General features: G+C 34.8%; 1 protein-coding gene and 1 pseudogene across 8 annotated transcripts; one reads left to right on the top strand and one right to left on the bottom strand.

Annotated features, from left to right (window-relative positions):
- Nucleotides 1–25,554: 25,554 nt before the first annotated feature.
- LOC147409920 (uncharacterized) lies at nucleotides 25,555–39,615 on the top strand (annotated as a pseudogene).
- Nucleotides 39,616–39,943: 328 nt separating this feature from the next.
- On the bottom strand, nucleotides 39,944–52,582 carry LOC147409921 (ribosomal RNA-processing 7 protein). Of its 8 annotated transcripts, none has more exons than XM_086432091.1 (9): nucleotides 52,449–52,582; nucleotides 50,291–50,348; nucleotides 50,044–50,184; nucleotides 47,695–47,835; nucleotides 46,419–46,496; nucleotides 46,106–46,255; nucleotides 41,639–41,736; nucleotides 41,308–41,518; nucleotides 39,944–40,267 (listed from the first exon to the last, which is right to left on the bottom strand). In XM_086432091.1, exons 2-9 carry the CDS (start codon nucleotides 50,292–50,294, stop codon nucleotides 40,182–40,184), a joined length of 909 nt encoding a protein of 302 aa, XP_086288217.1. In that variant the 5' UTR covers nucleotides 50,295–50,348; nucleotides 52,449–52,582; the 3' UTR covers nucleotides 39,944–40,181. The 8 variants fall into 8 exon arrangements, with proteins under 8 accessions (XP_086288217.1, XP_086288215.1, XP_086288218.1 ...); XM_086432089.1 differs by having other exon boundaries at nucleotides 46,380–46,496; XM_086432092.1 differs by having other exon boundaries at nucleotides 47,722–47,835; nucleotides 52,449–52,581.
- Nucleotides 52,583–66,970: the final 14,388 nt, after the last annotated feature.

Consider the following 66,970-nt stretch of genomic DNA (forward strand, 5'->3'; position numbering starts at 1 on the left):
AGGAGACCCACGTAGGCTTGATTCTCAGCTGGATTCCACTGAAATCTGTTTATAACTCATGACAGAGTAGGACCGCGACCAACCATCTTAATCTGCCAACGAGGTCAGAGAAGACCCACTTAAATCCAGATCCCGACTGGATCCACACGGCTATTGTTACTCGTGTCAGAGTTGGGTCCCAACCAGACATCTCACTCCTCCAATGAAGGTAGAGGAGACCCATGTAGGCCCGAGTCCCGACTAGACACCTTTCTTCAGCTTAGTCCTGCAAACACAACTAAAAGGCAAAAATATAGTTGAACATTTATTGATAATATCTCTTTAACTTACATGCAGTCCAAGGTCTGGGTAATTCCTGACCATTGATAGTGAGTAAGTAATATACTCCCTTTTGGCTCACTTTTGCCACCCTGTAAGGCCCTTCCCAATTTGCTCCTAACTTACCACTATTCGACTCTTCCATATTCTGGAATACTCGCCTCACCACTAGATCGCCTTCCTGAAATTGACGAGGGTGAACCCTTTTACTAAAGTAATTCTGCAGTTTCCTATGGTAATGTTCTAGTTTGACTAATGCTGCATCTCAATTTTCTTCCAACAGATCCAATTCTGCAACTAACTGTGGGTTATTTGTCCCATACTGCACTATCTTGGTTCTCATCGTAGGAAAGTTATTATCTGTGGGGATTACTGCTTTTACCCTGTAAGCCATTGAAATTGGGGACGTTCCCGTGAACGTTTTGACAGCCTTTCTGTAAGTCCACAGGACCCCGTGCAATATTGAAATCCATCTGCCCTTGGCTTCCCCTAATCTTTTTTTCAAAATGTCTAGCAGCACCTTGTTTGGGCTTCAGCTTGCCCATTATCCTGGGGGTACTAGGGTGTAGAGAATACTTGTTTTGTCTCATACTCACTATAAAATTCTCTTATCTGTTCTCTTGTAAACTGCCTTCTATTGTCTGAAACTATGGTGCGAGACAAATCGAATATGCAAATAATGTTCTCCTAGAGGAACTTTTGGACTTCCTATTGTCGGATCTTGACCAAAGGGAGTGCTTCTGCCCACTTAGTGAAGTAATCGATTGCCACTAGCAAGAAAGTAAGATTCCCTGGAGCGTTGGGCAGCAGGTGTACTAAGTCAATCCCCCATTGAGCAAGTGGCCAAGGGCTGATTAGGGAGTGAAGTTGCACCGCTGGTTGCCTGATTATCTTCCCGTGTCTCTAGTAGCTATCATAATGCTTGACGTACAAAATTGCATCGTTCTGGAAGTAGGGCATGAAAGCGCCCTCGATCCGCGGGGTGCGCGGATCCGCTTTTGACCCTTGAGATTTGGGAGTCGCCACCTAGTTATTACGGTCTAGGAATCGATCAATGACTCTAAATAGATAAGAACTAATCTAGAACAGAAAAGCTGAATTCGGGGATCATGTTACGGGGTTGGAAGGTGTTAGGCACCAACCCCGTCTGGCCAAAGCCGGTCTCTACTAACTTCCCAAATAGATTACATTGCTAAAAACCTAGATAAGAATGATAAAAAAAAAATTTAAAAAAAAGTTATACCTTTCCAATAGCAAAGACTTTGTTCCCTCAGATCCGACAAAAATAGCTCCTTGTACCGTACTCCCTTGCTTCGTTCTGTCTCCGGATTTGATTTCGGATCTCCGAGGCAAGGTATCTCCTTTTTTTTATCTGGATTCTTCAACTTTGTTATGGGTTTTGGGGTGTTTTTGGAGGGTTTTTTGGTGTTCTTTAGGCTAAAATCGAAGAAGGGATGTTAGGTAAGGAGTTGGGACTCCAAAACTAGGGTTTATGGGAGGCTAGGGGCTTTTAGACCTACTTCTCTTAGGGTTTATGATTTGATACGAAAATAGGGTGTGAGCACCTCTATTTATAATATTTTTTTAGGGGTTGATTTTGATAGAGTTAGTGTTTAATTAGAGTTGTGTTTTAGTTAGACTTGTTTTAGGTAGAATTGTGTTTTAATTAGAATTATTTTAGGTGGAATTATTTTTTAGTTAGAACTCTATTAAATAGAGTTATTATTTAATTAGAACTCTATTAGGATTTTGACTTTTGGTCTTATTTGATTGACTTTTAATGTTTTGACTTTAGTCTTAATTGATTGACTTTTAATATCTTGACTTCAGTATTGCTTAATTGACTTTAATTTTGACTTTAGTCTACTTGATTGACTTTAATACCTTGACTTTAGTCTTTCTTGATTGACTTTAATTTTTTGGAGAACCCTCCTCTATTATATCTTTAATTCTTTGGACCCCCAAATGGAGGGGTCCTTAAAGAAATATCTCACGAACCCTCAACAATTTTTCATAAGAGTCCGATTGATCGATTTTTTTAATTCAAAATTTTAAATTAATTTCATTAATGTTTCACTTTAATTATTTAATATTTTATTTATTATTTTTGAAATTTTTAATTATGAAAATTGTGAAATTACCGTTTTGCCCCGGAGAGGACTTTTCACGTTTTAAGTCGGTTTTTAATGTTTTAGGATGCTTTAGAATCGATTTTTCGTAAGGAACTCAATGGAAATATTAGTTTGTGTCATTTATGAAAAAAATTTGTGTGAAATGATCATGAACTTTATGAGGGGCATTTTCGTAATTTTGTCGAATTCTATTAAAATTGGTGAAATGATTTATTTGGTTTCGATTTGTTATTTTATGTGTTTGAGAGAGTTTTCCTAAGCGTAACGCAGGCTCTAGGGTTGTTTTGAGGTTAGGGGTATTTTGATAATTTGATCAATTTTTAGTGTTTTTTATCGTGAAGCTTCTTTTTGGGTTTGCAAGATGATGATTTCTTGAGTCATATTTTTCTAACGTAGCGTGGTTCCTAAGATTTTGTCAGTTCAAGATACCTCATCCGGATTTCTAAAATAAATCTGGTAACAAAATAAAGTAATGGAATACACATCCATCATTGGGAATCATTGCGATCGGGTTGACGAGTTGATTAATCAAGCGGATGCAAAAAAGGGGTGTCTACAGGGCAAAAAATATCTTTGGGTGAGCACCTTATGCGTTAGAGTTCTCTCCCCTGAATGGTTCCCATAGTCACCCTCATGGATCTCTCTTAGCACTTCTTCTACTTATATTGGAGCCAAGCAACATAAGAGCGGCCCTCCTACGGATTTTTTGTACAGAGTCCCATCTAGAACCGTGTACCTCTCTGTTCTATTCTTGACTCGCCTGGCCTCCTTTGGGTCGTTGGACAGCTCCTCGTTCTGTAAGTAGGCCAAGATCGGGCTTATCCATCATTGATCCTCTTCAAATGCCACTAAACTGGGTAGTCCAAACTTGTCTATGGAAGGATTTTCCTGGTAGCTCCCTCTTGTTCTGCCCAGCCAACATCGACGAGATGTAAGACATGGCATCTGCATGTCTGTTATCAGTTCTTAGTACATGCTCAACGTTGATGTCTCCTGCTCAATGCATAATCGCTTTGATTTTCTCAAGATAGAACTGCATCTGAGGATCCCAAGCCTCAAATGTCCCCTTTATATGGTTGACCACCAACTGCGAGTCACTGTAAATCGTGGCCTCTGCTACCCCTAGTCTTGCCAAGGATTCGAGGCCGAGTAGCATTGCCTCGTACTCTGCCTCATTATTTGAAGCCTTGAATCCTAATGTCACCGCCTTCTCTATCCTCGTTTGACCTGGTGTGATCAACACTACTCCGATTCTTGACCTCTCAAAATTGGATAAACCATCCACATAAGCTTTCCACCCTGATCCGCTTGGTGACTCTTGCTCGTCCTCTACCTGCTGCAACTCTTCTATCAATAATTCGGTTTTCTCTTCCATTGGGAAGTCTGCCAAGAAATCGGTTACTGCTTGGCCTTTCACCGAGACTCTAGGCTTGTACTCGAGGCCAAACTTTACTAACTGAACTGCCCACTTGGCCATTCTACCTAACCCTTCCATTTTCTCCAGAACCATCTTTAGAGGGAATTCTGTGATTACTTGCACTCGATGTGCTTGGAAGTACGGTCACAGGCGCATTACCGTATAGACCAGTGCTAACCCCACCTTTTCAAGTCTCATCTAACGTATCTCTACGTCCGTGAATGTCTTACTCAAGAAGTAAATGGGTTATTCCCCTATTGCCCCTATCCTGACCAAAACTGAACTAAGTACATGCTCCGAAGTAGCCAAATACACTCCTAGCTCTTTTCCAACCTCCGGCTTGGAGAGTATGGGTGACTTTCCAAGGTACTCTTTCAACTCAAAGAACACTCGTTCACATTCTTCTGTCTAGTTGAACCAGGAGTTCTTTCGCAACAGCTGGTACAAGGGCCTGCACTTATCGGAGGATCTGGCTATGAAGCGATTTAATGCGACTACTCTCCCTACTAGTTTATGGACTTGCTTTAAATAAAATTAGGTTGGAAAAGTCTGAATTTTCTTTTTTTTTAAATATATTTTTTCTTTTTGAACCGAATTACATCGATAAAAAATACCCACCTTAATATGATGATGATTATTGAATCGTGGAGGAAATAGTAAGTTTGATGGTTGGATCATGATTGATGAGTGTCAATTTTAATGCTTGAATGTAAAGAAGAAATGAATGAAGGTGAAGGCTGGTAAATCGAATGTTTGGGTGCTGTTGATGAAGGATTGTTATGTGGAATTGAACTAGGGCTTGATGGATTGGTTTGTGGGACTGAGTCAAATGCTAGTGGGGTTCATTGCTAATAGGTAAAATTATGGGTGAAAAAGGGGTTGTGGAGGATTGAAATGTGAAAAATGATTATTGGGAAGCAATGTGACAATGATAGAAGGTGTTCTAATGGCTGTTATTGGTTTGGTGAAAAAAGTAGAGAAGAAAGTGAATGAATGTAGATTTTGATAGAGAGGAGACAATAATTGTTTGATTTTGGCAGAGAGGCGATGGTAGTTTGATTTAATGGTGGATAAGTGATGTTGGAGAGGTGATGGTGTTTGGTTCATTTGAAAATATAGACAGAGGGATCTTGTGGAAGAAGATGGGGTGGAGAGATGGAAAATTGATGAAAAGTTTAAAAGAGCTTAGAGGAGAACGTGAATGAACTGCTAATGGAAATTAATGGAGGTCTAAAGTAAGTTTGGTGATTAATAGAGATATAATTGCAACTCCTCTTTTTCTGTCGATTTTTCTTGTGGCTACCAAAGGTTTTTTTGTTCTTGTTTATTGCTTTCAGTATTGTCGAAGGTTCAGAGATTGGTTTAGTTCCTGCTGCCCCTTCCCTTAGCCGATTCCTCTTTTAGAATATAAAGGAGGAAATTTAAATAGAATGAGGAGGGAGAGATGGAGTCCATGAATGACTTTCTCTCTCTATACCTTATCATTATTGCATGTGGAAGAATGAGATTGACTATTTCAAGGACTTTTTCTTTCTCCTTCTCACGACGTTGCCTTGACTAAAAGGTGTAGGAGAGAGTTTGTAACATATTCAACTTCAAATACATGAGATAAGATCCCATACTTCTCGTCTAATTCTGAATTTCTTTCACCATTTGTGATTGGTTTAAAAGAATTTTAATTAATGTTGATTGGTTTGATTGAAGGATTGATTGGTGATCGCAGAGGTTTGAGTTCACTTTTTTTATTAAATTAGTTAAATTGTTTGCTCGGCTGATCCGATTGGTTAATTTTGAGTTAATGGGTGAGTTTCGAATTAATTAAAAGTTGAGTTGATTGGTGAAATTTTAATTGTTTAAATCTTTGGATTCTAAAATTGTTTACTAATTTTAAATTTGAATCCCAACCTAAGGTTTGAATGCTGAAGCTAGAATTAATTTTAAAATTTGGTTTCGACATTTGAAGGTTCAATCTTCATTTTTGGATTGAGATTTCAATTATTCAATTGTGGTTTTTTATTATTTCGTGTGATCTATGGGTATCAATCCACGTGAGAAAATTCAAAATTTGTCATTTTATGTGAAATAGTTATCATTTTATGTGAAATTTTAGGATTTTCCTAAACGTGGGATTGTCGGAAGTTCATTTTCAATCACGTTTTCCTAGGAATTGAGGTTTCTAAGTAAAAGTCAAACTTGAAGGGGTATTTTGATAATTTTTATAATTCTTCGTACACTTTTCCATTTTCATCAATTTTAGTCTCGTTAAACTCAAAATCATATTCTGAAAGCAATGACATTACTTTCGAGGCATTCCAGAGGTGTTGGACCCATAGAGGGTATTTTTGTTATTTTGTCAAATTTTTTAATTTTTTGAATGATTTTTTTTTATCACAATGTGATTATTTCTAAGTCTTAACGTTTTCTTTTTCTAGTGTTGTAGGTCTCCGGGTGGTCAAAATGTGCAGTGATCCTAAGTGTACATACTTTTTACGTCGAGTATAAATGTGTCACAATCGTAAGTTTATATAATTTTTATGTTATGCATGCAGAAAAGAGAGAGGATAGGGAAGGACTGAGAATTGAAATGGGAAATGGTTTCTCATAAGCTTTTAGCTCTTTTCATGTATGATGCACTCATCATTAGGGATCCATAATAATCGAGTGACTATATGTCGAATCATACGATTGCAAAAATGGGGTGTCTTCAGATGCCCCTTTTTGGCAGAGGGTGTAAGTAAATTATATGAAAAATCTATTTAGTAGATAGTGCACCATCTGAATGCCAAAATAAATGACATTCCATTTTGAGACCTGATTAGACAATTTGTTGGGGCATCTGGATTTTTGAGGTAAGGCTTTTACTAGACTAAAAAATGTCTGGTCTTAATGTGTGAGCTATTGTTGATAGAAAATAATAAAAATATACAAAGCCTCAATAAGATCAAAGAAAAGTGTAGTATGCGCTTGTAGAATGCTTTGAGCATGGATCTAATCATTTAGTGTAAAAACGTTCCTCGATTAAAAGTGATAAAACATTGATAAAAGATATCGATAAAACTCAAGAAATTTTTTATAAAAAGTGAACGTATGTAGTGAATGCATGTAATGATAAAATGATATGAACAGAGTTTCTAGATGGTGAAGCCTTAGTATCTTTAGGCTACAACTTGATGAAGTCTTGAGATGGAAATGATTATACTTTGAAAAATTGAAGCCATGGTATCTTCAAACTTGGGGTTGAAGTCATGCTATTTTCAGACTTGCAAAGTCATCTGAGCCACGATATTGTTAGGCTTAAGATGTTAAGAGTCATAGTATTTTCAAACTTAGGATGTTGCAAGAGCTTCATTAAATCCCACTTGAACACATGTTCTAGGGTTCGAAAAGTTGGAGTCTCGTTTCTCGGACTTGAACTCATGAGGGCCACGTTTCTTGGGTTGGGGTTTGTAGGCACTTCATAAAAAGCCCACTCAAACTCACATTCTTGGGTTTGGAAAGTTAGACGCATTAGAGGTCTCATACCAATGACTTTGCTTTTGTTAAACATAAATGAAATCCTTGGAGGATTCAAACCAATTTTTTTGAAAAGTCGGATGCCTTCGAGGTCTCACGCTAATGAGTTTGATTTTTGAAAATAAATGGAAATCTTACAAGATTCATAACAAAATTTTCGAAAGGTTGGATGCCTTAGAGGTTTCATACCAATGAGTTTACTTTTTGAAAATAAATAAAAAGTTTAGATGATTCACACCAAAATCTTTGAAAGATTAGATGCTTTAAAGGTCTCATACCAACAAGTTTGTTTTTTTTCTTCTATTTTTTTAGAGTCCCGATGTTATCTGAATCAAATCAATTGGACCTTGATATTGGCTTATCAAGCATTGGGCTCTATCAGACTTATGGACTTTGAGAGTAACTTTTTTTTTTGATAATGTGATTAGGAGTGTAATTTTTGAACTATGGTGACTGTTTAAAAATTCCCCTAATTTAAGGTTGACGTCTAATCAAAGCTTGACTACGGAGTTGATAAACTGAATTGCACTTGGAAAGTAGAAACTATGGACTTTGATGAATGACAGATAAGAGAATTTACATTCTTTTAAATTTTAGGATTCTTAAGATTATCATATGCACAATGAGTAATTGATCATTTTCCTTATTTTTTAGAAATGCTTGAGTTGGACTTAAAATTTTGATAATGATTAGAATAAAAGATTCTATCTTACGAAGTGGTTCAATGGTCCTACTTTTTCCCTTTTGAAATACCTGGACAAGTAAACCTATTATTAAAGATCTAACATATTTGAGATGGCTTCAATATCTCTTTTGGCTTCGATGTTGTCATAGTTGGAGATGAGTTCTTTACTAGGAGATCAATGTTTTTGCTCAAACATGTTATAATGCTTGCCATTTCTTTTACTTAAGCAGTTCTCACGAATTTTTAGTTAAGTGGGATTCTCTTTTTGATAACCTAGCTTTTGCCTAAGTTATTTTTTTTCATATTTTCCACTTAACAAATTTTTTCTTTTCTTTTTTCAAGGTGCCTTGATTTTTGTCGAGGTCTCCTTTTAAGGATTTCAACCTAGTAGGATTTTTTTTTTATGGTTATGCCCTAACTCGTCATTTTAGGTTTTCAACTTAGTAGACTTTTTTTTCTTTTGATGATCTCGAAGATTTAGCTCGATAACCTTTCTTGCTCCTTAACCAAATCAATTTATGTTTAGGAAGACTTAATAGGTGGGTTTAGGACAAGGTTATGAAGGAAGGGGTGTAAGGCTCAAATTCCCAAAATGCCCTGTAATAACCCGAATTCTAATTAGTATCTCGAGGAAATAAAATAGAAAATTTTGGAGAAAGTTCTGATAGAAGGAATTAAGGTGAAATACTCAGATTCTGTTTTGTTCATTTTTAACAAAATTTGACTTCACCATTGGATTCAAAATGGTCAAAAAACATACTTTAGCCTGTAAGCACGCTCGAATTTGAGTTTAGACGAAAAAATTATAAAATCCTCGAGTTTCGTATCAAGTAACTACCAAATAGGTAAACATCCCTTTAGAGATATACTTTAAGGAATCTGATCATACCATTAAATTCATGTCAAAAAATCACTTAAAATAGAGTATAAGTTTGTCCAAATCAGCATTTGAGAAAAACAACTCCCGAAATGACGCTTACGTCCCACTTAAGTTATAAATATCTGAAATCATAAGAACAATCTAACTTTTCTTATTCTTCTCTCCAATCAAATATTAGCCCATTTTTTCTTGAGATTTACAACTCAGATCTACTCCAAACTAAAACGATCCGAGTCATATCGCAAGAAGGAAAGTTGTGCACATCGCCAAGGGTTACGCGTAAACGTAAGAAAATTCAATTTTCGTCGAAGGAAAAAACTTGAAGATTAGGCCAGAGGCGATATTAAACTTCATTTGTCCATTGAATGTACTCTGAGGTAGGATGCCTTCCCTTCTACCTTCTAGTTGTGCGATGATTTCATAGAAAATACATACTATCTTTGATAGATCGATCGTTTCATTAAAATTATACATATTTGAATGATTTGAATCATGTTTTCATACTTATTTATGATTGATATTAGTTCTTTTAATGTATGTTAATCATTCTATGAGTAATATAATGGTTGGAGCGGGTTTCGATGACTTTCGATGAAAAATCAGCGTTTCAAAAAAAATTCAATTTTTGGCCGTCAGACCTGAAAATTTTCAGAAATTGAACTTTTTCTTCAGCTTTTATTCCCCCACCACCGTCGTCAGACCTGAAAAATTTTAGAAATTGAATTTTTTCTTCAGTTTTTATTCCCCTACAGCTTGTACACTAGTTTCATACCTTTATTTCATTAAAAAGTAAATGTCCTCTTTATTTTTCACTTTCCATTACTTCAAATTCTTTAATGAAATTATGGTTTTACCCCCTCATTTCAGAACGTTGGGAATGGTTTTAAGATCCCAATCTCATCGTATCAAAATGTAATTTTTGATTTCAAGAACGAAACGTAAAATTCGACGTTTTCGTCAAATTTTGAAAATGTTATATCTTTAGTATTACTTTGAATTAAATAATAAAAATTATATTACATTTTTCTTGTCGTCGAGGGTTTTCATATACAAAAACTCGTTTTCAATTTTGACAACTTTAAAAAATCACTTTTTCCAACACTTAGACAAATTTTGACAACTTTTCAGCTTTCATGTCTTATGGTTTTATCACGTTTTTCGAACCTTTCTACTCAACCAAAACCATCGAATAAAATTGGTTGATGTTCTATGATTTTCAAGCAACTTTAAAAATGAAGATACTTTGATAGATATATAGAAAGTTAGATGATTGATTGATCGATTGATTGATGTATGGATAGAGAGAACATATGTTCTTGACTAATTAATAGGACAGTGCCTCTACTTCTACGTGAGGGTCATACCACGTAAGACATGATAGATAGATAGATGGATGGAATGATTGATGGATGGGAATGACAAATGGATGCCACTAGAGAACACTACCAAACCTTATTTGTATTTTCGATAAAAGAAAATAATATACTATATACAAAATAAAATAATTTGTTTACCAGAAAAGAGTCGTGGGAAAACCTATAAAGAGTGATTCGTTGCTGTATATCAGGAAGCAGTGGGTCAATCTAGGATCAGCACTAGATGTCATATACTCTTCAGTAATATGGGATACTTTTGAACATATTACAGCTTATAAGATCCAGGAATTTCTCCTACTTCTTTCTTGGGGAAGGTTCTGTATAGAGACGGTCTCTATATAGTGTAGAGGTAGGTCACATGTATTGCCTCTTGATAGGCTTTGACGTGGGGGGTCTCTTGGGCTAGTTAGTGATCACTGTTAGTCTGCAATCCTCAAATGGTAGGCCTCACCGTAAGGTGAACTCTCTAGGTTCTTGGTCAACGGTCAGTATGAGCCGACTAAACTATCCCAAAACTATGGTATGCCAACCGACCACACAATCAGATTCTAACGATGGGATTCAACATTGGAGGTTAAGTTTGGAATATCGATTACCATGCCGAGGTCATTGTATCGGCATGTTCCTCTACTCTCTTATCGACTACACCGCTGTGTTATTATTATGTGTTTTCTTTATTTTGTGATGTGATAGATGCTTTCCACTTGCAAATGTATCTGTTACTTTAAATGATAGAAATGATAGATTGAAATTATTTACAACTATTTATTAAGTATGTTTAGACATTTATCGTATGATACATTATGAAAACCTGCATTATTTAACTATTCAATTTGATTACTCGTGCATGTATGTCTCGTTGTTAGAACGACATTCATCATGTTGAGTAACATTTCCCTTATTACTCACTTTATCCTTCCCCTTTTAGATGTTTTAACTTTTGTAGAACCTGCCTATGAGGAGTCTTTCAAAGAGATTCTTGTAGAAGTTTTTGTCGTAGATCTACAACCACCTCCAGCTTGAAGATTAGTTTAGTGGTTTAGCGGGTGTGTTGTAATGTATTTTGTGGGACTTGATGTATATATTTTGAAAGACTGTATTTAGGAAATGGTTATGGTGTTAAGGCTTCGATGAATTTAATTAATAATGTTTAGCTTTCGTTTTGCTCTGATTTTAGATTATCTAGTATAGATTCCGCTGTGTGTATGTTTCACTTCATAATGTTATTATCAATGATTATCTATCAGGTTGCGTGTTTGTTCACCTCACACCTCGAGACTCTAACTGATGAATCATAAGGATTCGTGTTGGGATTTCGGGGCATGACATGCCCCTAGTATAGTGTTTTCATTTTTCTATAATTTTTTTTTAATTCTCTTCTTCCTCAAAATGCCCCTAGTTTGGCATTATTGTTTTTTTTCACTGATAATTTTTTCGCACCTTCTGATATGAGATTTTTTCTTTGAATGACACTCTTCTTGTACCTTTCCATAGGGGATTTTGTTTTGAGTGAGCTCTTCTTAAAAGAATATTTTTTTGTGTGATCGGGCCTGAAGTATTTCTCAAGTTGCCTACGTACCACAATTTTTTGGGGTCAGGTTAAAATGTAGTTCAAATAGAGATACCCTTCCAAGGTTGGTAGGTGTGGTTTAGAAAGAAGAGGCTATTTATTTTTTTTATAGGTCGCAAAAGGCTGAAGAAAATATTTTTTTTGTTTTTATGAATTTTTGTGAGTAAGAAAAAAAGAATAGTTCGACCAAAAAAGGCCTCCTCAGGTGAAACACCATTTGATCTGGCTAAGGTTTTGGGAATCCAATGTCTTGATCGATTTGTCTAGTTTGGTATTCTTTTAAAAATTAATGTAATGCCTCTGATGACTCTTCAATCTTTAGGATTTTCACACGCAAAGACTCGAGTGTGATTCCTCTTCATAATGTTGAATTCTTTAAGTTTACTTGGAATCGTTCAATCCTTGAGAATTTCCAAATAATCTTTGTTTTCTAGAATTAGAAATGTGATGTTTCCTTTTTCAAATGCATTAATCAGATAATCTCGACTTTGAGAATCATCTTCGAATTTATGTCTTGATCAGTCTAGTATTCATATGCAACAAGGTCTAATGTTAGTGAATGTAATGCCTGTCATATCCTCATAGGACCATGAGAAAAAATCGTTATTGTAAAATTTATCAAGTAAGTCTACTTTTTTCTATTGTTCCTTTAGGGACAAGGCGGTACCAAATCGTCCTTCTTAGGTGCATTATTTAATTCCAATATTTATCAAATTTGGTCATTGAGCTTAGGATTTTTCTTCATGCTAGATTTTATTCTCGAATCATTATTGCATGCATGATAATTAAAAGAATCCTTTATTTTATTGAAATTGAGAAAAAGTTTTGATAAAAAAGACTGACTGACTCAACTAAGACAATTTGACAATAAGAATGATTGACATAACTGAGTGAATAAAAACTAATATGAATGACGCGACTAAGTAAATTAAAAAGAGACTAATGGAATAAAAACTAACTGATGCGACTAACAAGATTAAAATCTAAAAATGACTAGGAGGATTACTCAGATGACGGACTATGATGTTAGGATTTGTGCCCCTTCAGATATCTTCATAGTGGATCACTACTTCACACCCTGATTTGAATCGATTAGATACTGGATGACAAATTTCTTTGACAAACTCTTTGTCTTCCAACACTGTTGTTGCCATGAACTTTTTTTGACGAGATAAAAATAAACTGTTAGAATTGATTGGACAAATAAAGGAAATGAGCCAACTAGTTCTAGTTCAACTGAGGAAATTTTGTTCAAAGTAGACATAGGCTGATTTTGATAAGTAGGCAAAGGATTGATATTAACATTAGGTGTCTCAAGGGCGAGTATGGTGACTTTCCCTTGCTCAATGAAGTCTCGAATAACATGACAAAGGGTAATTCACCTATCAAGAATGTGGCCAAGCATCTGATGGAATTTATAAAATGTCTCACTGTCTAAATTTTGAGGGAGAGAATTAAGAAATGGCTTAGGTTGCAATGGTGCTAATAATCACTTTTTCATCAATTTTTGAAAGGCAACACTGAGGGACATTCCAAGATTGGTGAATTATTTATTAAGTTTGGGTTGCAAGGGTTGATTATCTTGATCAACTAGTACGAAATAGGCATTGGCCTATTGTTGCACATTCATATTGGGTCTAAAACTTTTGGTTTTAGATTTTATTGATTTACTAAAAATTCCCAAAGAAAGGCCATCTTCTACTTGACTTCCAGCTTCGATGAGAGAATAAAAAGTAAAGGATTACTAAGGCATCAGAAACTTGGCATAAGTGGGAGTGAGATTCCTAAGGATGATTTTGACTTGATCTTTTTCTTGAGGTCGATTCCACAATTAAGCAACTTTAGTTTTCCATCCGGCAATGATTTCAGTGAAGGTTTTTCTAGGCTTTTGCTTCGTTGTTTCCAGACCCCATCTTGTGAGTTCGATATTTGTGTTAAAAAAATATCGATCAATAATTTTTTTTTTATCAATTCATACCATGTTCTAACAAGAAGACGGTTTAATGACATGAGCAAATGCAAAACAGGCTCTGTGAGGGTTCTTCAAATGATTTGAGCCATCTAATCCTCACTCAAACCCTAAGCTTACATGATGCCTACGTACACCTATCAAACTTATCCATGTCAGGCATAGTAAATTTCTCTGGTAGACAGACTGTAGGAAACAATGTCATTGCTTATAATCTAAGGGAAAAATCATCTAGGTCCTTGATATTCTTCAACGCAGTTTCAACCTGAGTTACTCGATGAGATAAGATAAGGTCGATAAGCACTTGATTTGCTTCTTGGTCTTCATCAAGCCAAACACATCTTGAGGTTTTACAATTTTATCTTTCTTATTTTCAATTTTTAGCCATCAATTTGTGCCTTAATAGATGTAGTGATTTTGTTTGGAAAGAGACCAAAATTTGACAGAATGTTGCTTCGTTCATGGTAGTTGTTCCTACACAAGGTAATGATGAGTTACTTGGACTTGATGATGATATTCTAACAAGACGAATTTTTTGATGGGTGTAAAGTGCCACAACCCATGGTTTAGAACGCTTGAGAGCAATTAAAACCAAGTTGATTGATTCAAATTAACAACAAAAAACCTACCGAGTAAACTCGTAAATAAATGATGAAAAAAAGGAAAATTAATAGATAAAAAAAAGAAGTTTTTGTTTTGGTTGGGCCTAGAGTGACTTCTTGGGTTGCCTACGTACCCAAAATTTATTTTGGGATTAGACCAAATGTAGTATAAAACGTATGATCCGATAAATTTTGAAAAGATATTATCAAAATCAGTAAGTTGACTTCACATTTAAAATTTTGACCAAAATCAAGTCAATTTTAGAGAAAAAAAAAATTTTGAAATCTTGAATCACATTTTGAAAAAATTAAAAAATTGGAAATTAACTCACCAAAAAAATTTCTTTTATTTTACTCTTTATTAAAAAAATCTTTTGTTTTCTTTTTGAAATATATTTATTTTTTTGAATAAAAAAATATTAGAAAATTTTGGGTTTTATTTTTTAAAAACTATTTTTTTTCTTTTTCAACCGAATTGCATCGATAAAACAAAACTCACCTTGGAGGCCTAATTGTCGGAATCACTTTGAAAATTTGTTGAGTTGCAAGTTGTCGCGAGTATGATGATGATGATTGTGAAAATACCAGGCGTCGTATCGTGTCTAGTCCTAGAGGGGAATGAATAAGATAATTAAAATTTATTTCGATTTATCCAAGTTTAACTTAGATTGATAATTTGACTACGTGTTCTAAGTTATTCACTTAACCTCGATTTTGTACTCATGTCTCATTTAATGAAAATACATTTGAAAAAAAAACATTCATTCCATTCATATAAGATTTATCTATTCGGCATTAATGGAATCTTATGACATTCAAAGCATTCAAGTGTCAGTTGCAGGATCATAAAACATGTACGAGACATAAAACTTATAATGGTTCGGTAATGTGTCTACATCCATTTTCATAAGAAGTCTCTAGTTTGCAATGCAATAGTTGTTCACTTACAATTTAAACATTTATGGCATGTCATACACAACATAATATTCATTCATAGCATGCATTCATCTAAGTGTAAATTAATAGAGACATTTCTACAAACATGAGACAAGCATATTATAATGGTTCGACAATACTCCTACATCCACTCCTAAGGTTCTTACCTAGGAACTTGGTGTATATTATCAAAGAGGTTTATGGTTTACCTTAAACCTTTTACATAGAATCTTTATACCTAAGTTAAATTTTAAAACCTTAAGATCGAGATAAACACATCCTCTTGAAATTGTGAAGTTTTTTCATCGTAAATTCAAGAACCTTTTATCTTGTCAAGAGTCCTAGACTTTAATGAGAGCTTGATTTTTTATGGGGTGAATCAAGTAACCTCATACATAGAGTTGAAAATGAAAAACAAAAATAACAAGGACTCATTCAACTCTAAATATTTACTAATGGTGATATTGAGTTCTTCGAGTCCTTGAGCTCACAAGTGCGTCTTGACGGTTGGATATTCCAATCAAGCTTTCGAGTTCGGCTCTTTGTAATCATTCCTTCAATCTACTCCATTTTCTCCTTGCTCCATGAATGTATCAATGTGTATGCAAGGTGAAGTTTGATGGATGGAATTGAATCACATGAGAGGTCTAAGTGAAAGCACCCCCGATCCGCAGGGTGCGTGGATCCACTTTTGACCTTTGAGGTTTGGGAGTCGCCACCTAGTTTTTACGGTCTAGGAACCGAATTTTAACTCTAAAAGGAAAATAAACTAATTTACGAAAGAAAAATACGGGTCCGGGGATCACGTTACGGGGTTGGAAGGTGTTAGGCACCAACCCCGCCCGGCAAATGCCGGTCTCTACTAATTTTCAAATAAAACTACATTGCTAACAAGACCTAAATAATAATAATAAAATAAAAATACTCACCTTTTTCCGAATGCAACGATTTTGTTCCCTCAAATCTGATAGAATAGCTCCTCGTATAGTATTCCTTGCTTTGTTCTGTCTCCGGATCTGATCTCTGAGCTCCGAGGCAAGGTATCTCTTTCTTAGATTTGAATTCTTCGGATTTGTTTATGGATTTCTGGGTGTTTTTGAAGGGCTTCTAGGTATTTTTTGAGCTAAAATTGATGTAGGGGTGTTAGGTAAGGAGTTAGGACTTCAAAATTAGGGTTTATGGGAGGCTAGGGAAGTTTTTTGACCTACTTCTCTTAGGGTTTATTTTTGAATACGAAAATAGGGTGTGGAGGCTCCTATTTATAAAATTTTTTAGAAGAATTAGGGTTTGATTAGGGTTTCTTTTAGGGTCTCAATTAGGGTTTTGACTTTAGTCTTATGAGATTGACTTAGTCTTTAGGGTTTTGACTTTAGTCTTATGAGATTGACTTGATTAGTTAAGATTAGATTTTGACTTTAGACTTATGAGATTGACTTGATTAGTTAAGATTAGGGTTTTGACTTTAGTCTTGATTAGTTTAGATTAGGGTTTTAATTAGGGTTTTGACTTGATTAGTTAGGGTTTTGACTTTTAGTCTCATTTGATTGACTTTAAGATTTTGACTTTAGTCTTTTTTGATTGACTTTAATTTCTCAACTTTAGTCTTTCTTAGTTGACTTTTAATATATTGAATTTAGTCTTACTTGATTGACTTTAAGATTTGGAGAACCCCCTTTTATATCTTTTAATTCTTTGGGCCCCCAGATGGAGGGGTCCTTGAATAAATATCCTGGCAACCATCAACAATTTTGCCTGAAAGCCTGATTGATCGATTTTTTGGTTCAAATTTTTAAATTAATTTTATTAATGTTTCACTTTACATTATTTAATGGTTATTTATAAATTTCAAAATTTTTAATTATTAAATTTGTAAAATTACCGTTTTGCCCTCGGAGAGGAGTTTTTGCGTTTTAAGTCATTTTTCAATGTTCCAAGATGTTTTGGAATCAGTTTTTCGTAAGGAATTCAATGGGAATATTGGTTTGTGTCATTTATGAAATTTTTTATGTGAAATGGTCTTGAACTTTATGAGGGGTATTTTCGTAATTTTATCAAATTTTGTGAAAATTGGTGAAGTGATTTATTTGATTTTGATTTGTTGTTTTATGCGTTTGAATGGGTTTTTCTAAGCGTAGCGTGGGCTCTAGGGATGTTTTAAGGTTAGGGGTATTTTGGTAATTTGATCATTTTTTAGTGATTTTTATCGTAAAGCTTCTTTTTATCTGTAAGATGATGATTTCTAAGTTCTTGGGGTTATATTTTCCTAGCGTAGCGTGGTTTCTACAGTTTTGTCAGTTCAAGATACCTCATTCGGATTTCTGAAATATATCTGGTAATAAAATAAAGCATTAAAATAAACATCCATCATTGGGAATCGTTGCGATCGGGTTGACGAGTTGATTAATTAGGCAAATGCGAAAATGGGGTGTCTACAGATGCCCCTCTTTGGCAGAGGGTTGAAGCAAACTAGATAGTAAATTTATTTTAGTGGATAATACGATATCTGAATGCCAAAGCTAGTGACAGTTCATTTTGCAGCCTGATTTAGCAATTCGTCGGGGCGTTCGGATCCTTGAACGTAAAACTCTCCCCGAACTAAAAAGTTGTTAGGTCCTTGAACGAGAACTCTCACTGACAGTGTCAGATCCTTGAATTTTAGAAAATTCTCCTTGACTGATGTAACAACTGTGCAAGTGTGTGGACTTAAAATCTGAGATAGATTTCAAAGAGTTTGAGTAAAATCTGAGCACAAAGTGAAAATGAATTAATCATAAATTGAGCATAATTTGAGTATAGACTGAGCATAAACTGAGCATAATTCTGAGAAAACCCTCGGCGGCATCTGAGCATAATTCCGAGAAAGCCCTCGACGGCATCTGAGCATAGTTCCGAGAAAACCTTCGGCGGTAACTAAGCATAATTCCGAGAAAACCCTCGGCGGTAACTGAGCATAATTCTGAGAAAACCCTCGGCGATAACTGAGCATAATTTCGAGAAAACCCTCGGTGACATCTGAGCATAGTTTCGAGAATGCCCTCAGCGGCAACTAAGCATAATTCCAAGAAAATCCTTGGCGGCATCTGAGCATAACTCCGAGAAAACCCTCGGCGGTAACTGAGCATAGTTCCGAGAAAACCCTCGACAGCATTTGAGCATAGTTCCGAGAAAGCCCTCGATGGCAACTGAGTATAATTCCAAGAAAACCCTTGGTGGCATCTGAGCATAATTCCGAGAACCTCAGCGGTAACTGAGCATAGTTCCGAGAAAACCCTCGGCGGCATCTGAGCATAATTTGAGAAAACCCTCCGCGGCATCTGAGCATAGTTCCGAGAAACCCTTCGGCGGTAACTGAGCATAATTCCAAGAAAGCCCTCGACGGCATCTGAGCATAGTTTCGAGAAAACCCTCGACGGCATCTGAGCATAGTTCCGAGAAAACCCTCGACGGTAACTGAGCATAATTCCGAGAAAGCCCTCGGCGGCAACTGAGCATAATTCCAAGAAAGCCCTTGGCGGCATCTGAGCATAATTCTGAGAAATTCCTCAGCGGTAACTGAGCATAGTTTCGACAAACCCTCGGCGGCATCTGAGCATAGTTCCGAGAAAGTCCTCAGCGGCAACTGAGCATAATTCCAAGAAAACCCTTGCGGCATTTGAGCACAATTCTGAGAAAACCCTCGGTGGTAACTGAGGATATTTCTAAGAAAACCCTCGGCGGCATCTGAGCATAGTTCCGAGAAAGCCCTCGACGGAAACTGAGGATAATTCCAAGAAAACCCTTGGCGGCATCTGAGCATAATTCCGAGAAAACTCTCGGCAGCATCTGAGCAAAATTTCGAGAAAGACCTCGACAGCATCTGGGTGAGTAAAACTGAAAATGGAGGAATAAATCTGGGAAAGAACGATTGAAAATGAATCTGGAAAAGAGGGGTTGAATCTGAGAATAAATAGATCTGGGACAGAATGAATGCCCTATCTCCTATATGAGATCCAAAATGCATTTGTTTGAACCTCAAGGTTTTATCCAAAAGTTTTATGAATTTAAAACCAGAGTTTTTATTTCTTTTGAACCTCAAGAGTTTTTCGAAAAACTGCTATCAAGAGGGTAACCTAAAGTTTGGGTTCTCATTATCTTTTAGGATTAATATCGCTCAAAAATAAAATACCCCTAGTTTGACAATAAACATGGCATTGAAGATAATTGAACACATCGTGCAAAAATTAAAAAAAATGCCCCTAGTATAAGGGGGGAAACTACATATTTAGAGGAAAAAGAAAATGCCCCTTGTATGAAGGTTTGAAATATTTGATTACCACAAGCGCAATAATGATCTAACTTTTAATTTTGATTAATTTTATTGAAGATTTTGAGTCAGGCTCAAGAGAATAAAATATTTCCTTTTGAGACTCATCATAGAATTCACCCTTCTCTCTTTTAGTTCACTTGGGGAAGTAAAAATTTTCAGATCGATCGTAGATAAGATACTTGTGACTTCTGAGTCTGTACCTGGTTTAAGCTAAGTATTGAACTTGATCATTCGGACTTCTGATATTTCAGCTCGGACTGCTCCTAGTTTTTCTTCTATTTTGCTTTGTTGCTCTAACTTTTGGCTAGATCGCCTTTTCAGGTTTTCAATCTAGCGAGCATGCTCTAACTTTTGCCTGGATTGCCTTTTCAGATTTTCAAACTAGCGAGCTTTCTTTTTTCCTTTGTTCTGATTGTTGCCAAAGTTGTCCTTTCGAATTTTCAACCTTGCGAGTTTGCCTTAATTTTTGCCTAAGTCACCCTTTCGGGTTTTCAACTTAGCAGGCTTTTTTTTTTCTTTTCCCTTTCTGAACTTATGGAATTGCTGTCCGATCATGCTTTGCTATCTTCCTTAACTTTTCGCACGGTACTTAGGAGGACTTTTATAGGTAAGCTTAGGACTGGACATAAAAAGAAAGGAATTTTGAGGCTCAAAAATCAAATGCCTCTTGTGTGGCATTTCTTCTTAAATTATTTTCTTTTTCCTTAAATTTTCTTCCCCATTTTGAATGATATTTTTTTTTTTTGAATTTTTTCTTTTTAGATTTTTTCTTTGTTAGAGAATCTATTTTTTTATTTTGATGTGGTCGGGCCTGAAGTAACTTCTCAGGTTGCCTACGTACCCCAGAATTTTGGGATCAGACCAAAACGTAATTCAAATTTTTTCCTCCCCTGGCTTACGTGATCGGGCTAAGGAATAAAAAGGGTTTTTTTTTTTACTTTATTTTTTTGAAAAAAGGCTGCAAAGGGCTGAGAAATGAGATATTGTACTTTTGAACTGGGTAACAGGAAATTGATTCGATTAAAGATGGCCTCCTTAAATGTAGTACTGTTTGATCTGGTCAAGGTTGGTTGGTTCTGGTAATTCGATTCCATCATGATCTTGAAGTCTGACAGTTTTTTCGCGTAATATTTCTTTGATGATGAACAGACCCCCCTAATTTGATTTGAACTTCCCTCTAGGGTCAAAGATAGGTGCCCGATTCTCGTTGAGTACTAAATCCCCGACTTGCAAGTGACGGGCCTTGATCTTTTTGTCAAACGCACGGGCAACTCTTCTTTGATAAGCTTGCACGTGATACAAAGCTCTTAGTCGTGTTTCTTCGATCAAACTTAATTCTTCATACCGTTGACGAACCCAATCTATTTCTGACAACTGACTTTCCTTGAAAGCCTTGAGATACGGGATTTACATTTCAACTGGTAAGATTGCTTCCATATCATACACTAGAAAGTAGGGAATAGCTCCAGTGGAAAACTGTATTGAAGTATGATGTGCCCCTAATATGAATGGTAACTTCTCTAACTAATCCTGGTGTGATTGACACATTTCCTTGATGATTGTTTTGAGATATTTTATTGGCTGCTTTAACATTTCCATTAATCTAAGGACGGTAGAGAGATAATGTGATGTCGAATCTTGAACTTTGAGCACAAAGTGATAACCTAAGCTTTGATGTATGACCCATTATTAGAGATCAATACCGCTTCAACTGTTTCATTAATCTGATAATGGTAATCTATTCTAGGAGCTCTACCATGTTGAGAAGTCTATCACTGATACATTTTGTAAGATCTTCTTTGATCTCATTTTATCAATTCAATATCTAATCCGTGTCAGACAACACCCAAGCTTGCACTTAACATATCCTCATAGGCCCACGCGAACAAGTCTTTTGAAATTTCTGAGAAAATTCATTATCCCCTTGTGTTCCTCTAGGGATAGGATGGTTTTTATTTGAATCTCTTTAGGAATTTATTTATGTTCCGAGGTCAATGACCTTTTCTTTCTTGAGCCCGATTCTTATCTTCTTGTTCAAGAGAAAAATATATCCTTGAAGTTAGATTATTAGTTAATTCGTTAATGTGCTCGAGGTATTCAAAAATTTTCTTTATCCAATCAAATTCAGAAGGGGCGACAGGCACCTCTATAAACTCGATAAACTAACTCGACTCAATAGGAAAAGAGTAGACTCAATTTAAAGAAGACATGACCTGGCTGAAAAAAAAGACTCGAGCTAACCCAAATGACTCATGAAAACTCAAGACAACTACCCACACCGGGCTTGATTAGGACTGAGGACTGAGACGTTGCTCGCAACCGACAGGATTGAGGCACTGTGATCTTCGAGGAACAAGATAATTAAAATTTCTTTCGATTTATCCAATTTTAATTTAGATTGATAATGTGACTATTTATTCTAAGTCATTCACTTATCCTCGATTTTGCACTTATGTCTCTAAAATACATTTAATGAAAATACAATTAGAATTTAAACATTCTTTTTGTCATGTCATTCAATGGTCCATTCATATAAGATTTACCTATTCGGCAATCATGGCATCTTATGACACTCAAGTGTAAGTTGCGGAATCATAAAATATGCATGACACAAAACTTATAATGGTTCGACAATGTGCCTACATCCATTCTCATGACAAGACTCTAGTTTGCAATGTAATAGTTGTTCACTTAGAATCTAAACATGATGTTCCAATCCTTTACTGGTTTTAGTTTCTAATTTTGTGGTCAATCATTGAAACTTACCACATTTGGTTTACCATTTATCCAGCTTAGACTGGTCATTTGACGTGACCGTAAGCAATGGACCTCTTTTAGACATGTCAGGACGTTCAATTACTATAAATTGTTAGTAATCACTAACCAATTATCTTTGTCTATGCCTATCAAACGTGCATGTGATTCCCATTATACATCCCCATTGGTGTACGACCCACTTTTACAATACAAGTTCAATAGTAAAGATCTAAAGGAATAAACTCGAATTCCAGTTGTGATTCTAATGTCATACGCATCACATACCACGTATGAGTTTAGTTGTCCCTACCATACATCCTAGGATAGTATGTCACTCTGAATGATATGACCGACTATCCGTTAGGTATTCATAAAGCTCTTTAACAGTTTACAAAGTAATTACATATATATTATTTTTCTTTGAAAACAAATGAAAAATTAATATTTTAGAGTTGAGAATGGATATCCAGTTTCTTACCATTCAATTGTGGCCCCCATGACCTAAATTAAATAATAGTACATATATTAAATCAGCACCTTGTGCTAATAGAATGTAAATAAACTTGCACCCGAAAGTAAATTACTCCTAAATATCCATTCATCAACCCACACATAATGCACAATGTAAAGTATAGACATCACCCTTCGAGTCTGATTCTAATATTTTATCATTCCATCCCTTTTTTGTAAGTTCTATATTTTGTTAATCTCAAGACATATGTTGAGTGTCAGATCGATTTGCTATTGAAGATTCTAGTAAAGCTATTCAATCGCACACGAGACAAAAAGCTTCCATGTGTATGCATAAAGCCTAAAAGATAATGAGACCACCTAAGACTATTCCCCAATACTTAGATGAGCAACTCGAAACAACTAGAAAAATTATTTCCTTGACCCATTCGCTCATCGGACCTTTTTGGAATCAAAAATGGTCATAGAGGGGACATTAAAGATTTGACTATCCTAAAACCATTTTATATCCTTGGTGTTTTTTTGGTGTCATTATATAGGTAAAATCTAATACAACTACGAACCGTTTTGACGTCGGACTTCCCAAAAGCTCGTTTTGATCATAAATGGAAAAAAGGGTATTTTGGTCATTTCATCAATTTTTATCATGGACCACATTTGGTGGAAGTTTTGGGATGTTATACATAGTAAGATCTATCAGCTCCCCAAACGACAAGTGAAACGAAGTTTTCGTTTGAAAGTTAGGGCCAAAATACCATTCGATGGCATTTCTATAATTTGCTAATGTGCCACCCTTGTGTCTGAAGGCGCCACCGTCAACAAGTGCTCAACGGTCATATTTTTATCGTTGAGACATGAATTTGCCTCCTTCTATTTAATACCACCTCCACTTCATTTCTTTGGATTGGTTGATGCTAGAGAAAAGAAAGTATTTCATTTCAACATACTTCTAACCCTCTTTTTAGCCATGGAAGGCCTCAAATTTAGGTGTTGTTTGTTAAACTGAAAAAAACAAGTGCTAAATAGTATTAAGCGTTGAAACTTATAAGCTCTGAATTTAAGTGCTGAAAAAGTTGTTTGTTTAGATGTCAAAATAGTACTGAATTCATGTTTTTTACACATTGCTGAAACTAGTAAATTATCTTTTTTACCCTTACAATCATATTATACATTGTTTACATGTCTCAAATGCATGTTTATTATCAAATACAATAAAATATATTATTTCTTATAAAATTAAAATATAATTACTTTTTAAATAATAAGTACTACTCAAATTTTCAATTTTTAAATAATAATTTTTATTTCTAAAATCCCACAAATTTCTAATTAAAAACAATAATGTCATACAAGTCACCAAAATTTGAAATCAACATTAAAAGAACTTAATTTTGGATAAATAATTTTCGATGGAAATGAAGGATGTGTAATTATAAAAGCACCCCACGAATTAATAAGGACAACCCACACCATAGCCAGATTTTTTGTCTCATATGGGTTAAAGTTTTTGGGATGAGCCAATTTTTGGTGAGGATGATCTATATGGTTTAGAGATCATCATCACAAAAAACCATCCCATTCTGAAACTTCTAACCACGTCAAAAATGGTTTTCAAAAGAAAATAGATGATTTATGGTTCTTGAACTTGTTTTGATGGGGTTAGAAGTTTCGGGATGGGCCAATTTTTGGTGAGGATGATCTTCTCATTGTAGAGATCATCCTCACCAATAATCAACTCATTTCAAAAAATTTAACCCATATAAGACAAAACAATTTAGTCATAATGTGGGTTTATTAATTTGTAGGGTGCTTATATATTTATCCATGAAAAACTGGTGGAAATTTGGTTAAGTGTTGAAAATGCAATTTTTTCAAAGTTCTTAAAATTGAAAATGGGTTTTTGGAAATGAAAGTCTTGAATACAAGATTCGACATCATGTAATTTTTATAATTCAATTCAAAGTAACGGAAAAGATATTTGATTTTGAAAATTTGACGAAAACATCGAAATTTACGTTGTGTACATAAGCGGGAATATACAAACTTCGTCGAAGTTGGGCCACAGTGACAACCATTGAAAATTTTATGTAAGAAAAATAAATTTAACAGAAAAAGAAAAGATTACCTCGGTGTGAATGGGGTAATTGTGATAGCAAAGCAGAAAGAGAAGTAAAGAAGGGTCTTCGTAGAAAAGCACAAAGAAGAGTTTACAGAGTTTTAGCACGATAACGAGCGGAGAATACACTAAGTCCCCTACTTATAGAAAAAGGCGAAGGAGCATGTACGTCTGAAAGGACAGCTTGAGCCTAGTTGAAGCATCGCGAGATTGGGGGTGATGCAGAAAGCATCAGGACACGTTGACAGGTACAGATGAAAAACAATCCATCAAGGTTGTCAGAGAAGATTTGGAGCGACGTCGTATTGAATGCGTCGATTCAAAAATAACAGATGCAATTATGAAAGATCAAGGAAGCCAATCAGAAAGCAGAATTATGTCTCGAGGAGATGAAAAGACTTTACGCCTCCTTGAGATGGGGTAATTGTAGAGGGAAATAAGTGCATGATAATCTAAGCCGTACACATGTCCGAATCAGCTAAGTAGTACCAAGTGCAAAACAGTATATGGCGTGCAGCCCTGTAAGCAGGGCAGGGACCTCCCTAGTTTGGTTGGCAAGGCAACATACCAATAAGCTAGACCAGGCCTGCCAAGCAGGGCGGCCAGGTCATAGAAAAATTATAAAACTGTTGCGTACACGTCAATCCCGGAGATCACGGAAGAGATCTCTGCAAGTAAGTCTAATCGATCCAAAAGATCCCGATTAGGTAAACAACTCTACAGAGTTAGTAGAAATCCCATGATTACAACTTATAGATGAGGAAACCCTATGGGTAGTTAGGGGGATAAATAGCACAATAAACACTATTGAGAGGGATCTTTTCGGAGAAATTAGAATCTAATCAGTACTAAGAACGATTTCCTCGGCTTCTCTAACTTGAGCTTCGAAGTGATTTTGGCAGGTACCATGCCGCTGCAAGGAGGGAGGTGCTAAGAACAACTTTGTATTAGTGCGGTCAGATTCATCATAGTCGTTTACCGAATTCCGACCACATAGACATTATCTGAATGTTATGTTATATTAAAGTTTATATTATTTAAGCTGTTCAATTTGATTATTCGTTGCATCTGTGACTAGTTGTTATAATGGCATTTATCCTGCTGCACAACTCCTCTGTTACTCATCCTACCATTTACCCTTTAAGATTTTTCAATTGTTGAGGATCTTGTTTATGAAGAGTCATTTGAGGAGGTCCCTAGGGAGTAATTTGTTGATATCTTGTCGTTGCCGTCATTTTGAGGATTGTCATAGGATTTTAACGATTGTTATGATTATATATGAGAGATATGTATTAGTTTGGGAACTTTGTAATTTAATGTATTTATGAGATTGAGGATTTTGGATCATGATTATGTTTGATAATAACTTCTACTTAATCTGATTTTTTTATATTAGTCATTTTTCTGCTGCATTATATTTGTTTAAACAGGAATTTTATTGTCTATTGTTATGCATAGAAGGAGTGGTTTGTTTATCATACCTTGAGACTCTAACAAAAGAATCCTTGGGATTTGTGTTGGGATTTTGGGGTGTGACAGTTGAACACTAGGAAAGAGGGCAAAATCATGTCAAGAGTATGCAATTGAATCAAACCAAAACTATAAACTATTTTGAGGATTTAATGTCACCAAAAGAAAATCAAATATTGTTGGAAAATAAACCAATAGAAAAAAATAATAATAATAAGGCTAAAATTATAGAGGGAAACACCATTAGAGAAATTCCACCTAGAGCAAACTATCTTACCAAAATCAAGTTTCTAACCTCTTTGGTAACTCAATCATAAGGGATTGGTGTTTGCTCCTTAGATTAAAAGATTTAGCAATAGGAAATTAAATTAAACAAGCTAAATTAGAGTTCCTCCACTTACTAATGTGTGAAATTCTTGTAACTAAATATCTAATTTAAGCATGCATCATCTTGAATTTATCTAAGTATAAGGTATCTAATTCTAACATAAACCATGTAAGAGTTCAATTCTAGCCTTAATCTATAAAAACGGACAAGCCTTGAAGTGAACTCATATTCATTAAAACAATAAAAGATGAGAGAAAACTAAATTACAGCAACATCATTTTGCTCTGGGCTTTCCACTCTCCAAAGGAGGGGAGAGTTAGCCTAAGATCATAGCAAGGAAACATGAGAAAGTCATTAAACAAAATACGTGTATTCATTATGAACGAAAGATACACTCTCTGGTTATCTCTTTCTCACAAAATTATAGAAACTTGGAAAAGGAAAATCAAAACTAAAAATGAAAATAAAAAAGAAAAAGACAAGGGCCTTAGGTTAAATGAAGACGGACCCTTTCCACATTGGGGAGGGTTCTATTTATAGATATTCAAGGTTCTGGAAAGATCCTTTTCTAGCCATTGAAAGTGTCTTGATACCTTTTACATAAGTAAAAAATATTGGAGATGGAGAGATTTTTTGCAAATTAGAGAATCTCCACTTAGTTTAAGTCTAGGAACCAAAAATTATTCCAATATGGAATCAAATTAATTTACCACTAAGAAAAATATAAGCAAAGGAACAAGTTTCAAATTTCAAAAGGTGTTAGGCATTAAAGCCATCCGACTGAGGTGATCAGTCTCTATTACGATCCAAGAAAATCCTAAGGTCAAGATAAATACATGGGTCAATCTCATTTTCTATGGTCAAAATTGGGGAGACCTGATCATCATCACCACTTTATTTCTAGTTGACTAATCAAATGGTATGGTTATAATTTTCCAAATTAAAATTTAACATCCCTTTCAATATTGTAGACACCCCAATTTGCACGAACCCATAGGAAAATCCAAATTTTCTCGAATTAATTTCGATTTAGAACTCAAGTTCTTCGACGGACCCACATTGCTATTTTGCATCATTTTCATGCATACATGCATCATCTCATATCATTGCATGCCCATGCCTTGTCCCTAATCCACTTAAACCTATGCCCATCACCCAAACCCAAATCCAAATTCATATCCCAAATCCAAATCCAAGTCCATGTCCTAACCCAAAACCAAGTCCATCCTAAGCCCAAACCCAAGTCCACATCCCTAACCCAAAACCAAGTCCATCCTAAGCCCAAATCCAAGTCCATATCCCAAACCCAAACCCAAGTCTATTCTCTCACCCCTTATATGATGACACATGTTGATACCTCATAAGCCCCCAATACCCAATGCATCATCTAATTTGAGGGTCAACTTTCCCTTTGTGAAAACTCAAGAATGCCCTTCTCAAAAGGTTTAGTCAAACCAAAAAGGTTGTTTGGTCTTTGGTAATAATCCATAAAGATGAGGGAACTTCCCATTATACCCTCAAAAGGTGGGAATCTTCAAGTACATACATGGAGTTCTCCCATTGGTCCATTTCAAAATTATACTTCTACCCTTACTTTATTTGTTATTTACAAATGAACCAAAGTCTACTTTTCACCTACCACTTCACCTTTACACATGTCATCCTCCTATTCACCCTCCCAAATGTGCTTTTGTTTTCCCATCGGTCTATTTCAAAACTACACTTCCACCCTTGCTTTATGAGTTATTTACAAATAAACCAAGATCTACTTTTTACCTACCACTCCACCTTTACACATGTCACTCCCCCATTCACCCTCCCAAAAGTACTTTTATTCTCTCACCTCTATTTACCAAAAAACCAAGGATCAAAGCATGCTTTTAGGGTTTCTTCACAAATGTCATCTTTACCCCCATACAAATGAAAATTTCAAAAAGAAATAACCTAAATCTCATGTCCATTTTCTTCATTTTTAGGGTTGGACCACTTTATCCCCAAAAGTCTTCCAAAAACTCTATAAATACCCTCAATTTCCATGAACAACTCATGCTCTCAAGCCCCCATCTCTCAACCTAAAACTCTACCCAAATTTCTACTCACTCTCTCATATTCTAAACTTCAACTCACTCAACCCTCAATCATCTCACTCAACTCTCAAGTCTACCTCTCAAGGTTCAAGACCACCAAGGGACAAGGTGGGGTTAAGATGTAGTTTATTTAGTTTTAGCTTGCATCTTCTTCTCCTAACCTTCTACTTTAATTTCTTTTTCTAGAAATCTTTTAGGATGTAATGTACACCCTCTCCCATCCCCGGTAGATTGGACTAAGGTTTGATCGAAAGGATGGGAGTTGAAGCCCTTTTAACATTAATCTCATGCATCATATTGTACACAATGCACACACTCACTTATGCATGGCCATGATGAAGAAATGTGTCACCCTCTTGATGGGGTGAAACACTAAGTTTCTAGCCATGCATACATGCATCATGGTTGTGGCCTCCAGGGAACTCCATCATGGGGTCTCTCTAAGAGCTTAAACCAACATTCATTTCATAAATACAATGTGGCTACATGGGTCATTCTCTTCTATAGAATGCCCCTTAATGTCACTTTGAAATCAAAACCCTTTTGTTAAGGGAACATTCCACTCAATGCACACACCACTCTTATCATACATTCTCATGCATTTTAATATTTGTTTCCTTGAGTTTTCACAAAATAAAATGGCCAAGCAAGGTAACCACCTTTGGTGGAGAGGATGGGGTGCCTAACACCTTCCCCATCCTCTAATCGGACCTCCTTACCTAGATCTTAGGTAGACCTTGCCCTTTCCAACATATGAGAGTCACTACAATGCCATGGAAAAAATGATTTTCAAAATAATCAATTCGGGTGCCCATTCACACCCATTTCCAAAAAAGAATGGTGGCGACTCCAAACAATGTAGTATTGAGGTTCATTGTGAACATTTCATGTCTACAAATATCATATTGTGAAATTTAGAAAAACCCATGATTTTCAATCAATTTAAAAATTAATTCCAATGTATGCAAGAATTGGTGAGTCAACTCATTGGACAAATCATCGGAATTCATCTTTAAACCTATGAGCACAAAATTCGGTGAGTCAACTCAATGCCGCACTTTAAAAATAAAACAATTTTGAAACCTTTCAATGCACAAAAATCAATGAGTTGACGTGTGCCAAATTTTTTTAAAAAGAAGATTAATTTAAGTGTCACGATGAAAAAAATCAGTGAGTCACATCAGTCTGATCTTATGAAAAAAATTCATATTAAATTGATTCCAAACACCCAAAATTAGTAAGTTGAATTGGCCTTGATCATAGAAAAAATTTCTCTTTTGAAACCAAGTTACCCAAAAAATTAGTGAGTTAATTCGCCCAATTTTAATAAAGAAAGAAAATTAATTTAGATCAACCCCAGTTTGACCACGAATTAATAGTTTTAGCAAAGAGAAATCTAACTGTAATGCCATCGTCGAGAAAATTTCGTCACCACTCAAGCCTACGCATTAAACTCAACCATGTTAAATCGTGTGTTTGTTTTGAATTCATATATCGTGATCATGGCTGAGTCAAGGATTTCACATGAAATCATAAGAATGAAGTCCAAACAACCTGCACAACGAGTAAATCCATTAGCCATAATGACTAAAAAATTCTAATAGACTGAACTTAAGGAGAGGGGAGGTGGTGTTGTGGAATTCCTTCGAAATTAAAAAAAAAACTTGCATTACTCTTCTTTTTATTCAAATTGAATTCTCCTAAGAGTAGGTTGACTATGGAGATGATCGAACGAAGGCATGTGGCTGAGTGTGTTTTTCTTTTTTCCAACTTGGCTGCTACTATTTATAGAGATGCTGTAGCTGAATGGGAAATTGAGAGATGGCTTGGGTCATACTTAGGATGAGATGGAGAAAAACCAGAGAGTACTGCTGATATAATAAGGTGAAGTCGAGAGACAAAAGGAAGAATGTAGGGGCTATTATGATTGAGAAGTGAGGGTGTGCATGGGGTTGGCTGAATGAGAAAGAGAGAGTGAGATGAAAGGGACTAAAAGGGCTGAAACAGAGAGAGAGAAAGAGAAAAAGGTGGAGGCTTCTATGTGGGCTTAATCGAGAGGTGGCGTTGTATGGGGGTGTGGATAAAGAAGAAGATTATTAGTCAAAAGATAGGGAGATGGTGATCTGAAACTCGATCCTATTAGTAAAATTTTTAATTCCATTCCTCTTCCCCATTCTCTGCATTGTCTAATTTTAATTCCTTTCCTCTATTTGTGGTTTTCATATTTCAGGAGAACTTTTTTAATTGTAGTCTACTAATATACATCATGTGTGTTAGAGTAATTTTTTTTTGTTTTTTTTTTCGGTTACTAGTACTTTCATTTTGATTTGTTATGACCAACCTAACCTACTTTAACATCTATCTTTCATGGTTTTTAAACTCGGTATTACATCTCGTCTCATTCAGTTCCGATATCGAGTTGACTCAGATGATACGTCTCGTCTCGTTCATGTTGTCTCATTCAACATTGAGACAATGGTTTTTAACCATTTAAAAAATCTGAAAATTTCTGAAAAAATTCATAAATAATTCCTATAAAAAAATGAATCCAAAAAAATATAAAATTAAAAAAAAAAAAACGATTTGGGAGTAAAAGAATTGAGGGCTGAGGCTTTAACTCGTTTGTATTAATTAACTCGGACGAGATTTTGAAAATCTCGTCCGATATATCTCGTTTAACTCGCAAGTTAAACCATTACTGCGCTGTCTCGTTCGTATCGTCTGAGATAATTGAAAATATCATCCGAGACAACTTGCATATCTCACGATACGCGATCGTCTCATAACACTTTGTGAGTTGGTCTCGTTGGGCTCCGATACCAAATTAACTTGGGCAATACGTCTCGGTCTCGAACGAGTTTAAAAACCATGCTCTCTTTTTTATCAAAACGATGAAAATCTCGGAGTACAATCATCTTGAGACACTCTATTCTGTTTGGTTGATAAAATTCTTCAAGGGATATTATTTTTTCTATCGGAGTACCCTTGCCCTCATACATTATGCGTATTTCATTTAGTTTGCATCACGCTTGTTGAAATTCTCAGGGAGGAAAGAAGGGTTGGAAAATGTTGGTGTTGGTGGCAGTGATTGGAAACACTAGGTCAGAAGGAAACCTCATGTGGTCAAAAGGTGTATAAGAAAGGGAATTCTTGATTGTTTAAGGGGTCTTTGTTTGGCAGTAGATCTCTGGAAGTCGTGATCTCTTGCTAATGAACCCGGGAGTTTATGAGGTACCATTTTTTTAAGACACTCATCTCATTAGATGATCTGTCCTGAAAAAATTTCTAGCTTGTTATGTTGTATTTCTTTATTTCATTATTTTTCTTGATACTTTACATTGCTTGTGAATGTCGCATGCTTGATATTGTTTTGTGGTTGAATTCTTCATAAGAAAATAATAACCATCCTAAAAATTTAGGGTTGGTTTAAAGCGATTCTAAGCTTCTAACAAACATGATTATTTCCACTATTTATATTTACACGAACCTTTTCATTTTGGAAAACTAGGAAGCTAAGTAATTTTTTTTTTTATCAATAAACATATTTTTAATGAGATTAGTAACTTGGTGATGGCGGGTATTGAACCCAGGTCTATGGTATCATCACTTATATAGACTTTACCAACTAAGCTAGCTAACACCTTCAAGCTGAGAGTTCTATATCTCATATGGGTCATAAACTTTTGTCCTTGTTGACAACATGGCACTATTTATCCAGTTATGCGATATTCCTTGAATATTTAATATGCTCCAACTACTACAAGTTTTCACGAAGTTAATTTGCTTTGTATATAGATTTAATGTTTTTATCACTTTAAGTTAGAACTTTCTTATTTTATGATGCAAGTTTTAATGTGTATTTATTTGTGCGTGAGTGTGTGTGTGTGAGGGGGGAGATGTCCCTATGAGTGTCAAACTATCTAAACATAGTTTTCACGTTCCCTATGAATGTGTGAGATATGGCCAACACTATTACTAAATAGATGGTGGTCTTCCATATAAATGTGCAAAAACACGATAGCAGCACAGATTCACCAAACATTATAAGCACTGAGTTGGGGGTTCAAAATTTCAATCCAAAATGGTTAAGTTGATACACTTAGGAATAAAGATAATTATATTCCAGTAAGCATTTAAGTCCACCTAAATTGTGTCTCAAATTCCTTCCTGGTCAATTAAAACAAAAATAAATTCTCTTATACTTTTGGTGACAACACTTCATAAACTAACGCCACTTGGCTCCTACTGTAGTCTTGATCTCTTCTTAAAAACTAACACTCTCTTCTTACTAACCTCGATTTCTTGTTTACTTAGGGCCTGATTGATTCAGTTGCCAGAATCTACTATCAGCTTCTGCTGTCAGAATCTGCTGTTAGAATCTGAAACACTGAAAAATTTGCTTGATAGAGCTTTTTAAAAGTGTTGTGCTGTCAGAATCTGATAATTACTGCTTGATACAACTTCAAGAATTTACTGTTTTAGGATAAAATGACCAAAATACCCTTAAGGTTGATAATGCACCCAGAATACATTAAAAATTACCAGAATACCCCTATAATTATATAATTACACTAAATATATATAAATATAATAAAATTATATAAAAATTAAAATAATTATTATTTTAATTTTAAAATGTCTAAAAATTATAGAAAAATTTATAATTCTATAGAAATTTCGGTAACATCTCCTCTTAAAAATGGACATATGAAATTTTCCTGATAAACAAAATTCCTGCATAATACGCAATCCAAAATTCACACTAAACAAAGCATTTAAAAATCTCTCCAATATCAAATTTATGATTCTTAGTATAAAGGTTGAGTCGTAAAGGACAAAGCCACATCAAAATGTTTTGAGGCGACATGAGCCCATGTTGGACGCTGTTATATAACGTTTCCAGCGGCCAAATTGGGCTTATAATACTAGAAGAAAAGAATTTTTTTTCACCACAATTGAAATATGGTTGGGCAGTTATCTATGATTACAACAATGAAAAATGAATCAAGAAAGGCCAATAATAATATAAAAAAAAAGAATTAAAAGAAGCAAATACAACAATCAACTTATTATTAAGATGTGTCAACCGTATACATGAAAAAATGGGTTCAAAGTAGAGAAGAATATTTGGGTCCTTAGTCCTTAGTCCCCACTCATGTTTAACTGTATACATGTTTAACAATTCTAATTAGAATGGTTACAAAACAGCCCCTAAAACTCTTAAAATCCCTACGCTCCATTAACTCCAAAAACAATTACTCATGACTCTAATATACAGCTCAAGAACAACATAAACATAGAAATTAAATCCCTTGTGAAAATTATATTCCTTCCGAAAACTAATTTACTAATTCATCTAAAATTGCTTCCTCTAACAATCATTATAAACATGCACATAGCCAAAGGAATGTCAACCCATTCATTCTACTCATCTAATCCCTTGCACATCTACAATTCAAGAGGCCACCCTATATATCGTTTGAGTTGTTCCACCAACTATGCAAAGTGAAAACTACATATTGAGACCTTTGTCACGCAAACAACTACTTCAACAACGCCTGAGTAACACCTTTCAATCACAAATATGTTTTTTCACCCCACTAACCATCTTTATAAATAAATAAAAATACAAACCACTCCTTAACATCTAAGGTGGAATCTAAGCATACACGTTCATAGTATAGGCACGCGTTCATAGTATATATATAAAAAAAAAAAGTATGGCTATACCCATAAATATATGCACGCATTCGAAACACACTGTGACAAGCAAAAATACCATTAAAAAGTGCTCCCATATGATATGTCTATATACTTGATCATATAGGGCATATCTATATACTATATCAAAGAAACATAATTTAAATCTTGAACATTTTAATTGCTCATAAATAGCCCTAAAAATGAATGCAAAAACATCCACAATTTGGAATGGAAGAATATTTGGGTACACCCGATCAATTGGAATGGTGAATAAAAATAAACAACAAAAATATACAACAATTTCTAACCCAATCAATTGGTGAATATTAATTTTTTCTATTATAATTTTTTAATAAAAATCTAATAAAATATTGAAAATTAGAAAAACCCTAACAGAAATTTTTCTGTTAATCGAACATTGAAGTTGGAATTTCGTAAAAAATCGAAATCCATGACACACACACATAGAGAGAGAGAGAGAGAGAGAGCTCACAGGTCTTCTTAGAAGCTACTGTGCGAATGAATCGAAAGCCGTCGATCGGAAAAGGGGCAAACGGAGAGATTGAGTTCGCTTGGACTTCGAATCGTCGTCGTCAATGGCGTTGATTGGACTCGGAGTCTTCAATGGCGTCTAAACGCAACTGCTGTGCGTGCTTGCTGTGCAGGTGAGAGACCTAACGATTAGTAGATCTTAGTTGCAGAGAGAGTGATGGGTTACGATCGGATTTCAAGGTCGTCGGTTTAACCAAGACAATGTCTTCGTCGTCGCCGTCGTCGTCGATGGGTTACATTCGGAAAACTGGTCGGCATCGTCGAGGTGGGTCGCCGGTAGCTATCGAAATCGATGAGAGAGAGAGAGAGACTGATGAAGATGAAAACAGTCGAAGTTTTAATCGCGGACTGAGTGTGTAAATTCGATAAATGAAGAAGGGTAAATTTGTCATTTCACTCAAATGTGCGAAGCGGCTCACATGCGCTTTTCAAAACACCATTTTTTTTTTTCATATTTGCGTTTACAATTTCAAAACGCCGCGTTTAGAAGCGATATCAAGCACGCGAAATTTCGTAAAATTCAGCTTTTTAACGCAAACGCCGGTAAAGCCGCGTTTAGAAACGCAATCAATCGGCCCCTTAATGTCCTGATATGTGTTGCTTGTGCTGCAGCAACTAGTGATATATGAGACATCGGCTGCAGAACTGGACATAATTCGAGATATTTCTTGTACTTTCCCTTCGCATGTTTTCTTTCAGCAGAGACATGGACTTGGACAAAGGTCCCTCTACAATGTTCTAAAGGCATATTCTGTGTACAACAGAGATGTTGGATATGTTCAGGTATGACCCATTTTGTATCACATTCTTACATCTTGACTTACACTAGTTATGGTTCGTATTAGAGATCTATTGATTTTAAGTTTTTAGAGTACCATTTAATAGCTCTTTGAAATGCAGGGAATGGGATTTTTAGCAAGTCTTTTGCTTCTTTAAATGAGCGAGGAAGACGCATTTTGGCTATTGGTTGCTTTGTTAAAGGAGCTGTTCAGGCTCCAATGGAGGGATTGTATTTGGTAATCTTTCCATTTCAAGATGTGGATTTCATTCTTAGAATATAAACTTACAGTTACATGTAGACTACAATTTCTTGCATTTCAATATTGAAAAATGCTGATTATGTACTCAGTAATATTCTGTGGGGGAAAACATGAAGCATGCTTGTTGTCTATTTAGATCTTTTGGATGGTAATTGGCAATCTAAGAAGTCATATATTCGTTGGAATCCTCACGATTGGATTACAACTTTGACATTGGTATGTTATATGCCGCAATAGAAGCCAAGTTCCTGTGAAGCTATAGAATCACGTTTGATTCAAAATGAGTATGGTGTACGTACTCCTTTCGTCTTCAAAATCAAATTAGGCTGTGAAATGGAAGAATTGATTATCGCTTGCACAAAAGAAGACCTCCACTCACCTGATGGAGGAGCTACAACTTCTATGTAACAAGGGCACTCCATCAAGAATTTGTTGTGTGGAATATTGAGTGGTATTGATGTGTCGAACACATGCCAACACACTTCTTCAAAATGTCTTAATTTGTTCAATATTTATATTGCATACATGATTCTAATATATAGTAGCTTACTAAAATACTTTATTTCTCTATTATGTAATGAAATTATTTTGAGAGCCTTACGTACTGGAATTCAATAAAAGTAACTTATTGTCATCAAAACCTTATCCCAAAAATTTGCGAAATAACCCACGAATTATTACAATAGGCTCCCTCTTTTATTTTGCTTCTCTGACTGGTAACTTTATGCTTGTGGAGTAGGCGGGTTTGCCACTTGTACAACAATACCTCTTTCAATTTGAGCAATTGGTGCGACAGAATTTGCCGAAGCTGGGAGAGCATTTTTCCCAAGAAATGATAAACCCAAGCCTGTATGCTAGCCAGTGGTTCATAACCGTTTGCTCTTACTCCTTCCCTTTTCATTTGGCTCTTTGAATCTGGGATGTCTTTCTCTACGAGATCAGTTATCTAAAATTTCGAATTATGTACGTTTTCCATATTCTCTAGCTTTATCTTTTAAGCACTATTCTATGGATTAAACATACGGAGTAGTTTCTTTCTTGGCTTAAGCATCCTTTTTATATCTGTCTCAATGCTAGATAAATTTTTTTTCAGGGTGTTAAGATTGTATTTCAGGTTGGGTTGGCCCTAATGAAATATTGCCATGATGATTTAGTGAGTATGATGGTGCTAGACAGTCCTTTTATACTTAAAATACTACTATCATATTCTGATTATTTAAAGGTCTTGATCAGGTAAAATTACCCTTCAAGAAGCTCATACATGCTTTACGAAACTTCCCTGAGGACGCTGTGAACCCAGATACACTACTACCGATGGCTTTCTCAATCAAGGTCAACTTCTTTTCCTATGTCATTCTTTGATACTAATTCATATTAACAATGTAACTTTTTTTTGTTTTTTTTTTTTTTGATAAATATGAGAGATTATATTGAAAACTGAAGAAAAGAAAAGAGGCTAAGGTAGCCCACAATATAGAAGAAAAAAAACGAAAAGAAAAGAATAGAAAAACGAACAGAGGGCCCGAAGCCAAGGCTAAAAAACCCCAAACCCAACTACTAAGTACACAAAGAATCTCATCTAAACACGAAGTCCGCAAGAGAAGCACCCTCGAAATCCTTGCTTAAGTTGCTCCAAAAATACAACCACCTCAAGATCTCTAGAATTACTGCATGGGAAGGATTCTCTCTTTCCATGAAACACCTTTTTATTCCTTTCTTTCCAAAGACCCCAACCGATGGCAAAAGGAAGGATAGCCCAAAGATATAGTTTTTTCTTGGAAAAGACGAACTCACTCTACCATAAGTGAAAATAACAAATGAGGGAAGACCCAATCCACCTGGAGAAGAGACAAGAAATGCATCCAGATTGCAAACAAGAATGGACAATGAATAAGAATATAATCAACAGATTCCCCATCTCTCTTACAAAGGGAGCAAAAATTAGGAACACACCAACCACACAAAATCAGATTGTCCCATACTTTGACCCATTCTCTTCTGCCCTCCTCATCATCACCAACAAGATTGGAATTAAGAAGATATAGGAGAGAAGCCACCTTAGTTATTTCCTAGTCGTTGAAGTTTCTCCTAAAGCCCAAATCCCAAGATTGAGTATTACCCTTGCGAATCAAACAATCCTGCACTGTACAGGATTAGTTTAAGACTTGAGATTTCATGATGGTTAAACTTTTATGTGATATTTTGATAATTGCTTATCACCGAGTTTCCTCCCATTATTTTCTCCTGACAAGCAAGTATTTACTAAAGCAAATAGTCTTAGTTTACTGAAAAGATGACTTCTGTCTAAAAATGCTCCATGATCCACTTTTCTAGAATCCCTATCACCAGTTTGATGTCTTTCTTTTCATCTCTATAAACGCATCTCACATTGGGAAACCCGGGATTACCATTTGATCTTTATTTGAAATTACATTTAGGAGTATCTTTCTATGAATCAGATAGTTTTCCAGTAACAATAGCTAATGCTAACAGAAAATTGGTATGCTTTTTTAGTAGAGAAGCCTAGAAATATGCTTGAGCTCTGTAGATGGCAAATATGCCAAAATGCTACTATTTTCACTCTACAGAGCATGCTATTAAAGGCTTAAAATCTTGTTCGATGCAATGTTTTAGTCGAGAAAAAACAAAATGGTAAACTGGAATGTTCGTTTAAAACATATCTATGTATTTGTGCATGTAGACATGCATGTGCAGTAGATAGGATGAATTTTTTGTGGCTTGTAGTAGGCTTCCTCAATGACCTTAACACATCAAAGATGTACATGAAAATCTGTTATGTGAGTATCATGACCGCGAAAGAACTTTCATACTACGTTTATTGGAGAAGCTGAAACATATCTGGTTTCATTTCTAATCCAAATGAATATGCCACCAATCATCTGGAAAATTTCTGTTGATGACTGCCATGAAAAACTAATGGACTCGTCCATGATTTGAATCCATGTTTTATGGTTTTTTGTTTTCTTAAACAATGATATCACTAACCCAGGAAGAGTATACCTCAAGAATGTTATTAGTTCTTCAATGGCTTATTCTCGACTTTTGCATTATAATTTTTCAATTTGGTCAACTAATAGGTTTCCAAACATTTGGAGGAGTTCAAGCAAGAGTATGAGAAGAGAAATGGGAAACAAGTTCAACCTGCAGAATCAAATGGGAAGCAACTCCAGGACAGTAAGCTGAAGCAGACATCGGGCAAGCATTGAAGGTGCTTTTTCAAGAAGATATCATCGTTTGATGAGGAATCCAAACGGTGAAATGGGCTGGTAGAGATTTTGTTTAGAGTCTACACATCTTGTGATAAGGAGGAATCCCCCTGCATGAAAAGTCTTTTACTATTTTTCTGTATTTGGGATTAAAGATCATACATAGTTAATTAATGATTACCAAGTCTTCATCGAGAAATTTGATTCAATGCTAACTATTTGTTACTTTTGATCTCATTTAAAAGGTGGGTAGGCTTAGAAAAAAAAATTAAAATGTTCGATGTTCCAGGTTGTCTCATCTAATTGCTTGTGAACCAGCTGAGCTCTTCATAGGCAAACAACTATGATTTAAAATCAAATTAACTATTTTTTTTTTTTAACGAAGTTCTCTTGAAATTTAGATGAAAGATAGCCCCAGAAAAAAAAAATCCGTACTCATCATACCTCAGGACATGGTGAGGTGAATATTTGCAATGACCCAATTAAGATAAAAGAAAAATACTAAGATGAGACTAGCAAAATAGGTTTGCATGATATACTCATGCAATTACAAAAAAATTTAATAATCTTAAATCAGCCAAAAAGTGTACATCTTAACATCTAAAATCCGCCATAATCCATCGATTCTCACTCCTTTAAAATATTTTTTGACAGACTAAATGGCAGAAAGCTCTCTGGTTTAACTTGTAACGTGGCTTGACCCAAGATTGAATGAAATTGCAGTAATCAGTAGGGTCTAAATTTCCGGGCAGCTCTCAATTGCTGTATCCGCTTTCTATCCTGCTCGAATTTGCTCTGCAACATCATTATCTCTGCAACAAATAAATGCTTTACTTCAGTGTATGTATTAACTCAAGCTTTGAAGTAGATCCACACATTATTCAGTACACTTCAGAGGTAAAAAAGAGAATGAGATTAGCAGATAGCGTATATTTTTTTTTTGATTGCCCAACGTTATCTTGATAAAGCATAGTCAGTCTTACTGTTTGTTGCCTTGTAAAGGTTTCCCTTCAATTTGATTGGTACTCCAAGAACACCAACACCGGACATAATTATTAACCAAAATTTAAATTCATATAATAAAAAAATGGAAAAAAAAAGTCGGTGATAATTAGATGGAGACATCAGAAATAAGAAATAGTGTGTACTAAATATTTTCTTTCAAGAGCTATGTCAAATATTTCAATAGGACATGAAAGAAATCCTCATTCGGAACAAAACTATTGATCTCCTTCACAATTACAACAGTTAATAATTTTTGTCTCAAATTTTAAAAGCAGGGAAAAATAATAATAATCTACATGACATAAGTAGAGATAGCTACTATTGGCACCCCAACTTTTACTAATTACAACCCAATTAAAAATAAGTGAATGGTTGAGGTAAGGAGAAGTTGGGATGACAATGCTATCTCTTCTCTTCTTCTTTTTTTTTTTGTTAGATTTCTACTTTTTAGGTTTAATATTGTATATGAGCCTAATCTTAATTGTAAAAAACTACTGAAATTGTTTGAATGAGTGCTATAATGTTTTGTAATGTTGATTAATAACTTGAGGCATATCTTTGTAATGGTAGAATAGTGTGTTTTAATCTTTAAATTGGGGTGTGATAAAAAATTTAAGGAATTGGGGTGTAACAAGTAAAAATTGGGGTGCCAATAGCAGTTCTCAAAGTAAATTGGAGATTGTTAATAAATTAATCATTATGGGCATAAGCAGAAATAGTTAAAACTAACCAAGAGAGCATATCGACTAAATCAAACCCAGAAAATTTTCAATTCTATCCTTTTCAACCACATTTCAGCTAAAAATGACTTTGTGGAAATTAAATTTATTCAGGAAATTTAGCATACCATTCCTCTGGGCCTCCCGTTTCTGAAATCTGTAAAAGTCTACCCCAACGTCTTTATGTTTCTTTTTGGCCATTTTATCCACCACAGCAGCTTGAGCAACAGAGCCCACAGTAATCCCACTTTCAGCGTCTGTCGTTTTCTTCCTGCCTTTATGGTGTACAACAACAGTCCATCCTCCTTCGGCAGCACGAGCTTCTCTCTCTTTTCTTGCCTATATGATTCAGAATGATAGGATATAAGAAATGTTATGTGCACACCAACGGCAGAAATGTATTTGTTCAAATGTTCCACAGTTACGATAACAATCTGAAGTATAAGAAAGGAAAGACACCTCTTCCTCTTGTTCCTCGTGAGTAGTTATAAACTCATCAATTCTTTCTTGCAGTATCTTCAACCCTGGTCTGCTTTGAAAGTACTCTGTAATCCATTCTGTAATCATAGAAATTTTTTTGGTAACAATGCTAATAAGCAAACATGAAGATCAATTTCATAGTAACAATTTTTGCGTAAAAAGACAAATGCTGGAAAATAAAAAGGGATGACGGATATACGCTTGTGTGCATGCACAAGATAAATTGAATCATGCATACTGTAGCAGCATCTCAAGGGAACTAAGATGACTGTCAGCTGAATTATTCAAGTTGCCTTATACATTCTTGGGTGTTTTTGTAACAATTTTTATTCATGAAGAGGATGACGCCAAGATATGAGATGGTGGAGAGTAGAGTTGATAGGTAGGTCTGAGGAAGTAAATGGTCAGTGAATGAAATATAAATAGGAAGATGAGGAGATAAAGGTCGAACAATATTCATTTGTTTAAGAAAAAAAGAGTTAATCTACACATGATAAATAAAATGACATAGAGATTGCACACAACCAAATGCACATGCAGCTAGTTTCCCCATTATGTAAACTTTTTTTTTTAATCGATAAAGATGAATTTATTGATAAATAAAGAAAAACGAGGGGGGTCGAGAAGTCCCACCCAACAAAGAGAACACCAAAAAAAGAAAAGGCACAAAGCAGCGAAAACTACAAAAGACAATCACGACAAAGAACAAACCCTCTCTCATCTCACAACAAAATCCTTAAAAAAGACCCCCTTAAATTCGCTATAAAGTTTACTCCAAGTGAAAAGAAACTCCAAGATCGATAAAACCAAACGATCAAATGAAGCTACTTTTCCTTCAAAAATGCACCCATTACGATCTAACCAAATACCCCAACAAACCGCAAAAGGGGTCAAGAACCACAAAATCTGTTTTGATAACGTAAAAGAGCTTCCCCATACCAGTCAAGATTTCAAAGTCTACTTAACCGAGTAAGGAAAACAACCCTTTAAACCGAATAAAGACAAGAAGTGTGCCCAAATGTGGTGGGCCACCCAGCAATGAAGGAGTAAATGGTCCACCGTTTCCGCCTGGGATCTACACATACTGCATTGATTCGGAGAAATAAAACCTCTTCTGATTAACTGATCTATGGTTAGAAGTCTACCCAGAGCCGCCATCTATAGAAAGACTAATATCTTAGGGGGTATTTTACCACCCCAAACAAGCGTATGAAGGAAAAACGAAACACTCCTTAGGACAATACCAGCATACAAAGATTTAACCGTGAACTTCCCATCCCTACTAGCACTTCAAAGTCTCTGGTCGTTCGAGGGTCTTCTAGTGTAGCTATTCTCCACCAAACAGACTAATCTCCCTAAAACATCCACCTTCCAATCGTTAAATGTTCTTCTAAACCCAAAGTCTCAGTTTGTCACTCCATTTATAAAGTTAGTGACAAGAAAGATAATTTAATTTTTTTTCGAAAATAGAACAAGAAGATCTAGGAACAAGTCTTTTAGAGGTCTTTCCCCACACCACCAATCCTCCCAAAACCTCACCTTACTCCAGAAGAATTTTAGAAGAGAAAACACAAGTCTCATAATGAGAGCTTGGTATATATTTATAACCCATAATAAGGGAATGGACATAAATGCCCTTACACAAAAATAATAGAAATAATATAAATAAATTGACATAAGTCAAACTAGAACTAACTATCCTAATATTTCCAATACTCCCCCCTCAAGCTAGGGTAAATATATCAACTAGGCCCAGTTTGACAAGATGAGAGTTTGTGACAGAAGGTCCAGACTTTGTAAACATATCGGCTAGTTGATCTAAAAAAGAAACAAAGATTGTCTTAATGCACCAGATTGAACTTTCTTCCTGAGAAAGTGAACATCAACATCGATATGCTTAGTCCTTTCATGAAGGACTGAGTCAAATGCAAGCATAATAACAAACTTGTTGTCACATAACAGCGAGGAGGAACCAACAGTAGGAAATCTCAACTCTGTTAGCAAAGATCTAAGCCAAAGAAGCTTACATGTGCCAAGGGCCATATCACGATACTCAGCTTCAGCAGAGGAATGAGAAACCACTCTGTTTCTTACTTTTCTACGAGATAAGATTACCACCATAGAAAGTACATAAACCAGATGTAGATCTCCTATTTGTAAGAAAACCCACATAATCAGCATCAGTGAAACATGACAGATGTGGCTAAGCAGTAAACGAATAAAATAAGCCTAGACCAGGACGAGACTTCAAATAGTGAAGGATACGATACACGGCATCAAGATGAGAAGTACGCAGAGCATGCATAAACTAACTGACTACACAAACTGCAAAAGTCAAATCCGGTCTAGTGTTAGTCAGATAAATCAGACGACCTACAAGTCTCTGATAAGATGAAGGATCAAATAAAAGTTCTCCAGATTCAACATGACGACGATGATTCTGATCCATTGGGAAAGAGGCAAGACGACAACAAAGCATACCAATGTCCTGAAGAAAATCCAATGTGTATTTACGTTGAGATAACGAAATACCACGGCGTGAGCAGGCTACCTCTAACCTCAAAAAGTACTAGAGGGGACCCAAGTCCTTAACCTCAAAAGCAGTATCCAACTGCCTCTTAACCCTATCAATCCACTATGCATCATCTCCAATTACTACAATATCATCCATATAAACCAAGACAATGGTATTGCAGCTATCTACTCCTCGTCAAATAAAACAAGTATGGTCAGAGTGGTATCTGGAAAACCCTATAGATAAAATGACCTCAGAGAAACGCTGGAACTAGGCTCGCGGAGATTGCTTTAGACCATACAGAGATTTGAGAAGACGCATACTTTCCCAGAATACTCCCCCTGAAGACGAAACCCAAGAGGGGGATCCATATAAATGAGCTCTGTTAGATCACCATTTAGAAAGGCATTCTTCACATCAAGCTGGTGAAGAGGCCATGAATGACAGGCCACTAAAGAGATAAGTAAACAGACAGTAGATAGTTTGGCTACATGGGCAAATATGGCTCCAAAGTCCTTTCCCTGCGTAAATCCCTTAGCGACAAGTCGAGCCTTGTAGCGATCAACAGTACCATCTGAGAGATACTTGACGGTGAAAACCCATTTACAACCAACAGTCCATTCCCCAGAAAGAAGAAAAACAAGTTCCCAGGTGTGATTCTTTTGCAATGCATCCATCTTAGTAGTCATGGCTCGAGCCTTGATCCCTTCCACAGATGAGATAGTGACCAACCCCGCTCATCGCCATACTAGAGCACCCTTGAAACCCACCCTCTATGCTTCGAGTAGTTACTTCATCGCAACTTGACCATAAAAAACCTGTTTTGCTATTGGGAGGATTACCGATGACCCTACTTGTCCCATACTCAGGCGAACTCAAAACGAAGGAGGGCAACGAGGTTCCTTCATCTGAACTTTGACGACTGCTTGAAGGTCTTCAAGCTGCTTTAAAACGGCAGGCAACCCCATTATGAAAACTAGAGTTTGCCCTTGCCAAGTTAAAGGGGATATTAGAAGAAAAATAATGAAGTTGGAGGGTATTATTAAAAAATCTTTAAGGTCAAAAGGGTAAAAGAGGAAAGATAGTAAAGTTAGAGGGGGTATTATTGAAAAATGGGGTAAAAGAGAAAAGATAGTAAAATTAGAAGGATATTATTGAAAAAAGGGGGTAAAAGATGAAATATAATAGAATTGGAGGGATATTATTGAAAAGAGTGAGAAAAGATAATAAGTTGAAGGGATGAAGTGAAAAGGCACTTTAGTGTGGACCCCAATCCATTGTAATTGGAGAGGGGTATTATTAAAAAATCTTTCAGATTAAGAGAGTAAAAGAGGAAAAATAATAAAGTTGCAAAGGTATTATTAAGAAAGGGGGTAGGTATACAATTGAAAAAGGGAAAAGATAGTAAAGCTAGAGGGGATACTATTGAAAAAGGGGGTAAAAGAGGAAAGATAATAAAATTGGAGGGATATTATTGGAAAAAAGGGAGAGGAGGAAGAGAAGAAAAACAATAAAATTGAAGGTGTGAAGAGAAAAATGTAGGACCCCACTCCAAAACTATAGTTGGAGGGAACGTTTATTCCCCATAATTGCAGCTGGAGTTGGACCTACAGTTTTGTTTTATTATAAAAATGTTCTAGTTTTGTATAAGTACATCATCATCAACATGATCAAAGTCAAACACAAATATATGGGGTAAGTTGAACTAATCATATGTTCCTCCATTCAATTTTATCTAAAATCACATCTTCTATTGATTCTAGTTTCCTGAAATCATTTCTCACTACTTTAAGCAAGACTGAAAACAAAAGAAATGAATGTAAGTGTTTGTTTGGGGAAAGAAAACAAAATAAATATATGCTATTACTCTAGTAAGCAAATAAGGTGCCACAACAGATACAAGTAGATTAAATAAAACAAACATTTCATACTTTTCATTCCTTTGGAGCAGTCCTCATCCCCTGAAGAAATGTGATAAACCTCATTTTCTGCAGCTGCTTCTCTCCTTTCCATTAACTCACTGCCTTTCAATGATGAAAGATAATCCTTCCTTTTCTTCTTTCCAGCTTTCTTGGATTTATCTGTGTTAGTATAACCAAAGTGGATTTTCAACTTCAAAATCCCTTCAACATATTTCTTTAATTTCCAATTATAGCAGGCACAAAAAGAATATCATTTATAGAAAATAAAACTATCAGCATTTACGAGTTTTAGTATTTGCTTCAACATCTGCCTCCAGCAGACCTGCAGAATTTTCAATCTTGGTCATAGCTTCAGATTGACTTGGCTCTGCTGCATGACTAGTGCCCTCTGTCCCACCATCTGTGGAATAGTGGAACAAATTTAGCTTGAACTATAATAACCACAAAAAAATAAAAACAATAGAAAAAAAGACGACAAAGAATAAAGAGAAACAAAAAAAAACTACAAAGATAAATAATAATCAGTCTGACTGAAATAGAATATAAATGTTTAAAAGAGAGGGAAAAAAAGGGTTTAAAGAGGAGGTGATAATACAAATCATTAAAGATTTCTCATATAATCACATAAAATGCACTGTGCATTAATAATGTTTTGTATGGTGATACCTGTAAGGTAAGTTTTCTCTTAAAAGTGAAAACTGGTTAAAGAAACTGATTGGGATATAAGGTCAGATACAACTCCACATTTCCAAAGACCCAAAATAAGCTTATGCAAGTACCAATACCATCATAACAATGATAAGTGTCTTTTTTTTAAATCCAAGAACTATTTTCTAATCTTAGAGATATTTAATTAACTGACGTAGGTAAGATTATTCACAATGTTTCATTTATATTTTTCTATGGCAAAAAAGAATATTTTGGAGTTTGTATAATTCCACACCCAAAAAACACTATAAAAAAAGACCTTTTTGAAAGGATGGGAGTCAACGGAACGAAATTAAAAAAAAAAACAAAAACAAATAAATAAACAAAGTCGTCATTCTTATTTTTGAGAGCAATTGTCCTCGTATTTGCAAGAAGTAAAAAACAGGACTATAGGTTTTTATATAAATACATAATTAAAGGTGAATTTCATTGACAGATAAACAAATAAGAAAATGAACAAGCAGACCCCGCCATTGAGGATAATAACCTCCTAGCTTTTATGCCATCGTCTAGTTTTGTGCCCAAAGACAACTTCAAAATTGTTGCACAAAACTGGTGGATGGCTCAAGACAGTGGCAGATTTACAGTGGGGGCACTTGCCCCCACAAGAATTTTTAAAACTTTTAACATATATAGGCTATTGCGATGATGGATAACAGTGGCAAAAAATAAAATCCACCATTATTGCCCCCACAAAAAGAATTAAAATTTTAAGTATTTGGTTCCCCCCACATATCCAAAATCCTGGCTCCGCCCTTGGTGCAAGATGAAAAAGAAAGCATTCCCCAAATTTTGAAAATTGGGAAGAACAAGGACTATCCTTGAATTGAATAAAGCATTGGCATGATGAAAAGAAAATTACACAATTCTTAAAAGTAATGGTTACAGACATTTAAGCTTGGTGGAGAAGTCCTCACCCTCAGAACCAAGCTGATCAATTTCGTCAACGTCACTTTCCTTCTTTTTTCTTTTCTTCCTCCCTAAACTTTTGATCTTTTTCTTTTCTACTTTTGATGTGATTGAGTTATCCTCTGAAACAACAAAGGAAAAAAAATAAACATAAATTTCAGCTCAAAATCAAAGAAAATCATGGAGAGGAGGAGCCTTTCAAATATATTACCAATTGAAATCCTGTCATTCAACCCAAAACCACTGAAAAACAATTCAAATAACATTCTGAATCATGTCGGACAGACATCATACACTTTCAGTAAATGAAGCATATTGTTATAAGTTCCATGTCTCTCTCTTGTTTAGTTCTATTGAAGTATAGGATGTTAAAAGATAGAGGAAAGAAACAAAGGACACAAGGAACTAGTGAGGATCACCCTAGAAGAGCTGAAAAATGAACAAAAAAAAAAATGAATGATAAAAAACTGCCACCAATTACATCTCTTCATTGATGACAGAATCCCATCTTGTACCAAAAATATATGAGACCATTTATGTGTGTGATTACTTTCCTGTCCACACCACCCCTGCCATAAAAGACCCTTTTGCTCATTTCCTTCCAAACAAATAAGACCCCACAAATCTAAAAGGAGAGGGAGTCCAGCTCTTGAATATTAAAAATAGCTAGTTATGATATTGGTATCTTATAATTTAGTATGAAATCTCAAAGCCGTGGGAATGTTACAATTTTCTAAAATACTTGACCGACTGTCTACATTTCCCATAATCTGAATGATTGTGTGAATTTTTTTTTTGGAAGGTGATTTGTGTGACTTTAGTAATTTAAAAAACATGTATATAAATTCAATCCAAAATTTAAAAAATACTATCATCAAGACATCATAGTCACGAAATCAGGATTTTTGGAATAAGTTGGCAAGGGTATAAAGTTTGGAAAGAATGGGGAAGACATCATCCCCGTTCTTTGATGCTTCATACGTAAAATAGTCACTATCTTCTTCATCAATTGCCTCTTACTAGTGTGCGTCATTTTTTTATTTTTTTGGAAAAGTAACTAATGTGCATCATCATCAAGGACTACATTTGGGAAGGCGGAAATTTTATGTAGGCCATATATCCCTATCTTGTTTTTCCTGATTTAATCATGAAGTTAGTCAAAGTCGTCACTTATTGAAAAGGTCATGATTAGCATCGGTGAAAGAAAGAGAGAAATTTGGTGACTATGCAAGATATAAAAGCTTCATGAAATTCAGGATATTCACCCTAATCACACTTTGACATACTCAAAGAAACCTTGATTTTTTTTTTTTTTTTTTTTTTTTTATTAAGTGAAATGAATTGATTGAAATGGGAAAGATCAAGATGACCCGTCTAAAAACAAAGCTACAAACAATAACACAAAAAAAGGAAAAAACAAGAACAAAACTTAAAGACTACGCTCACGATTACAAACCCAATCCCATCTGCCCAAGAAATCCTCAAAACAAACTCCTTTTTCTTCCACAAAAATTGCGCTCCCAAGGAATAGAAGGCCAGGTAAGTCTAAAGAGATCTCATGCACTTCTCTCTCCTTACTTTTGAAAACCCTAGAGTTTCTTTCCTGCCACAACTCCCAACACATGCAAAGGGAACCAAACCCCATAACTTTCTCTTAAAGCTATAGAAGCAATCCCTCAACTCAGACCAAATCTCAAAAACTTCCTGCAATGAACTAGGGAGGCACATTGAAATCCCAAATAAAGAAGCCTTGTTTAGCATTCTCTTCCTTATTATGAATAACAAAAAACTATCAATTAAGCATATGTACATGCATCTAATGAATAATTGAATGTACCAAGTACCAATTTCATTAGCAATAGAGGATGTACTCAGATTTAATCTAATCAGTGGTGAGAATAAATACGTTTATTTGGTTGGTAAGTCAGTTTAATGGTATTTTCTTTATCTATTTACTTTCTTATCATGGGTTAGGTTTTGATCCCGGGTTTGTAATATAAACACTGGCAAGCTTCTTCCTCTTTTTTTTTCCAGGTAAACGATTATTTCAAATAGGACAAACAAAAACAAAGCATAAATTCAGGTTTCTATATCTCCATCACTAAATTGAACCAAAACCAATAGTAAAATGACAATGACCTATTTATTCGCATAGATGTGATATGAAATATTTCAACAATATCTTTGAAAAATAAGTAAATGTCATAGACAAATTTTTATAACATTGACACAAATAAATAAATTTTTTCTATCATGGTCTTAACATTATATATTAATCAAATTGAAAGCAACCAAACAACTTCACTAGATATAATAGGAAAAATACGTACTTTTCAAGAATTCATTGTCAAAAGAAATCTGATCAATTTCAAGTGATTCAAGAACGTTTTGCTTTTCAACTAACTTTCTCTTCTTCAACTTAGTCCTCTCCTTTTTGCCATCTTTGCCTTCTCTTTTAGACTTCTTTTTATCTAAATTCAAATTGGTAATGCTAACATATCAGAGGGAGATAAAAGTTGGGTTTTTCCCCCTTTTTGAAGAAATCAAGCACTAAATAGAACAAAAAATAAAACATACCCATTAGATAAAATGGAAATTAGTTGCTACTGCTCCTGTACTTTCGTCTTCTTCTTCCCTATCAAGGGAGAGAGAGTGAGAGAAAAAGTGATATGCAATATTATTCAGGTTTACTGCTTAAGATTTATTTATCCCCCAACCGCCGTGATAGTTAGGGTTTATTTATATTTTCCTATACAATCATCCAAAAGTTGGAAATGACTGTAGAGGACATATAATAAACCCACCCCTATTTAGGACCACATTTAGATGAGTTGGATCAGGTTTTAGGTTAACCAAGTTTTAGACCGTTTAACCTAAGCTCAGGTGCCCAACCTGATTAATAACCTGGACTAAGCAAATTCATTAAAGAGAACCAAATCATCTTCCATGTTGTTTGTCTAACATTGATCTTGTCATGGTTTTAGACTATAATGATTGTTTGGCACCAGTGCAAGTCTATTTTGATGTAATAAATAATCCAAATTGAAATCTCACATAATACTTTGAATTTGCATGAATTTAACATCAAAAGTTAAAACCATAGATCAGATACGTGAAAAGAGGATGGATACCATCCAAAGCAATAAAACTAAAGATATTAACATAAATAAATATTAAAATTTGTGAACTAAAATACATTTTATCGGTTTATAGTAAGAAAGTATATCAACCTATTCTGAAACTTCTAACTCTGTCAAAAGTGGTTTACAAATACTTGACGGTCCACGATTCTTCAACCTGTAAACTGGGGTTAGAAGTTCCAGAATGGACTGATTTTTTTTTGTGAGGATGATCTCTTTGGCCTTTTCATTTTGATTGAAACTTTGCCACCTTCAATAAAACTAAAACCCTAAGTCCCAATTCCTAAGACCTAGAGTTTGAGTTTGGACCAAAACCTTTTTAAATTTACAGAGTAACACACACAATAGTTTTGTTGCATACAAGAATGAAAATGATACATATTTCTCACTCAATTATTTTGGTGAAAAAGATAACTATCTTTTATTAGGAGTTGACAATTCTATTAGAGGTCCAACTAACCATCTATACATTGTAGCGGATTTGAGGATATGAGAGCAATTGTGGCTAACTTTCTTTTTTTTCGGAGGAGAAGGATTTGGATCTGATGGCAACTTGAAAGGAATCTCTCTGATTCATCTACATCTCTATTAAAAAAGGGTCTAAAGTCGGAACAAACTTTTTTTAGTATGATTTGAGTCTTGGGTTCAAAACTATAAACAATAACACACACAAGACCAATGTCATTGGCCACAAAGAATTGCATACTTGCATGTATAGACAAAATCAGTGAAGTTCTACTACTACTACATGTATCTAAACAAGTTCAGAAATCCCATTTAAGATAAAATAATAAAAATAGAAATCCCAAACTCTAGTGCCAATATAATAAGGAAAAAAATCAGATTTTTATAGCACTATCATTTTCAATCCTCATATGTCTTGTAATTTTACAAGTTTGATATCGAACCACAAAAATCAGATTTTAATCCTAAACAAATGCTTAAGCAATAAAATTATATTCAAAACACAAAAAGCCTAAAATTATAGAGAGTTGCCTGCTATTTACGATGAATATATGATTACCAACAAAGATCTGTGAAGAAAAATATATTTTTTACCAGAAAAAAGGGGCTATTTTCACATCAATTACAGATATAATTGTGTTTTTCCAATCCCTAATTTTCGACCAAAGAAGACGAAGAAGAGAACTCACCCTCCACACCACCCTAGATTTCAGTCCAAAAAAAGAAAAAAAGAGAGGGTGAGAGAAAGAGAGAGAGCTCCTCTTACTCAGTTAGGGCTGTCAACGGATAGGTATCCGATCGGATAGTGCTGTATCCAAATTCGAATTCGAATTTGATCGGATTACCAACATTCAAATTCGAATTTGAAAAATATATCGGATATCCAATCCGATAAAAAAATCCTACAAAATACCATCATCCTCAATCTGTAAAAAACAAATGGACTTTCTTATTTTTTTCAACTCCAAAAGTTATAATTTTCCACTAATTTCAATCTTAAGATCGAATAAAATGGGGTTTTACTGTGTGTGTGTGAGAGACAGAGAGAGGAAATATGGAGCTCGCACAGTCGAAAAAATAGGGTTTTACAGAGAGCGAGTAAGAGAGAGAGACAGAGAGAGAATATGTACCTGATGTTCGCCGGACGGAGAAAACGGTGGTTATGGAGCTCGCACAGTCGAAGCCCACCCTTACCGTTACTTTGATGGCCGGCTGTTCATGCGTTTTAGGTTGAGAGAAGATAAAGGTTTAAGGTTAAATTGTTCTGTATGACATACACAGCACCATTTCTATATATATATATGGGTCCGTTCAATGAACAGTTTGGCTAACACATTTTTCAAAACATGGGTCAGAGGTCTTGGAATAAGCTGATTTTTGGTGAGGATGATCTCTGTCAGAGGTCTTGGAATGAGCTGATTTTTTGTGAGGATGATCTCTACGGTGAGGAGATCATCCTCACCAAAAATCAGCTTATTCCAAAACTTCTAGCCCTAGTTTACAAGTTGAAAAATCGTGAACCGTCCATTTTTTGTAAATCATTTTTTATGGGATTAGAAGTTTTGGAATGGGCTGATTTTTAGTGATGATGATCTCCTCACCGTAGAGATCATCCTCACCAAAAATCAGCCCATTCCAAGACCTCTAACCCATGTTTTGAAAAATGTGTTTGCCAAACTGTTGGCCAAACTATTGGCCATTGAACGCTACCCTATATATATATATATATATATATATAGGGAGGCGTTCGGATGCATTAGTTTTAACAGTAGTTTTAACAAAAGTTACCCGACCGTTGGATATTATTGAATCGGACGGCCGAGATTGCTTATTACGTTTAAATGATAACTTATAAGTTTTTACTGCGCCATCCCTCATCTTTTGACTTATTAGTGTCACCTCCCTGACTAAAAAACAGCAGAGAGTGCTTATTACGTTTAAATGATAACTTATAGGTTTTTACTGCGCCATCCCTCATCTTTTGACTTATTAGTGTACCCTCCCTGAGTGAAAAACAGCAGAGAGAACTCGTCTGTTCTCTCTCGTCTGTTCTTTCTAAAAGTCTCGAACAACCCTCCTCTCTCTCGCTGCAACTCCTCGACGAAAACCTCTCTCTCTCTCTCTCTCTCGCGACGCCGAAACCCTCGAACCTCCTCACTCTCACTCTCTCTCGTTGAAACCCTCCTCTCTCTCGCTGCAACTCCATCGACGAAGCACGAACACGAACACGAATGGCTCCTATCTCTCGTCGAAACCCTCCTCTCTCTCGCTCCTACTAAGTTACACTCTCTCTCGCTTTCGCTGCAACTTCGTCTCACGAACACGAACGGAGGTTTGATTTTGATCTTCACTTTGATGCATCTATGATCCATGATATACATTGATTTCTTTATCAATTTGGGGATCTATATTTTCTTCTTTGATTCTATTAATTTACATGTATTATGGTGTTTATTTTACGATTTTGGATCTGGTCTTTTCTATTTTTTGAATATTACCTTTGCAGCGAGAGAGAGGAGGGTTTCAGCGAAGCGAGAGCGAGAGGGAGAGAGAGGTTTTCGTCGATGGAGTTGCAGGGAAAGAGAGGAGAGTTTCAGCGGAGCGAGAGCGAGAGAGAGAGGTGTTCGAGGGAGAACAAACGAGAGAGAACAGACGAGAGAGAAGAGATCTGTCGTTGTAAATCACTCGGGGAGGTGGCACTAATAACGCCAAACATGAGGGTGGGCGCTGTAAAAAGCCCATAACTTATAAGTTAAACGAAATCGACAATCTCGGCTGTCCGATTCAATAATATCCAACGGTCGGGTAACTTTTGTTAAAACTACTGTTAAAACTAATGCATCCGAACGCCTCCCATATATATATATATATATATATATATATATATATAGGGAAATGTTCAGCACCCTAAGTTTTACCACACACTTTAACAAACGTTTTTTGTCCTACATGGGTTAGAAGTTTTGGAATGGGCTGATTTTTGGTGAGGATGATCTCTATGATTAGAAGATCATCCTCCCCAAAAATCAGCCCATTCTGAAATGTTTAGCCCCATGTTTACACGTTGAAAAATCGTGGACCGTCCATTTTTTGTAAACCATTTTTGATGGGGTTAGAAGTTTTGGAATGAGCTGATTTTTGGTGAGGATGATCTCCTCACCATAGAGATCATCCTCACCAAAAATCAGCCCATTCCAAAACTTCTAACCCATGTAAGACAAAACACGTTTGTTAAAATGTGTGGTAAAGCTTAGGGTGCTGAACGGGACCCATATATATATATAAGGGACGGTTCGACGGACGTCTTGAAAACCGAATGAGAAAACAATGTTTCTCAGATGTTGGATTTACGTCAATAGACGACTGAGACGCGTTCTGACGTCATTCCCATATTAGAAAATGAGTTTTAGAGTTTTTAAGAAAACTCCCTCGTTTCTCTTTTTTTTTTTTTAACAACTCTCTGTTTTATTAAACGAATAGAAACTCGACAGAAAGAAAACACCCTTCCCAACCCTTTAAGAGAGAGAGAGAGAGAGAGTGTGAGAAATAGAACCCACAAGATAAACAGTAAAGAAGACACGCAGACAATTAAACCCTTTTTCAATTTTTCTTTGATCTTTTGAACAAAAACAAGTTCATTCCTTACTAAAAACAGTGAAACCCCATGAAAGTCTAGGTCTTTTCAAGGTCACCTTCTTCAGTCAAAGTAGTCAGTCATCTCTGTTTTTCATGGATCCCAAGAACTCAAAGCAACCACAAGAAGTACTCAAAGCAACCACAAGAGGTACTTAAGTTCTTGAGTCTACCACAATCAGATATGGGTGAGAACAAAACAGCAGAAATCAAGAATTTTCAGATTGTTGTTGCTGACAAAGATGAGGGTAAGAAACAATTAGCACCCAAGAGAAGCTCATACAAAGATAGACACACAAAGGTGGATGGGAGAGGGAGAAGAATAAGGATGCCTGCTTTATGTGCAGCAAGGATTTTCCAATTAACATGAGAATTGGGTCTCAAATCTGATGGAGAAACCATACAGTGGTTGTTACAACAAACCGAGCCGAAGGGTATTCTGTAGAGATGAATGGGTTGGGTTTTCTGCCGAGACGAGAGAGAGAGAACAAGTTCGTTTTCGATCGATGGAGACGAAAACGTTGGTTTTCCTTCTGTCGAAGGGTGTTTTCTGTCGAGAGCAAAACGAGAGAATTTCTGTGAGAAATTCGTTTGAAATAAAGAGTGAGTTGAAAAAAAAAGAAAAAGAAATGAGGGAGTTTTTTATAAAATCTTAAAACTTTATTTCTGATTTGGAAGAGACGTTTGAGTGCATCTCAGCCGTTGTTTCGGCGAAATCGAACGTCCCTTATACATGGGTTTCTTATCTGGTTTTGAAGGCGTCCCTTGAACCGCCCCCATATATATATATATATATATATAGGGTAACGTTCAAGGGCAAACTTTTTAACAAACTTTTTGGCAAAACATTTTTTAAAACATAGGTTAGAGGTTTTGGAATGGGCTAATTTTTGGTGAGGCTGATCTCTACGGTGAGGAGATCATCCTCACCAAAAATCAGCCCATTCCAAAACTTCTAACCCATGTTTACAAGTTGAAAAATTGTGGACCGTCCATTTTTTGTAAACTGTTTTTGATGGGGTTAGAAGTTTTGGAATGGGCTGATTTTGATGAGGATGATCTCCTCACCATAGAGATCATCCTCACCAAAAATTAGCCCATTCCAAAACCTCTAACTCATGTTTTGAAAAATGTTTTGTCAAAAAGTTTGCCAAAAAGTTGGCCATTGAACGCCTCCCATATATATATATATATATGTCCCGTTCAGCACCAAACATTTTGGCCAACATTTTAGCTAACCATTTTTGTCCTACATAGGTTAGAAATTTTGGAATGGGCTGATTTTTTGTGAGGATGATCTTTACGATGAGTAGATCATCCTCACCAAAAATCGGTTCATTCCAAAACTTCTAGCCCCATGTTTACAAGTTGGAAAATCATTGATCGTCCATTTTTTGTAAATCATTTTTTATGGGGTTAGAAGTTTTGGAATGGGCTGATTTTTAGTGATGATGATCTCCTCATCGTAGAGATCATCCTCATCAAAAATCAGCAAATTCCAAAACTTTTAACCCATGTGTTTGAAAAATGTTTTGCCAAAATGTTTGGTGCTGAACATTTCCCATATATATATATATATATATATATATGGATTACGATCCGTGTACACACATATCTACTTATATATCTACAACATATTTTGTCTTATGTGGGCTAAAAGTTTTTGATTGAGCTGATTTTTGGTGAGGATGATCTCTATGATGAGGAGATCATCTCAATCAAAAATCAGCAAATTTTAAAATTTCTAACCCCATATTTATGAGTTGAAGAATTGTTGACTGTCCATTTTTTTGTAAATCAATTTTGACGAGGTTTAAAATTTCGGATTGAGCAGATTTGTGGTGAGGATGATCTCCTCATCATAGAGATCATCCTCACCAAAAATCAACTCAATCCAAAACTTTTAGCCACTAAGACAAAACACATTGTAGATATATGAGTAGATATGTGTATACACAGAACCAAATATATATATAGTTGGAGTAGATATTATCAAATTGGATTTTGCAACATTCGAATTCGTATCCGAAACTCATTTGAATTTTAAAATAACATCCAAAAAAATTGCATAATATCCAATTTTTTGAATCAAATTTGAATTCGGATTTTTAAATATCCATTGACACTATACTCAATCACCTGTTATTAAGGACAAGCAACTCACGACTCACATGTTTCTAAAGCATAAAATGGATCGGATTTGGATCGGATCTAATTAAAATCATAATCAGATCCAAATTTATTTATCCACACTCGAATCCGTATATGAATCCAACTAGATAAACTATATCCAAATTATTTTGATTTCACTTAACCATCAAATGATTTTGTAACAAGCACGTATACATCCAAATTTCACACTGGGATTGACTAGTTGCACACCACTTAGTAGTTGATTGCACACTAATTTAAAAAAAATTATCCCCCCCCTCTTTTTTTTTCAATAACCTCTATTTTAACCTAATAATTACACTTCATTATTGGTAAAGTTAAGATATTGGGCTATGGATAATGTTGAAATAACATTATAGGGGACATCAGTTGGGAAATTTTTGACGTGGAAGTGTGTAGGAACTATAATGTTACTCCAGCACGACTCATGGATTATTCACCTTCTCTTGACTTCGTCTTCTCTACTTTTACAAATAGTAAACATGTTTGTTATACAATAATTTATATGAACATGATGGAAGAAGAACAAAAAAATAAAAGACAAAGAAGTACAAATATTTTTATTTTGTAAAAGGAAATTTTAAGTGATGGCACTACAAAAACTGCATCTTTTTACTGCGGAACATTAATAGCGTTTTTTAAAATTTGTCGTTAATTGTAGGCCAACAACAGTGTTTTCTAAAATTTATCGTTAATTATAAACCAACAGTAGCATTTAATCTTAAACCATTGGTAATACTAAAGTCAATATTTTTTTAATTTTATTAATTAGTAGACAGTGGTTCTAAAATACTGGTAATATCATACAAATAACGGCGTTTCTATAAAAATATCGTTAATTAGGTCGATTAATTTTTAAGTACATAAAAATATATTTAACGACGGTTATATTATGCCGCTAATACACATGAAACAACGGCATTATTAATTAAAATTGTTAATTATTAAAATACAACTGATTGCAGTTTACAAATGCTGGTAAATACTATACAAATAACGACGGTTTTTAAAACACCTTTAATTATCTTGATTAATTTTTAAATATATAAAAAAAGATTTAACAGCGGGTTTCTTATAACGTTAATACACATGAAACAACAACATTTTTTATTAAATCGTCGGTAATATTTTTCTGTGAATAATTTTTAAATTTAATAATTATTAAAATACAACTAATAGTGATTTTCAAAATGTTGGTAATACTATACAAATAACAGTATTTTTATAAATGTTGTTAATTACCTCGATTAATTTTTAAATACATAATAAAGAGATTTAACAGCGGATTTCTTATGCTGCTAGTACACATTAAACAACGACATTTTTTATTAAACCATCGATAATACTTCCATTAATAATTATTAAATTTATTAATTATTAAAATCCTACTAACAGCGATTTACAAAATATTGGTAATATTATACAAATAACGGTGTTTCTTAAAAAATGTCGTTAATTACCTCGATTAATTTTTAAATACATAAAAAGAGATTTAACAACAGGTTTCTTATGCCGCTAATACAAATGCAACAACGACGTTTTTTATTAGAACCGTCGGTAATACTTTCGATAATAATTTTTAAATTTATTAATTATTAAAATGCAACTAACAACGATTTATAAAATGCTGGTAATACTATACAAATAACGATGTTTCTTCAAAAACGTCGTTAATTACCAAAATTATTTTTAAATACATAAAAAGAGATTTAACAGCAAGTTTCTTATGCCGCTAATACAAATGAAACGATGACATTTTTTATTAGAACTGTTAGTAATACTTTCGTTGATAATTTTTTAATTTATTAATTATTAAAATGTAACTAACAGTGATTTACAAAATGCTAGTAATACAAAATAAATAACGGAATTTTTAAAAACATTGTTAATTACCTCGATTAATTTTTAAATACATAAAAAGGGATTTAACAACAGGTTTCTTATGCCGCTAATACGCATGAAACAACGACATTTTTTATTAAACCATCAATAATACTTCCATTAATAATTTTTAAATATATAAATTATTAAAATCTAACTAACAACTATTTACAAAAGACTGGAAAAAGTCATGATTACCATCAATGAAAGAAAGAAAGAAATTTAGTGACTATGCAAGACATAAAACTCTCATGAAATTCAGGATATTCATCATAATCACACTTTGACATGCTCAAAGAAGTCTTTTTTTTTTTTTTAATATAAGTGAAATAAATTTATTGAAATGGGAAAGATTGAGATGACCAGTCTAAAAACAGAGCTACAAACAATAAAACTTAAAGACTCCCCTCACGATTACAAACCCAATCTTATCTGCCTAAGAAATCCTTAAAACGAACTCTTTTTACTTCCACAAAAGTCACGCTCCAAAGGAATAGAATGTTAGGTAAGTCTAAAGAGATCTCATGCACTTCTCTCTCTTTACTTTTGAAAATCTTCGAGTTTCTTTCTTACTACAACCCCCAATACACGCAAAGGGAACCACACATCATAACTTTCTCTTAAAGCCATAGAAGCAATCCTTTAACTTAAACCAACTCTCAAAATTTTCCTACAACGAGCTAGGGAGGCACATTGAAATCTCAAATAAAGAAGTCTTGTTTAGCATTCTCTTCCTTATCATGAATAACAAAAAATTATCAATTAAGTATATGTACATGCACCTAAAGAATAATTGGATGTACCAAGTACCAACTTCATTAACAATAGAGGATGTGTTAGACTTAATCTAATCAGTGGTGAGAATCAATACTTTTATTTGGTTGGCAAGTTAGTTTAATAGTATTTTCTTTTCCTATTTACTTTCTTATCATGGGTTAGGTTTTGATCCCGGGTTTGTAATATGAACACTGGCAAATCAAGCTTCTTCCTCTTTTTTTTTTCAAGTAAATGATTATTTCAAATAGGACAAACAAAAACAAAGCATAAATTCAGGTTTCTATATCTCCATCACTTAATTAAACCAAAACCAACAGTAAAATGACAATGACCTATTTATTCGTATAGATATGGATATGAAATATTTCAACAATATCTTTGAAAAATAAGTAAATGTCATAGACAAATTTTTATAACATCAACACAAATAAATATGTTTTTTCTATCATGGTCTTAATATTATATATTAATCAAATTGAAAGCAACCAAACAACTTCACTAGATATATATAGGAGAAATACGTACTTTTCAAGAATTCATTGTCAAAAGAAATCTGATCAATTTCAGGTGATTCAAGGACGTTTTGATTTTCAACTAACTTTCTCTTTTTCAGCTTAGTCCTGTGGCGCCCCGCCAAACGCTAACACAAATCCCAAGGCCAAATCCCAAGGTACTAGGTAGCACCTCGAAATTTTGGCATGGTCTCCTCTGTTTATGTTAGCGTTTCACGGAACTCAAACCTGATAAACCAATTTATAACAAAACCTGTATATAAAAATGTAGATACAGGAAAATAACAACGGAAAGACTAATTACATCTAACATATAAGTAGATCAGAGTGCAGAAGATTTATCAACATACAAGCTTACCGAAACACTCTCACTCTAACATAGGCCTAAATTCTCAATCCAAAAACTAAATACATCCTGGGTGAAACCGACAACACTAAGGGATGTGGCCTTAGTGCTCACCAGGCAATAAACTCTGATCGTCGATCTGATCGACCAGATACTCCTCCATTATTGACTCTACGTCTGCCTCAGTAGCTGCAAATGCTGAAACTAAAAAAAATAGGAAGGAAAGGGTGAGTAACAATGGCTACTCAGTAAGTCCACATCCAATTCCTACTAATAACCCTTCCTAAGTATGATCGAATAAAGCATACTGAACATTTTAATACATGCAAGGTTTTACAAGATAAAATACGATCAACTGGTACATATAGCCAGGGATGAGCAACTAAACAGTTCTAAAAATTTCACATAACATCAATCATCCATACTCATTATACATTTTTCATTTTATGCAAATACCGTTGGCAACATTAAAATAATAGACATGCTTCTCAGTTTGTAGTTCGAAATATAACAACAGATACATAATACAAGTGGTGGTGTATTGGAATTAAAGAGTTGGGATCACGACTGGATCGCTCCCAGTCAAGACATGATATTTCCCAATAACATCGTAGTTCCTGATTTTGTGGCTGGTCGTGTCTACCACGCTTGCGGAACCATTTATCCGGCTCAGGCTGGCCGTTTGACGTGACCGTAAGCAATGGGTCTCTTTTCGATGTGTCAGAACGTTCGACTACTACTAGATTGTTAGTGATCACTGACTAATCATCTTCGTCTATGCCTATCAGGCGTGCATGTGATTCCCAAATGACACTCTACTCGTATACGATCACCTTTACAATACACGTTCACTGGTAAAGATAAGAAAGGAATGGACCCGGATTCCAGTTGTGACTCCACTCTCATACGCGTCCCATACCACGTATGAGTTTGGTGGTCCCTACCGTACATCCCAGGATAGTGTACCCCTCCGGATGATGTGACACACTATCCCTTCAGGCATTCACAAACCCTTTAACAGCTCACAAAATAGCTACGTACATATATGATTTTTCATTTAAAACCAAAGAGAAATTAACAGAACAGGGTTGAGAACGGATATCCAGTTCCTACCATGCAACCGTGGCCAATCGGCCTAAAATAAATAACAGTACTCAGCGCAAGCGCTAACATAATCGGAAACAAACATGCAACCATTTCATTAATAACCTGGATATCCTTTCACCAACCTACACACAACATACAATGTAAAATGCAGACATCACCCCTCGGGTGTGATTCTGACATTTTACCGTTCATTCCCTTTTCCCATTCTCTCAACATTCTCATTTTTCATCCTTTCAAATCAACCATTCATTTTCAATCTTTCAAAGTCATTCTTTTGGTCTTTCCATTGAAAACCATCAAAGTTTATTAAAAAAAACAAAGTCCCAGCGATGCTCGGGACCAAGGCTGTTAAAAATAGAGAAAGCTGGTTAAAATTTGATTAAGTGTTAGAAACTCAATTTTTTTAAAGTTATCAAAATTGAAAACGGATTTTTCGAAATGAAAGTCTCGCTCACGAGATTCGACACCATATAGTTTTTGTAATCTAATTCAAAGTTACGCGAAAGTTATTACATTTTGAAAACTTGCCGAAAACGTCAAAAATTACGTTTTGTTCTTGAAACCAAAATTCGGATTTTGATCCTTTCAGATTTGGATCTTAAAACCATTTTCATTGTTCCGAAATGGGGGGTAAAACCTTAATTTCATTAAAGAACTTAAAGTAATTACTTAAATGTTTTTAATGAAATAAATGGTGAGAAATAGTGTATAAGGTGTGAGGAGGTCAAGCCAAGAGTCAGAGTCTGTTTTTGACTCAGAACAGTGCTGTCGACAGCAGAACCTTGTTCTGTCGGTGGAACCGATGGTTCCTGCCGACATAAGAAAATTTTCGGTGGCAGAAGCTTCATTCTGTCGGTGGAACTGACAGAATGCCTTTGGCAGGTGCCGGTGGCACCGACCCTTCTCGCCGACAGCCTGAACCTCACTCGCGATTTTTTTTGGGTTTTTCGATCCCTTCTTTGGATCTTTGTTCCATTCTTCAAATCCCTCAATCCACCCACGAATTCAACATTTAAAACATAGATTAAACACATCAAATCCTTATTTCTAGCATGAATTTCAATTCAAATAAAGATTTCTATGATTTAAAACAAGCAACACATTTTTAACAAAATCCCTAAATGCAAGTTTCAAAAATCTAAAGCTACCAATAAGAATTGGAAGTCCCTTACTTGGTTGTGAACGCCAAGGGTACAAGCTAGCTCTACAACTCAAGGTTGGATGGCTCAAGAGTCGAGGTTGGGCTGACTTGGATGCGAAACGAGCGAGGGTTTGCAAGGTATCCGACAATGACGTTTTCCTTCTCCTCTAAAATGAAGTATAGACCTAGCTCCTAACTTGATGAAGCCCTCGGACGAAAGATGTGGAGGTTTACTCGAGCTACCTGGCTGGTTTTGATGGAGGATGGAGAAAATGAACAAGAATGGGTAAGTAAAGATGGTGAAGTTGTAGCTCTCGACGTGGCCGACAACTTTGTCTTCTTCATCGAGGTTCAACTCGGCTTCGTTCGGGTTAGAACTTGAAGGGAATGGGTTGAAACCCTTGGGTTGAGAAGTGGCTGCCGTTTGGTTTCCTTGGAGAAGAAGAGAAATGAAATGAAATAAAAGAAATAAGATTTCTTTTATAATAAAGCTGAGGGTATACTTGTAATTTCCCCATCATTTCTAGTTTCGATCGTAACTTAACTATTCGGACTCGGAAAACGACAAACGAATATACTATTTCGAATAATTTTTCACTACGGATCTAATGGTATCATCAAATCTTTTCGATTCTCGCTCTAACGAAATTCCACTGTTTTGGGTCCCACTTAACACGAAATTCGAGGATTCTATAACTTCTCTATTCGAATTCGAATTCGGACTTGTATACAGGCTAATGTATATATTTCGATCCTTTTGAATCTAATGGCGAAGTTGATTTTCCTCGAAATTAATCATAACAAGATCCGAGTATTTTACTCTAAGTCTCTCCTTCGATATTTTCTTCCAAGTCTCACCATTTAATTTCCTCGAGATATGAGTTGAAAATCCGGGGTGTTACAAGTCCTCTCCTTTTTACTATCTTTGCCTTCTTTTTTAGACTTCTTTTTATCTAAATTCAAATTGGTAATACTAACATATCAGAGGGAGATAAAAGTTGAGTTTTCCCCCCTTTTTTAAGAAATCAAGCGCTAAATAGAACAAAAAAAAAGTACCAATTAGATAAAATTTAAATTAGTTGCTATTGCTCATGTACTTTCGTTTTCTTCTTCCCTATCAAGGGAAAGAATGGGAGAAAAAGTGATATGCAATATTATTCAGGTTTACTGCTTAGGGATTTATTTATTCCCCCGTCGCGATAGTTAGGGTTATTTATGTTTTCCTATACAGTCATACAAAAGTTGGAAATAACTGTAGAGGGCACATAATAAACCCACCCTTATTTAAGACCACATTTAGATGGGGTGGATCAAGTTTTGGGTTAACTAAGTTTTAGACCGTTTAACCTAAGCTCAAGTGCCCAACCTGATTAATAATTTGGACTAAGTGAGTTTATTAAAGAGAACTAAATCATCTTCCATGTTGTTTATCTAACGTTGATCTTGTCATGGTTTTAGACTATAATGATTGTTTGCCATCAGTGCAACTCTATTATAATGCAATAAATAATTCAAATTGAAATCTCATATAATATTTTGAATTTGCATAAATTTAACATCACAAGTTAAAGTCATAAATCAGATACATGAATAGAGAATAGATATCATCCAAAACAATAAAGCTAAAGTTATTGACATAAATAAATATTAAAATTTGTGAAATAAAATACATTTTATAGGTATGCAGTAAGAAAGTATATAAGATTATTCTAAAACTTCTAACTTTGTCAAAAGTTGTTTACCAATACTTGATAGACCATGATTCTTCAACCTGTAAACTGGGGTTAGAAGTTTCGAAATGGGCTAATTTTTTTTTTTTAGGATGATCTCTTTGGTCTTTTCATTTTGATTAATATTTTGTTACTTTTAAGAATACTAAAACCCTAAGTCCTAACTCTTAAGACCAAGAGTTTGAAGTTTGGACCAGAACCTTTTTAAATTTATAGAGTAACATACACAATAATTTAACTGCATGCAAGAATGAAAATGATACATATTTCTCAATCTATTATTTTGGTGAAAAAGATAGCTATCTTTTATTATGAGTTAATAATTCAATTAGAGATCCAACTAACCCTCTACACATTATAGCGGATTTGAGGATATGGGAGAAATTGTGGTTAACTTTTTATTTATTTATTAAATCGTTGATAATACTTTCGTTAATAATTTTTAAATTTATTAAATTTTAAAATTCAAATAACAACAATTTACAAATGCTGGTAATAATATACAAATAACGACGTTTCTTCAAAAATGATTTTAATTAGGTTGATTAATTTTTAAATACATAAAAAGATATTTAACGATGGTTGTATTGTACCGCTAATACACCAAAAAATGTATGCTGGTAATATTAGACATATCTTTTATAATTAATGAATTGATTATAATATGTTCATGATTTCAACAATAGCTGTTATAGGTACACCTTGGGGAATGTATGTGATGCATATACTAGATAATTCTAATGTTACTTAAATGATATTATTATATGTATTCTCTTTAAATTAAATAATTGCATATCTAATGGCTTAAGTGTAGATTCCCTACGAATTCTATCTTTACTTTTGAGAAGAGGTGTATCTGGTGGTAAAAAAAAAGATTAACTACAAGTAGTTTGAGTCCAAAATACTGGTAATATCATATAAATAATGGTATTTTTACAAAAATACTGTTAATTAGGTCAACTAATTTTTAAATATATAAAAAGATATTTAACGGCGAATGTATTGTACTGCTAATATACATGAAACAACGATATTTTTTATTAAACCGTCAGTAATACTTCCATTAATAATTTATAAATTTATTAATTATGACAAACCAACTAACAACGGTATACAAATGTTGGTAATACTATACAAATAATGGCATTTCTTCAAAAACATAGTTAATTAGGTCGATTAATTTTTAAATACATTCAAAGATATTTAACGACGATTTTATTATGCAACTAATACACATTAAACAATGACATTTGTTATTAAACCATCGGTGATACTTTCGTTAATAATTTTTAAATTTATTAATTATTAAAATGCAATTGACATCAATTTACAAATACTAGTAATACTATATAAATAATGTCATTTTTTAAAACGTTGTTAATTATCTCGATTAATTTTTAAATACATAAAAAGAGATTTAACAGCGGATTTCTTATGTTGTTAATACACATGAAACAACGATATTTTTTTATTTAAACAAGTTCAAAAATCTCATTTAAGACAAAATGATAAAAATAAAAATCCCAAACTCTAGTATCAATATAATAAGAAAAAAAATCATATTTTTACAGCACTATCATTTTCAATCCTCTTGTAACAGAATCATAACTCTTATAATTTTATAAGTTTAATATTGAGCCACAAAAATCATATTTTAATCTTAAGTAAATGCTTAAGCAATAAAATTATACCCCAAAACACAAAAAACCTCAAATTATAGAGAGTTACCTACTATTTACGATGAATATATAATTACCAGCAAAACCGTGTAAAGAAAAATATATTTTTTGTCAGAAAAAAGGACTATTTTCACATTAATTACAGATATTAGTTGTGTTTTTTCAATTCTTAATTTTTTTACCAAAGAAGATGAAGAATAGAACTTCTCTCCACACCGTCGTCTGGTAGAAGTGTGGAGAAACAAATGCAAATCCTAGATTTCAGTCCAAAAAATCAGAAAAAATGAAAGAAAGATAAAGAGAAAGAGAGAGCTCGAAAGAATGAAAGAAAGAAAGAGAGCTCTTACTCACTCACCTACTATTAAGGACGAGTAGCTCACGACTCACGTGTTTCTAGGACTTAAAATGGATCGGATTTGGATAAGATCTAATTAAAATCATAATCTGATCCGAATCTATTTATTTGCACTCGAATCCGCATTTGAATTCGACTATAAACTATATCCAAATTATTTTAATTTCACTTAATTATCGGATGATTTTGTAACAAGCACGTATACATCCAAATTTCACACTGGAATGGACTAGTTGCACACCACTAAGTAGTTGATTGTGTGCCAATATTAAAAATTACTTTCTTTTTTTTATAACCTTTATTTTAATCCAATAATTGC

This window comes from Akebia trifoliata, chromosome 2, assembly GCF_017979445.1.
Source record: "Akebia trifoliata isolate Shusen 1 chromosome 2, ASM1797944v1, whole genome shotgun sequence".
Taxonomy (NCBI): Eukaryota; Viridiplantae; Streptophyta; class Magnoliopsida; order Ranunculales; family Lardizabalaceae; genus Akebia; species Akebia trifoliata.

What these genes read in the sequence shown, in the direction of transcription:
- LOC147409921 (XM_086432089.1), bottom strand. An exon ending in CTTCTCCACCAAGCTTAAAT is followed by an intron (nt 46,497 to 47,694) that starts GTCTGTAACCAT and finishes ACTATTCCACAG; the next exon opens with ATGGTGGGACAGAGGGCACT. An exon ending in TGAAGCAAATACTAAAACTC is followed by an intron (nt 46,256 to 46,379) that starts GTAAATGCTGAT and finishes ATACTAACACAG; the next exon opens with ATAAATCCAAGAAAGCTGGA.